We start from the raw sequence: 66,429 nt of genomic DNA on the forward strand, positions 1-66,429 counted from the left end.
ACTGGCCAGAGAGTTCTGGCTTTCTGACCATGGGACTGCAGCCCAAGGCATGGCAGGTGACCAGCCAGCAATCCAGAGAGATGCAGCCCAAGGACCACTTAGAACCCGTTGGACAATTTTAGGGCTGCTCCCTAAATTATTCTTCCCAAACAAGGTAGGCCAAAAAAAAATTGCTGGTTCCTGGAAATGACCAAAACTGTCCTCCAATTGAGTCAGCTAGGACAGCAGAGAAAGCTTTCATTATTAAGGGGGCAGAGGGGTAGACTTGCAAGCTCATCTAAACCAACTCCTTCAAAACAGACTCCAAATATTTCACCCTACAAGGGATGGGGAACTCTGGAAGACTGGCATCAGCCGATATGGTCGAACAGACTGCAGGTTTGGAATCCAAATGTGTCTATAACTGTTCACTGATTGTCATTCTGTTCTCCCCACATTTTAGTTTTGCTCATTCTGTGGCCCACAGCCTGTCTTGTGGAATAAATGATACAAGGAATTGAAGAAGGCACACTGCACCAAGGGGACTCATCAGGCAGTCTGCAGCAGTGGTCCAGGGCTACTCAGCTCAGCCTCAGTCACCTGCAATGAAAACCACCTCTTGCTATCAGAGTCAATTATATAGATGGGACTTAAAAACCAAAACAAACTCATATTCTCTGGTTTGTAGGAAAGAATATCTTCAGAGCAAACAAAAAAAAAAAAGGAGGAGGCATATTTTTAATATCAAACTGTGGCCATCAAAGTGTTCACTAACCTTTAATAACTGATCTTTTCATTTTGAAATATAGGGTTCAATATGGGTGGTCCAGAAATCACTTTTATTTTACTCAAGGGCTGTGAGGCCTCTACCTCAGGAATCTCAGTTCTCATGAGAGCAGTATTTTGGGAGGCATTGCATGAGACACACCAGTTGGAGCAAAGTTCCCAAAGCCCAAGGGGGCCTATCACAGTCACCTTGTGCTACCAAAGCACTGAGCAGCCAAGCCCCTAAGCAGAACAGGAGGGGAGAGACCCAACAAGCCAGTGTCCCTAGAGCTCTAGGCCATTACCCCCTGTGCTGTGTTCTGAGATGAGGCTGCTCTCCCACTGCTTCCCCAGGAAAACAATGCCCTGTGGTCTCACAGCCTTCTAGGAATCAGCGGAGGACTTCCATTGAAAATAATGGAAATTCACATTGGCGTACTTTCGATCCTTAAAAGGTAAGTCTCTTTTGATCCTTGAAGATATTCTCTCAAGCCAGGATGGCAGGTAGGGTGGGGAGGAGAGAAGTTTAAAAAGGAGGATGATCCATTTCATCGAGCCAAGAGGCTGGGCTAGTTGGAAAGTCGGGATAGCCTACACTGCTTCCTGTGGAGATGTCAGAGGTGGGTCCCCCAGCCATGGCTCTCAGCGTCTGGCTTACTCCCTGCCCTGCATGCGCAATGATGCCCAAATTACTGTCCACCGTGTAATCCAGCCCATTGAGCAAAGGAGCGTGGGATGGCAGGGACGATATGGAGGATGGAGACTGGGGGATTCCATAGGGGCTCCCATCCCTCAAGTCCTGATAGGATTGTCCTGTCCCGTCCATGGAGAAGCTCCCATTCATTAACTGTCCGCCTGTAACGTCCCCCACGTTGCCATAAATCCTATTGGTGTGGCCAAGTTCTGAGAGAATTTGATCCTCTGTGGACAAAAGAACGGAGATTTATTGTCAGCCGCCAGGACTCTGATGGTCCCCTGCTCTTCACAACCTAGGAATACATGTGACCAAGAAAGACACCCAAGGACGGCAGCTGCCTTGCAGCCAAGCATGGGTCAGACACACCAATGTGGCAGCCTGACATCCAGAGGCCAACCCAGGCCAAGGAGAAAAACAAGAAACACCTGCAAAGACTAAATTCCCAGGTCCCAGAAGGATGGTCAAATGTTTGGTGAGCTCACTGGTCCCTTGTGGCTCGTGTACTAATACTCTGGCTACACTGAGGAGGATGAATGCCTAAGACTGGGTGGGTCAGATGTCTCCACATCACAAATGGAAACTACATACTGACAAGATTTACCCTGAAAGCTTTCAAGCTGAGAAAGGGCTTGGTTTAGTTGGTTGGGAAGCAAGCAGGCCCGTATGGTCAGGGAAGCTGAGGACCACTCTTAGACATCTGTACAAAATCCTCTGGTCTATCTGGAAGAGAGGTTCAATATCAGAGGACTTGGTTTCTGTCTGTATTCAATAAACTCTTCACTGGACTTGATTAAGGCAAATGAACCTTCTTGTTTCTTGAAGAATTTCATTAAAGGAATCTAATGGAATCTTTGCCACTTGAAAGAATTCATCTCTCCAACAGAGGTGAGCAGTTTTAGTCTTTGGGTAATTATTCCCAGAGAGACCAATGATAGGTCAGCCCAGGGACCCACCTGCATCCAACAGAAATGAGCTTAACCATCCAGTATGTTCTAGGTGTTGACTTCAACAGCCCAGATGAGATTAAGTGACTTTCCTAATCCTGCCAAGAAGCCTAGAAAGTGAGCATTAGTCCCATGAGCGGTCCCCAAGGCCCCACAGCCCCTGTATTCTGAGAGGAGGCTGCCCTCTAGGGCTCAGCTGACCTCTGGGCTGAACTACAGTCCCCCCAGGGCATTGTGGTCCTGGCAGGCAACTTGTTCCATCCTCTGTCCCACAAACTTCTTTTTCTATTTCCTACGCACCAATCCCTAAATAAGGCCTCCCCAGACTAGACTTCAACACCCCATCCCTTCTGAGGCCTGCCCCCCATTCCCCTTAGAAAAAACATGGTGAGGGGAGCTCATGCTCTTTAAAGGGAACAGGAAGATGAAGGCTCCACTCCACTGTCAAATGGCCTTGAGTTAGCCTTTTGCCTTTACCTGTCATCCCACATGACCAGGGCCCTCTGCGGGAGCCGCAGGCTCCTTGTGGAAACAATCATGCCTTCCAGGTATACAGATGTGCCAGGCTTTCCCCAAGCCCATCTATAGTCGGTTGTGTTCATTGATCCCCACAACGCAGTGAGAGGGGCAAAGATGGGGTATTCCCCATGGGAATACTGGGGCTCAAGAGAAGTGAATCGATTTGACAGAGCTGCACTGGAAACCAGGTCTCTGATCGCCGGTGGAGTACTCTTCCCTTCCCCCCTCCGCAGAAGACCTTCCACATTTGGGAACTCAGTAACTGAAAACAGTTGTGATTCTTTGCAAACAACCTGAGGATTCACAACATGCAGTAATTTGCGATTTTGCTGATGCACGAATTTGAATATAGCGCATGCTGCAAAGCTTGTGTGCAGGGGACAGAATGAAGTGAGTGGTGGGGGAAGGGAGTTCGGAAGTGAAGCCAGTTCCCCATCTCACATGCACTCACAACACTGATTTCCCAGGAAAAAGGGCCTGCAGAGCATGTCCTCTCCACCACCATGACTGGAGGAAGGGGTGGCTCTAGGGGATCATCGGAGTAGGCCAGTGTCCCAGCAAAGGGGACAAAGATGGGAGAGGGGCTAGGGGCACAAGGCTGGGACCCGGTCCTCTGTTCATAGCTGTGTGGACTGATGAAGGAGGCCCCAGTCAGCAGGAGGGGAGGGGAGGCCTTGGGGCCACAGGACGAGGCCTGGCCCATCCCAGCTTCCAGACCTCAGCAATCTTGTTTCCTACTCCTGTCCCATGGTAAAGGGCCACTACCATTTCCCCCACCCTTCACTGCAAGTCTTAAGGAAAAGCCTGTGTTTGGGAGGCAGTTGCCAAGGCCTCAAGAAAGATCCCTCCTGAGTGCCAGGGATTATAGATTCCCAGGGGACTTTCCTAAGGCCCTGGCCAGGCCCCTCCAGCCCTGCTCACCTCGGAAGCTCAGCTCACTGTCACTAACCCCACAGTCCTCTGCAGAGCTCTCCTTCTCCTGCTTGCTGCCGCCCCGGCTTCTCTTGACGCTCTTATAGAACTGCCCCCAGCGGTGCCGCCCTGCATCCTTCTTCAGGCGCTTCTCTTTGGCCCTTCTGTTCTGAAACCAAACCTGCCACACAAGCACAAGGGACACACTCAGGGGCGTCCACCACGAACCCAAAGCCCCCGGGACCCCCAAGGCAGGCGGCTGGAAGCAGATTGAAGCCTGAATGGAGCGCAGGTCCGGGAGTGCCGTGAGCCCCACCCCCTCTCCCCAGGTGGGCCTCAGAACTCTTCAGTTCTGGCAAAAGCCCTGGGGTCAGGCCCTGAGCCCAACCACCAGTGAACTGATGTCACTCAGGACACCTTCCACCCCATCCCGGGCCTGGGATCCCCGGAGGGCACAGGAGTGCTGGCATCTCACCTGTACGACCCTCATGTCCAGGCCTGTCTCTGAGGACAGCTGCTCCCTCACGTGCCGGGCAGGCTTGGGGGAGTTCTTGTACGCATTCTTTAATGTCTCCAGCTGCTTGGCTGTGATGGTGGTCCGGGGCCGCTTAGCTCCGGCCTCTGAGTCATCTGCAAGGAAAAACCACTGCTTACTGGCTTCGGCCTATCTGCAGCAGCTGCGCCTCCTCCCCCACCCTCCTTCCATCCTTTCTGCACCTAAGCCGGCCTGCTGTAGGCAGGGCAGTGCGAGGCACAGGGGACATCAGAGTGGAGAGGTCCCCAATCTCATGGCACCGGCTTCTGCACCACAGGCCTTCCCAAGCCACTGGAAAGTAAGGACCGCAGTCCTTTCTCTGCTCAGCTCCCTGCTCCTCCCCTCCCCTGCCAGCCCAGCTGCGTAGAAGTCTCATCAGACTGAATGAATGCACCAATTCCACACATGTCCCTGTCATGACAACCACTCTGCTCGCACATCCTCGTGAGTTCTTGCCAGAGCTGTGAAGGTGAACAGCCAGGCTGAAGTCTGTGTTTCAAGCCGCCCCAAACACCTTCCTCTCTCTCTCATGGGGAGTCTCCCATTTCCCCACAGCCATGTCACCTTGGCCCTGGCGTTGCTGGGCTCACAGCCAGGGGTGAGCTTGCACACCCAATAGTGTCTAAGCAGGTTTCTAAGCTATGGGTCAGAACCCACTCGTGGGCTGTAAAGTCAACTTAGTGGACCAAAACTAAAAGAGGAAATCAGATGAAGAGAATGGAATGGAATGGCAAGATCATTTCATTAACCTTTAGATTTTATTGTATGAATGTATGTAGTGAGATGAAATGTCAAATGAGTTTTACCGTGGATCGTAGTCAAAATTTTTTGAAAAAACTAGTCTAAGGAATGTTCTGGGCAACACATTGATCAACACAAAGGCCTCTACAGATTTTGAGTGAACAAGCTAAAGTTCCTCTTAAAGTCTGGTTTGTTGCATTCAAAGTAAGGTAGAGAGAGAGGCACATGGGTGTGTTCAGAAGCACAGATGAGCGGAAAGGTTTGTTTCTTCTCCCAGCACTAAGGCTTACTGCCCTTTTCTCCACAGTGCCCCTGGAGGACACAAAGAATAAAGTCAGCAGCTGGCCAGGGCAGCTCTGCTCCCTGTGCTTGCTCCCCTGTGTGCTCCTGAAAGTGTCTCTGTGCCATTCCTGACTTCCTCTCTGTCTTTTCTCCTTTCTTTTAAGAAAACCCTCTCTTAGAAACAATAATAGCCAACATGTGTTAGCACCTACCATGTGCTGGTGTTGACTAAGGACTTTATATGCATTCGGTCCTCACAGTGTACAAGGCTCTCCCTGGAGTCAGCAGACCTGGCTTCAATGTTCTTGCTGAGTGAGTGACTTGGACCAGTAACTCACCTCCCCCTTGGAAGCCCAGAGGGCAACACAGCCTGCCCTGGTCTTGGGAGGCACTAGAGGAATGAAGCAGCTGTGCGGCCAGGACATGCGTGCACACAGTGAGGGGGACACGCCCGTGCCTTCCCTTCTCCGTGGGCTGTTTTCTTCTCTTACGTGGCCACTGTCATCCCAGAACTGCTGTGGCCCAACTCCCTCCCTGAAGCCCCTGCCGCAGAGATGACACTACTTAGAGAGTCATTCCAAAAGACAAAGGGGAACCTCCAAAATGCCTTCCTTTTAATTCTGAGGAGTCAGTCCCTTCTGTGCATATTTATAGTCTACACGGGAGTGTCTGATGCAACTTTGAATTATGCAAATGGGAAATAGTGCACTTGTATATAGTCTTTATATTAAAAACTGTGAAATAATGCAATCACCAAAAATGTTTTAATTCCTTGAGAATCACTTAATTTCAAAATAGCTTGGCCTGGGAAATTAAATTCTTTTCGCCACAGCCAGATGGCAGCGCCGCTGGGATAGACCGTCATCCTGGTTGGTGGCCCGCTGGTTCGGCCCTGCTACTCACGCACAGGACTTTCTTCTTGCGATGATGGGGACTAATATGCTGTTATTTTAACATTCACTGTTATTATAATTTAAAATCTTTTTTATATCCTATAACAATGTCATCCAAGTATTCATTAAGTAGCAGTGGCAGTGCTCGTGCTGAAAAATGTACCCAAAAATCAATAACTTTGGTACGGAAGTTAAATGTGATAAAACGCTATGAGGAAGGCCAAGGGAGCCCATGATACCCTGGGCTGTTAATTTAGGAGAGAGCGTTCTGCAAGGTATTCAAGATAATGCTGAGAAAATAAAAAGTAGCATTAAAGTAAAGATACACTTCACTGGTTATGGATTTATGTGCTCTCAGAATATACCACCCCCACCACACACACACTACATTAATTCCTATGGGAAAATTAGTCTTAAAATAGGTTAGTTTTGAATGATGCAGGGTCTCCTAGAACTTGTCCCTGGCATAAAATGCAACCTCATTATATTGAAAATGCAAATATCCAGGGAGACAGCACAAGTGAACAAAATCATTCACACTAAGCTGCAAGTAACTGCTCTGAGATCCTTTGTTTAGCTAATGGGAGGGAACTGTAAGCCTGCAGGAGGGCTGAGAGTAGCAAGGAGGAATTAAAACAACCTGAAAAGACAGCCAGGCATTCTGCAGCGGACAGAAGTCCCCGCTGCTCCAAGGATCACCGATTGCCCAGGACAGAGGAGCCCTGCCTTGCCGACAGCCAAGGTGGGGTCGGGGGAGGGACCTGGGGAACAGGTCAGAAATACTGTGTAACATTCAGCTGCTTTAAAACCTCAAGCACACCTCGCCTCCCTGTTTGCACTTCTCTTCCACGTTGGTCTCACTCATTTCACATCACATTTCACAAGCCTCATCCTATTTAAACCTCAGGAAAACAGCCCTACGTGGCAGATGCTATGATCCCCCATAGACAGCTGAGAAACCGAGGGTCAGCCAGTTCTACAACTTGCCAGGAGATCTCCCTGTGTGGGGGGATGCCCAGCCAGCTTCTGACAGCAAGTTCAGCATCTTCCCACCGTCTTGCAGAGGTCTGCTGTGGTGCAAATATTCATCAATAAAACTGTGAACACCACAATGTCATTCCCACCTCCCCAGCCAGATTCTGACCAATCAACATTTGTTTCTCTCATCTCTTGAACCACCCACAATATCAGGAGATGCTGAGCTGAGAGTGCTCAGAGTCCAAATGAGGCCTCTGATGAGGAGAACCAGCTGCAGGCCGGGGAGGTCATGCCATCTTAGTATCTCTGATGAATGGCACCAGACTTCCAAAGGTGTCTTGGTATCTCTGAGTCCATCTGCTGTGATGGTTCATCCCTGACAAAGTGCCCTAATCTCCCGTGACATCACAATTGACTTCAAGGCAGTAGCATGGAGTGAGTTTTAAGAGCAGATTAGTACCTACAGGCACAGAGCCTTGGGATGGGTTTGCAGAGGCCCCAGGTCTCTGGAGGAAGGAGGTCAAAGGCCTCTGTCCACCCTGAAAGGCCAGAGCTGTGGGGGTGGTGGAAGGGGAGGTCCTCAAAGAGACAGGAAGCCCTGCCCACTCCTGCCGTGGACCAAAGCCAAGCCCAGCTCCAGCTGGCTCACCTAAAGGACCCTCATGAATCCCCTCTGCTTCCTCACCACCACAACCCCCTTATTTTATACTATGTTTATTGAACAAAAAACCAATTTCTCCATTATTGATCAGATCTGTATAACATATGTGTGTGGGCCCAGAAAAGATCTAGAAGGAGATACATAAAATTGTTGCTAAATTTTTTTCTCCTCAAGCCCAGAGCTGTCAACAAGAGTCATTTTTGCACAGTAACACCCTGAGTTGATCAAAATTCTAGTCAAAGGCCAAGGAACTCGATGTCTTGTGTGTTCACACATCTGAGATTATCATGTTGGGTTTGGCCAAATCCCAAATTCAGAGCCTGGACCTGACCCCACGGCCATGTGGGTGCATCTGGGAGTGAGAGGCCAGAGGTGGGGCTGCAGGAATAAAAGTGTCCAGCTCGGCCTTGCGAGGGGAGCATGAGGAATGTGTTGTTCTGGGCTCTATCCTGGAAAGTCCCCGGGCTGCCCAAGACCATGGCATGCAGGGTGAGAGCTGCTGCTGCCAGGCCAAGCCAGGCCTTTCCAGGGGTGGCTGCTAAATGAGGGACCTGACTTCAGCCTCCACCATGCAGAGCTCCTGCTGCCACCATGGGCAGTGGCCCTGGAGTAGTTGTGGTGAAGCGAGAGGGGGGCTATATTGAAGTGGGTGGAGGGAGCTGTATTGCTGAGATGGAGCCTCCCTGAATCTGGCATGCGTCCTGCCTCTTCATTTGGCACTCACCGGGCACTTGCTGCAGAAACACCAGGAGCCCCTGCCCTGGAGGAGCCCACAGTCTGAGAGGGGAACAGAACACAATTAACTGAAATACAAGATGTGTGAAGTGTACAGAGGCCAGTGCTGGGCTCTCACCGACGGCCTTTGAGGCAGGGCCTGCTGAGAGGTCCATGTGCACCCTGATGTGCAAAACTAAGTGGCAGCCCCACATGTCCAATACAGACCAAGCTCCCAGCCGCCCCTCAGCACCCCAGCCCCCACCCAGGGGAGGAGGCCGCCACCATGGTAACATCCAGGTTCTTGGCTGCTTCTGAGCCTACCACGGAGACAGGCAGGCTCTCAGGAACCACGGCTGGATGAGCACTTCCATGCAGCCGGCGAGTGCTAACGGCCGGGGAGGTGTTCAGCATTAACTCTCAGTGTGGAGATCTGGGATGCTTCTCAGAGGTGGCGGTGCATGAGTAGGGCTCTGAGGGATGCGCAGGTGGGATGCCATGAGAAGGGCACCTCAGGCAGAGGGTGTGGCCCGAACAAAGGCCTGGAGAGGGGACCTTGCGGCGCCACGCTGCTTACCGTTCTGCTTGGCCGTCTCATAGTCTTCCTTGCACACCAGCCGCCCGTCCTCCATGAGGTAGAACTCGTCCCCCGTGGCCAGCTGCCGGTTGCAGATGATGCAAGCAAAGCAGTGCAGGTGGTAGACAAAGTCCTGGGCCTTGCGGACCACCTGGGTCGGGGGGATACCCTGCTGGCAGGCTGTGCATTTGGTGCCGAATCGCCTGTCAGGGCAGCAGGAAAGGATTAGGGCACACAGGGAGTGGGGCATCTGGCTTCCCCCAACTTCCTGGAGCCGCCTCCCTCCTACCCCACCATTCTGGGACTCCATGAGCCTCACCCCCCAGCCAGCCAGAGCTTACCGTCTGGTCCTCTCTGCCTCTATCTAGCTTCATTGCTTTGTGCCTGGAACTCTTCAACCACCAAAGAAGGGGCTGATGAGAACTAGAGACTCCCTCAGGTACCTTTTCCAAAGCTGATGCCCCCGGTTCCGGCTGTCCGATTAACACCCATCAATTCACAGGCGCACCAGGTGCACTTTCTAAGTCCCTCAAAGCAGTCTGTCTCCCCCTGCACCTCCCGGCTTCCTCGCCCTTATGGTTGATCCCAGAGGATATCCTCACAGGGAACTGTGTGTGCCACAGGCGGGTGTGTATAAAGCACCCAGCAACACCTTCTCACACGCTCCCAGGGAGGAGGCCCTGCCTGGCCAGGGGACAGCACGCTGCGGAGAAAACGCACTTTGTCAGCAGAGCAAGGCTCTCCTAACAGCTCTTCTCTCTCCTTTGCCTCCATTTCTCCCCTCACCTCCATTCTGCACACACAAAGCCCTCTGAGCCTGCCTCCATCCCCTTCCTATGCACGCACAGCCTGGGGCATGGTGGTTTGGGAAGGGCCCAGAAAGCTGCACCTTTCAGCCCCTGCAGCATTCGGGACAAGGAGTCTGCAGATTGCAGTTTGGAAAACGCCGCTTCAGACTTCTCCTTGGTCAGCACCTTTCCAGAACAACACTGAAGAGGAGGCCACCCACTGCCACCAAGGCAGCTTCTACCAAGGCGGCCGGCCCCTGCCAAGGCCGGGAAGGAAGGAGAAACGGACACACTGAAAGTATAGTCCAGCGGGGTTGTTTCCGCTCCCTTTCCCCATTCTGATCACAGAGATCAACAGAGGCGCAGCAGCAGTCACAGGAGACAAGGGAAATTTGGGGGCCGACGGGGACAGTGAAGGAGGGTGCGTGGCTGCAGGTGAGCCTTCCCTGCTTCAGGAGGGAGGCAGGAGGCATTGGGGAAGCAAGGGCAGAGTTTAAAACAGCAATCAACCTAATTATTCATGACATTTCACACAGCAGAACTTTATCTTCTTCAGGATGAAAGACTTCGCCTAATGGATCTGGGGAAGGTTTGATTTTAATGGTCCTTTTAACTAATGCTTATAGGCAGCCTGATTTCCCCTGAAAGGACAGTACATATTTCATCCACATTAATACCAAATAAATTAATTATGGTCATGGCTATCATGATGAATCCCAGATTAATGCAGAATGATGGGTCTCTTATGCAGTAATGATACCTGCTGAGGGGGCTACAGGGGCCCAGAACAGGCATGGCCAGCTGCAGCCTCAGATGCCCCCCACCAGGGACACGGCATCCTAGAGAAAAGTGGGGGTTCTCTAAGTCTGCGTGGGTAATCCCGAAAGACCCAGAGCGTACTTCAGGGACACTCTTCTGAGATGGGTATAAGAAGGGTGTTGGGGTGTGAGGGACTGATACGTGACTTGGGAGGACCCCAGGCTTCTGAATTCCTTGGTTTTCAGGGAGATGGGGCCCCTTTAGAGCAGGAGTTCTCTACCTGAGGGTCAGGATAGGCCTGTCAACCACCTGCTAAGTTGTTCAAAATTGTGCCTCAGGAGGGGACCTGGGCTTTTATCAGATTCTCAAAGGGATTCAGGACCCAGGAAAGTAGAGTTAATATTTGTTGAATAAATAAATCAGCAGATAAAGCACCATACTTGCAGAGGATGTGCATGGAGATGGCCGAGTGTGAGGATGGAGAACAAAGCACACAGTCGGCTCTGGACGGTTCTGGACCTCCCAGAACACAGGTGAGAACCAGGCCCTCCACAACTGCTGCGTAACCACATCACCTGGATCAAAGAGGAAGGCTGGCAGGCACCTAGATCTAGTGTGTGTGTGTGTGTGTGTGTGTGTGTGTGTGTGTGTGTGTGTGTGAGAGACAAAGAGGAAGCCTACACACGTGTTACTAGAGAGTGTTTTCAAAAGGCCTATATATTTGATATCCAATCCAGGCCAGTTTGCAAAGCAGGTACTAAAATGAAACAAGGCACCAGATGCGGTGCTTCTTAAAGCATGCCTGCAAGCCCAGCACTTTGGGAGGCTGAGGCAGGAGGATCACTTGAGCCCAGCCTGGGCAACATGGTGAATCCCTGCCTCTACAAAAAATACAAAAAATTAGCCAGGTGTGCTGGTGTGCACCTGTAGTCCCAGCTACCTGGAAGGCTTAGACGGGAGGATCACCCGAGCCCAGTGAGGTTGAGGCTACAGTGAGCCGAGATCATGCCACTGCCTTCCAGCCTGGGCAACAGAGTGAGACCCTGTCTCTAAATTAATTAATTAAAATGAAACAAGGCCTTCATCATGCTTGTTGCAAACCCTCCCAATAAACCACCCAAATCTGGAGAATGTGTCCTAACCAGAGACCCAAGGAGAGGAGGGCTGAGAGGAGACCCTGGGACAGAGGGAAGAGCCTTCAGCAGCCTCCTCCACAGGGGCCACACTGTCCCACTAAAAAGCAGGCAGGGCTTTCAGTCACCAGAGGCCCAGTTGACACCAGCGCACTAGAGACATGAAAGATAACGGGGGTATAAATTTAATCTGCATACCGACAGTGATTCATGCATGAGGGTGGCAAGTGCACAAGAAAAATGAAAAATAAATGGACTTCCCCACCAGCGTTTTTTAGCAATTGAAGCAATTTTCCTGATTGTGGGATTTATACCAAAGGGAAGTAGAAGTGGCTCCTCATTACCTTTTCCCCTGGAGCACAGCCAGCGGGACCCTCGCCGAGGGAGCCGCATGCACCCCCTTGGCCCACAAGGCTCCCCCAGCCCAGCCCAGCCCTGCAGGGCACCCTCCACCTCATCTCCAGTCGGAGCCAGTGGATCTAGAATACAGGGCATCCTACAAGAGTGTGCCTGTGATGGAGACACTGTGCCTATTCCCAGATCTTAGAATAGCCAGAGTCACAGGTAAGAAGGCCAAGGCCTGGCAGGTCACATGACTTGTCCTGCAACAGGCAGTCATGGCTAGAATTCCCTGCCCCACACGAGGTAAAACTGTGAACCCAGCTGCTACACAGAGAACCAGCTGTCTAACCAACTGGACCAAACATGAAGGGCGCTGGGGGTGAAGAGAGAAGGGCTGGACTCCAGCCAAGGAAGAGGGCTCCCGAGGGCTTTTCCAGGCAGCACCCCTTAATACCGCCCACTGGGCACCCACGCGGGGGCATCGAGAGCACTGGCCTCACCCTTCGGAAAGATAAGCCTGCTGCCCAGTCCCGCCGGCCAACCGGGAGAGCGGCTGGAGCTGATCCAAAACCACAGAGAAAATGCAAGGAAGGACTTGCTAATGGCTCATATTATTTTCCTCCTGTAACCACCACCACTGGAAATTCTTTTATCCCTGCCCAGCACATAGTAGGCAAGCCACAAAGACCCAGTGAATGAATGAATGAATGAATAAATGAATGAACGAACAAACTGCTTCTTAAAGCATGGGCCTGAGTAGTCAGGGGAGGCTTGGCTCTCCATAACGGCAGCTCTTTTCTTTTCTTTTTTTAAAGTTTGATATTAACTTTATTCTATTTTTGGTAGAACTTTAAGTACAGAAAGGTTTATTTCCACAGGCCTCAGAAAATGGGTAGAAATCACAGGACATCTCTCTTCCCACCAAAAAAGAAAAGTTGCGTATTTTGGTAAGTGTTTATCCTAGAGGGAAAAAAACTGAAATTTACATTAGCAGTGCTGTGCAAGATTCTTACATAAATCAAGACCTCAAACCAGCCTGCAGTGGAAATTTTCGTCCTCTTGGACAGAAGCCATAGCTGATGAGCATGACAGGGAAAAGGAGGCAGTGAAGACAGGTGACAGGCACCTGGCAGGGAAGGAGGATTCAGGAATGCCAGGCTTCTTGGGATGGTGTGTTTTTCCTTTTTTTTTTTTTTTCCTTTTAAAGTCATCTCTGTAGGAAGGTGCTGGGCAGGAATCCCAGAGAAAGAAAGGTCCAAGACTCCTTTAACCGCCCTGGATGAAGGGCACCACTACAGCAGCTAGTACCAGAGGCTCTCCTGTCTCATGGTTGAGGCACACCCAGGACAGAATAGTGAATAAAAGGAATGCTTATGGGAAACCATTCTGCATGGAACACTAGATGGCCAAGCCTCAGCCTTCGGTGCAACCCTTGCTCGCTTGTCAACAGTGAAAAATTAGTTTGGTTAGAAGAACCATCTGGAAACACACCAGCTTCTGCTACCTTCACGCTCATTGTTAGAAAAAGATTCACCAGTGTGAACACTCTGATCTGTTAATTCCTGGGACTGTTTTCTTCCCAATGGACTATCTGTTGGTAGGATAACCCCCAAAAGCTCAAAGCTAAAATACATCATCAGTCCTGGTCGGCGGTTCCTTAAGAATGGACTGGCGGCGTGGTTGAGCCGATATGGACAAGCTGCACCTTCCTGCAGAAGATCAACCGAGCTGCTCTCCCACCCCAAATCTCAGCCTGAGATATATTTCAGTGAAGGCAGGTAGCTGTGCTTCTCAGAGCGGAGCAGCAGTTTTAAGCTCTTTTCTTTAGGGGTGAGGGGATCTCACTCGTTGCCCACACTGGAGTGCAGTCCACAGTCATATCTCACTGCAGTTGAACTCCCTGTCTTCCCACTTCAGCCTCCTGAGCAGCTAGGATCGCAGGCACACGCCACCATGCCCAGTTCATCTTTTAAGACTTTTTTTTGTAGTGATTGGGTCCTACTGTGTTGCCGAGGCTGGCCTCGAGTTCCTGGTCTCAAGTGATCCTCCCACCTTGGCCCCCAAAGCACTGGAATCACAGGTGTGAGCCACTGTGCCCAGCCGTAAGCTTTTCTAAGAAGGGCATTAAGTCCCGGGTTGAAATGAGGCCCGTGGTTTACTAAACCACAGGACTTTGCATCCCACTTGCTGTCGCTGTCACACTGCCTCCATGACTGTCTCCTGAGCTCCCAGCCTGAAAGGTGGGTACCGTGACACCTTTTAACAGATGAGAACTGAGGCTCAGAGAGGCGAGGTGCCGACCCTCAGCTCCCACGGGCAACGAGCAAGAGAACCGGGGTTTGCAGTCGGTGCTTCTGACACAACACAGCGGGCATGCGGTGGGCATCAAGGGCGGCAGACCCGGCCCTGGCGCCCTGACCTAGGCTGGAGCTCAAGGAGACGCCTGTCCCCCTCCTGCAGCTCTGAGCCCCATGCATGAGGCCCCCAGCCCTGCAGTGCTGGGCTGGCCAGGGGAGCCCTCACCCCCTTGTGTGTTAACCCCAATACACGTAACTGGCCCACTGTCCACCTTCCACATACTCTGCTGGCCCAGGTGTGGGCAGAGAAGAGCTGAGACTTCTCGGCTGACTCTCACGGGCTGCTCTTGACCCCAGGAGAGGACCAGGTCTTGTGTGCCGGGTCCCAGCCTCTGCACCTGAGCTCTGCCTGAGCTCCTGCTGCTGTTGACTTGTGCACCCCTGCTGTTTCCGACCGCCTGGCTGGGCCGCTCACCAGTGCAGGACCCGCTTGAGGGTCTGGACCCTGTAGAAAGGGGGCAGCAGGCAGGCCCCGCAGGCACCAAGCCTTCTAGAACCAGGGGCGCATAAATCCGACACCCTGGCTGTCTGGCACATTCCTGATAAGTTCTGACCTCTGAGCAGACCCACATGATGTACCACAAGTGGGTCACTGCAACACTGGTGATAAAGGCAGCTGCCATTCTTCTAGCACCAACCTGTGTCCTGCGCAGAGCAGGCCCTGCACATATGATCTCATCTGACCCTCACCTCCAGCCCGCAGCCCGCAGCCCGCAGCCCGCAGCCCTCAGCCCCAGCACCCGCCCTGTGGCCGCACTGCCACCCTGCTCCACTTGCTCCTGCCTGGGTGACTTTAGCTCAGGCTCACCCTCACTCCCACCACACCCTTGGTGACTGCAGTCCCCACACAGACCATCCTTTTGGGCCCTCCCTCTCGATTCTTTGATCTGAAGGCTGTGGCCTCCACCCTCCCTCCACTGCTCACTCCCCCAGACCTTGTTACCAGCAACTGCCACAGCTCCAGGGGCCACTTCTAACCCTCCCACCGTGGGATCCCCGCCATTCTTCCAGCTCCCCAGGATACTGACTCACATGACCCAGGGACTGCCTTTCCCCCTGGGCTTGTCACCGTCCCTCGCTTCCCTCCTTACCCAGCAGACCCCAGAGTGATCCCACCTGTCCCTCCCCACACACCCTGGAAGCTGCTGTCTCTCAGCCCTGTGCCTGCCCCACCCCAGCACGGGCATCCACAGAGCCAGAAAAGCAGCCCTTGCCCACTGGGCTGATGGTGCCTCGGGGCCGGGAGTCGAATGCACCTCCCCACCTACTTCCCATGGTTCAGGCCAAAACCTTTGGGGGTTCATCCCCATCTGATCTGTCAGCAAATCCTGTTGACTCTACTCAAAATAATAATAATAATATTATTACTATTATTATTACTAGTATTATTATTATTATTTGGAGACAGGGTCTCGCCCTGTTGCCCAGGCTGGAGTGCAGTGGTGCAATCACAGCTCGCTGCAAGCTTGAGTTCCTGGGCTCAAGAGATCCTCCTGTCTCAGCCTTCTGCGTAGGTGAGACAATAAAAGTGAACTACCACGCCTGGCTTCTACTCAAAATTATCTCATGTTGGAGACCACTTCTCACACCCGCACGGCCCTCCCTAGCTCAGGCTGCCGTCAGCCAGCAGCTACAGCTGTCTCCTAACAGTCTCCCAGCTTCCTCTGCCCAGGCCCCCACAGGCGCTTCTGCACGTGGTTGCCACAGTGGGCCTGAGTCACACCCACGCCCTCCCCTGCTCAAATCTTCCAGTGGCTTCCACCTCACTCAGGGTCAAAGCCACAGGCCCCCTAATGGCCTCCAAGCCACTATAGCATCCCGGCCCCATCGCCTTTCCAGCTTCCCTCCTCCACTGCCCACTCTACTCCACCTCCTCCTGGGGCCGGGCACTGCTTCCCTGCTGGGATACTCTCCCCCCAGGTACCTGCATTTCCTGCAGGAATGCTCACTCCTGCATTTCCTGCAGTGGTCCCCTGAAATGTCACCTGCTCAGGGGGACACCCCTGGACCCCTCCCCTCAGCACTTCCTTGCCTGTTCCACAGCACTCACCTCAGTAGATGCGCTGTGCACTTATTGCTTGCTGACCATCTCTCCCCCTCTCTAGAAGGTTCTACAACAGCAGGGTCTTTATCTGTCTTGTTCACTACTGAATCCAGGGCCTGGCCCAGGATATATGTTCAGTGCATGTCTGAGGAATCAATCAGTGAGTGACCCAGTCCTGCGGAATGCTTGAAGGCCTGTTCTTCATTTGGACATGAGGACACTGAAGATCAGAGAGGGTTAGTAACCGCCCTAGACCTCACAGACAAACGGTGGAGCTGGGATTTGAACTCAGTGCCTCTCCTCTGGAATGTCTCCCTTACTCTTGGCTATTGAAGGCAGTCGGCGGGGGGGCCAGCCCAGGCCCCATGTCAGCCTCCCGCATGTGGGGCTGCCACGGAACGGTGCACCGCCCTGAGGAAACAAAATACTGCACGAGTTGATTTTATGCTTTAATTGCTTGGCGGTGATTTACTGCTGGCCATATATTTTTTTCCCAGCTGACACTTCTCTACATGTATTTCTTTTATCTATCACCACACTTGACAGGAAAGTTGCTGATATTTACTGTTACTGTATGTACCAATATTTCCAACATATATCACCGCCCACTCTAAGGCCACAGCCATATCATGGGCACACAAAGTTCTGCCCCAGAATGGGCAGCCTTCTCCAGACACAGATGGGCGTCCTATTTGGAGAGGGCCTGACACCAGAGAATCTTACAGCCTCCGCCCCCATGTTACACGCACACAACCACACATATACCTCCCCAGCCCACGGGAACAGCAATCTGCTTTTTATCAGGATTTTAATCCAATGTTTTTATTTTTAAAGCATATTCGAGGCCGGACACAGTGGCTCATGCCTGTAATCCCAGCACTTTGGGAGGCCAAGGCAGGTGGATCACGAGGTCAGGAGATTGAGACCATCCTGGCTAACACGGTGAAATCCGGTCTCTACTAAAGATACAAAAAATTAGCCGGGCGTGGTGGCGGGCGCCTGTAGTTCCAGCTACTCGGGAGGCTGAGGCAGGAGAATGGCGAACCCAGGAGGCGGAGCTTGCAGTGAGCGGAGATCGCGCCACTGCACTCCGGTTTGGGCAACAGAGCGAGACTCCTTCTCAAAAAAACAAAAAGAATATTCGATATTATCATGTTGAGATGAATGCTGCTGGAAAAGCTTTAAAACCAGTGACCTAGTCCAAGGCCCTAATTTCACAGAGGAGGAAACGGGGCCCCAGAGACAAGCAGTGACTTGCCCAAGATCACACAGCTCCATCCACAGCAGGAAGCGGGTGAGAGCCCAGCTCTCCCTTTCATTTGGCCTCAAGTCCTCTCCTTCCCTGCTGGGGACAGATTTGCTTGAAGAGGCAACGGGACATGCAGGACCTGAATCCCTTCTAGAAGAGTGCAGACCTCCAGCTGTGCTTTTGTAAACAAGCACGGAGCATGTCATATGCACCAGGCAACTTCATGCGAGGCATCTCATTCAAACCACACACCTGCCCTTGTAGGTAGGGATTAGTATTCCCTTCTTTCTGACAGCCACAGGCTTGGAGCAGTCAGCTGCCTGGCCCAAGGTCACTCTCCCTCGTCTCCCTTACTTCCCGCAGCACCTCATCTGCCCTTCTCACTACAGGCCAATCAGCCTCTGCCAAGCTGCTAACTCAGCTGTGACCAAACTCTCCTGTGCGGGAAATGCACTGGAGGTGCTTACTGAGAGAACAGCCACCCTCGACTCCTGCTTCTGGGCCCGGAACCCATGCTTTCCACCCCCACGGAGGGCCCAATGCAGCGGTGGCACAGAGCACTCCTACAGAAATCCTGTCACCTATGCTCTTAGCCCACCTGGGCATCTGCAGGTCACTCATCAATTGTCAGAGTCCCAAAGTCCCTCAAGACTGAGGGCGTCATTCTCCAAACGGGGCATGGCAGACACCCGCAGGAACTGGAATAGCTGTGTGGGAGAGCGGCCCCCAGGCTGACCTGCTGTCTCACCCACAATGCCCAGCAGAGACCAGCCCTGTGAAGAAGCCCATGGCTTCTCAGAGTGGGGCTTCCACAGACGCAAAGGCCTCCGGGGACCAGAGTGACAAACTAGACACTGGCTCTAATGGGCCCTGGTGTGACCTTGGCCAGAGGACCAGCAGGGAATAAGGCTGAGCCAGATCATGGGCCCTTGAATGCCCAGCCAGGAGGCAACGGGGACAACGTGACCAGATGGGTGGAGGGAAGGGACAGACGGGCTGAGGAGGGAAGGAGGGGAGAGGACCTCAATTAGCGAAGTTCCAGTGGTGCAGAGACCCAAAGACAGGGGCCTGAAGGCACAGAGGCTGCAGGAATGGCCAGAGAGGGCCTTTTGGAGTGGGGAACCCTGGCGTGGCACCTGAATGGCCAGGGTAGGGGTGAGGAGAGGAGGGTGAGGAGAGGAGGGTGAGGAGAGGAGGGTGAGGAGAGGAGGCCGAGCTTCAGCAACAGCGGGAAGGCAGCTGCCTCTGGCTGCTGTGCAGTGCCTGGGCCAAAAGAGGGCTGGCCACAACTTCCACTCCCACGTCACCCAGATCCCGCTGGGGACCCCATTTCCACAGCCCAGGTGCATCTGATCCCCAGGTTAATTTGCAGCTAGGTGACTCCAGACAGATTCCTCTAAGCCAGAAAGTCCCTGAGATGTGGCTTCCACAGATGTCAGGAGGCCCTCACCCCAGGCCCCACTCGGGGAGGGTGGCCCAGGCGATTGCAGCTGAACTGCACGCTCTGGGGTGGGCAGACAGTCCTCCTCCGACTCATCACCTCCTGATTTACGGCCTCAGTCCCTGGGGGAGCTTCGGGGCTAAGTAATTGCTTCTGCCTTGATTACAGGCCGGCACAAATGACTGTGGGCCTGGTCCCACCAGTGTGTTTGAATCTTTCAAATGTCCACACGCACAGCCACTATCCGGACCATCTGATCGTTACCTTAAAAGGTTTAATTTGCTTAGCGAGGAAATTAGACTATAAACTATTCAGAAATTATGGAAAGTCACACATCAAAGAGACCCACCCCTGTGCGTTCCTTAAGCACATTCTGCTAGAGCACTGTGTGTGTGCATGTGTGTGTGCATGTGTGGGTATGCATGTGTGTGTATGTGTGTATGTGTATGTGCATGTATGCATGTGTATGTGTGTGTGCATGTGTGTGTGTGCGTGTATGCGTGTATGTGTATGTGTGTGTGCATGTGTGCGTGTATGCGTGTATGTGTATGCGTATGTGTGTGTGCCTGTGTGTGCGTGTATGCGTGTGTGCACGTGTGTGCATGCATGCATATGTGTGTATGCATGTGTGTGCATGTGTGTGCATGTATGCGTGTGTGTGCGTGTATGCATGTGTGTGCATGTGTGTGTGTGTACGCACGATCGTGCCTGCATGACCTGGCAGGTGTGTGGTTATCAGAAACAATAAGTGGCTCAGCAAAAGTCTGACTCCACACTGACTCTACAACCAACCCTAGAACTGAAGCTGCCTCTTTCTGGGGCAACAGGGCATGAGAAAGCTTGAGACAGTGGAAAGCCACCCAGGCACAGGCTGGCTCCTCCCGCCAGCGCTGACCCCGCTCTGTGATGTGAGCGCTGAGGGCTGAGGTTCCTGCCCACAGCTCTGGACCACACAGGGAGGGAGAACATCCCGTGAGGAAAACGCAGGCCGGCTCCTCACTGAAGGGTGGGCCTTTGTTCAATGCCCTGACCACCACTACCACTGACACAGCCTGGCCAGCAACCTCAGCACCCCGTCCTTGCCAGCCTGGTCCCAGGCCCTCCTGCTGTCTTCTTTCCTCCTCCCTACGTGGGGCACCGTCTAGACGCCCCTCCTGACCTTCCTAAGAATGGACTGAGCACTTCCTTGTGGCCTCTGACTCAGTCCTCACAGTCACTCAGAAAAGTCAGTATTTTTCTTCCCCCTTTAGAGATGGAAAACGAGGCTTGGTGATGTCTAACACCCCAAGTTCACACTGGACTCAAACCCCAAACCTGCTCTCCATGAAGCCCACCCCGCAGAGAGGTCGAGCCTGTTTTTCCCTATATTAGCCGATGTCCTGTGGGCAGCTGCCCCCTGCCAGATGAAGAGCAGAGGCCCTGGTCACCAGAGTGACTGGGCTGAGGTCACCAGTGAAGCCCTGTCTGCAGCCAGCACAACCACCCTGCAGCCAGGCCAGGCGGAAATGCGCTGTTCTGGACTGCAGGGATAAATGGGAGCAGCTCCCGGGCTCCCAAGGACGCTGCCTACCTGCCCTTGGCGGACAGCCCACCCACGGCCTGCAGACTGGCAGGCTGGGGGAGGGGCACCACGGGGAGCAGAGGGAGAGCCTGGCCTGGCCCAGCAGCCGCACAGCTCCCCTGTGACACAGCGGCCTCCATCAGCGAGCCCCCGGCGCACCCATCTCTGCCTGCCTGCCTCGTGAGGGCCTCAGGGGCAGGGAGACCCCTGAGAAGCATGACGTTTTAGACAGCAACCTTCTGGAGTGGCAGCACCCTCAGAACACCCGAGAGTCGCTCCACACCCCTCTGACAGGCAGATGGAAATACGGAGCCCCAGTGGCTGGGGGCACAGATTGAAGCCCCCCACAAGCCTGGATTGTCCTTGGCTTGCCCTTGACCTTCCAAACGTGTAGGAACGTTGCCCTCGCTTCGGTTCCACAGCTGTGTTTGTTTCCACTCCATAATGGTTTGTTTCTCAACTCTCCACAGAGATCCACACGGCAGGTTTCTCCCATGGACCACGGCCCACCCCGTTCTGCCAGAGGCTACCCCACCTCTCTCTGAGGAGCTCCAGGCAGTTAAGAGTCATCTCCATGGGCAGCTTTCAAGGCTGGTACAGGGGAGACCAGGAGAGGCCAGTGCAGGCCCCACCCTGAGGGAACTCTGATGACCTCTGACCCTGCAGGGCTGCGGGTCAAGGGGCCACACAGCAGGGCCTGAAACCCGGCAGTGTTTACAAAGCACCTCGCATTCTGCTGGACCCGGGTCACACACGTCTTCTTCCTAGCTCGGTGGGTTAGCGTGAGCTCCTCTCCGCAGACAAAGGAATGAGGCTCAGAAAGACCTAGTTACCTGTGCAGACAAACTGCTAATGAAAGATAGGACAGGAATTCAACTGAGCTCTTTTTGGGTTCACCAAACCCCTCTGCTGACAAAATCACTCCCTTTGAGAAATGCTCCTGGGTGCCAGGGCTCTGAGGCACTGCGAAGAGGACAGAGATGCTCAGAGATGCAAAGAAACTTGCCTAGGGGCACCCAGCTGGCTGCCGACAGGGAGCACTTCAACCCAGCTCCGAGAGCAGAGGACCTGGCGGTCTGTGCTGTGCTCCAGAGGAAGAGAGCTGCCTGGCTCCTTCCGGGACCCACCTGGTGACAGCAAGGTGAGCCAGAAGCCCCACTCCCAGATCCCTACTCTCTCTGGGCCCTGGGTCCTTTTTGAGGAGACATGGGAAGGACCCATGACATGCTGGACACATGGTCTGGAGAGGACCTGCTTAGCAAATGCAACACGAGGAGTCATTGCCCCACAGCTTGGGACTCAAATTATAACAGGCCTTGGGACACCCTCCGCACCAGGGCTGGGCTCTCCTGATGCTTGAAGCCCCCACTGAACTCAGAACAAATCGCAGCCCCACTGTGCTGCCTCAGTCAACTCAATGCCTTTCTTCTTGGGCCTCAGAATTTTATTTCGTTTGGAGAAAGGACAGCCAAGGACACAAGCAGCAAAGCAACAAACGACAGCAAAAATCAGTCAATGTTACCAAGCAAGATAGAGCTTAACAGCCCCCAAAGAAAAATGCAACCACCACAGAGTACAACTTCCCAACAATCCTTCTTGCCTCCTCTGTGTCCACACCAACACCGCCCCCTGCTGCCAGTTACCAGCATCGCCACATGCCCAGGAGGAAGGCTGGGGAAGTCCTGACCTCCCAGCCTCCTTCCACTTTTGAGATATGACAAGGTACTACCCACCTCCCTCGGGTACTCTCCACATCTCTGTATTGATCTGCAGAACTTCACGTAGAATATGACAGGAGGATGCCCCCTGGAGTTGTGCAAAGCAGTGGCCGTCTTCCTTGTTATGGGCAAATAGATTAAAGTATTGATCCAGGAACTTAGGACCACAGTGCTAATCAGGGGACCAGTGAGCCCTGCCCCCGCCTCTGAACAGGGCTAGGAGGAGGTTCCAGAAAGGACATACTTTTCCTTTTTTCTTTTTCTTCAAGGAGTGTGGAAAAGGGACTCTCTCTAACTCTGACCAGGTGTCTTCCAAACCCCACAGCTAAGAGCCTCTGAGGTCTGATGGGCAAATTCAAGTATGTGGCACCTGCTATCCCTCTCACAAGGTGGCCACAGATGTGACTTCTGTAGCCGAGGGTGAGAGCAGGGAGGGACCTGGGGATCCAGGGACTGCTTGCCCCCTCCTGCCCCAGTACGTTCTCTGTCCTTGCTGCACCTCCACTGTGTGTGTGCCCCCACATGACCTCTGAAAGAGACGCCTGCTGACGTCTAATGAGATGGGATGAAGAGCAGGCTGCCCCAGAGCCCCAGGTGGCCAGCAAGTCCCAAGACCCCTGGGGATGGGAGGTGGGACCACTCAGATGCTGGACAGCTTGGTGCCTCCCTGTCTGTACCTAGGACGGGGCCTGCAGCTGTGCCTTCCTGTACCAAACAGCCCTGGTCCCCAAGAGCTTGGTGAGGGTTATGAATCCATCCACTGAGGACTTCAGAGCCGCCTGGTCTTCACCTCGGGTTGGCTCTCCATTGACAGCAAGGAGAATCACTTCAGCTTTGAACTCCCCTCCTCACAGCACCCCGTCACAGAGTCAGTGGCCCAAACTCAGCACTAAATCTGTGGCCAGCTCCCCTGCATTACAGAAGGACCCAGCCCTGGGAGTAGGTCATTTCATGAAGCAGAGCAGTGCCAGGAACAAGGGAAATCACCGTGGCTGAATGATGGGCCTGAGCATTCGCAAGCAGCCTGGGCCTCCCTCACTCAAAGACGCCTTTCAAGATACAGAAGAAACTGGTCACCAAAGCTCGTGTAAATTCACTGGGTAATTTACTTGTTGCAGCATCAAACCCAGCAATGGCCTATGGCAAAGTGCAGAGCCAGCGGCTTACGCAGGGGCCAGAAAAATGAGTCACAGGCCTTTTCCTTAAGCCAACAAGGAAGATAAACCAAGCACACGAGAAATGGGCAAACCGAAGCATCCTGTGCTGGGTCACCCGGCAGAGGGGACAGACAGGAACCGATGGCTGCACTGGGGATCCCGCCTGCTGCAGAGCTGGACTCTGAGGGCCCTGGAAGGATGGGAGTCCTGGAGGGTGGGCACCGTCCCTGGAGTACATGCACTGCCTGGGCTGGCGTGTGGAGGCGGCAGCCCACCAAGCATGCCTGGGAATGGGGCGTCCTGCCTGGTGGGCGTCAGGTACCTGAGGAAAGCAGTGGGCTAGGACTGGAAGGGAGCGCCAGTATGAGGCTCTGATGTGCCAATGCCTCTGGCAGGCTCTGTGGCATATACAGGGCAGGGGCAGGCCTGGGCTTGGGCTGTGGGGTGGAAGGCTCACCTGGCGGAAGGCTCACCGGGTGGGAAGGCTCACCGGGTGGGAAGGCTCACCGGGTGGGAAGGCTTGCACACTACAGGGAGGTGAGTGGAGGGACCAGCCAGAAGGTTTCTGCTGAGTAAGGCCCCAAAAGTATCCAAAAGAGGGCCAGGGCGTGGGGCAGTGGAGGCAGGGGCAACGGCCCAGGTGAGGAACTGTTCTTGTTATTTCTGGTCTTGGGCCTTTGGCTCATGGGCCCGTGGGGATCCCTCCTCAGCACACGCTGTGGGCGCTTCCTGAGTCTATAGGGAGACCCTCTTTCCTGGTCATTACTTCTCCCAAACCCAACCACACACCTGCGCTGCCACCACCTTCCTCTCCACCCTCCCTTTCCAAACCCAGAGCCAGCTGCTCAGGGTCCAAAAATCAGACAGGGACCTGAGGAAACACTGGGGGTGCAAGGCGGCCCTCTGGCGATGAAGCCCTGGGTCAGTGGCCCTGACAGGCTTTGCTCGTACCCCACAGGCTTCCCTCAGCTGCCACGCTGCACCAGTCAGAAACTGGTGGGCCCTGAGGTCTGACTCGGACATTCCAGCACCTACCCTGCCCCGAGATGGGCAAGCGGAGGCATGACCTCTTGGCTTCCCAAAGGTGCAGGCACACACACCTGCACACACCTCATCACAGAAGCAGGGCAGCTCACCCGACCCCAAGGCCAGGCCCTCCCACCTGCCTCCTCCTGCCCTCTTCACACACACATTATGTTCACATATGCACCCGGGTGCACAACGCCCACGTGCGCGCGCGCGCGCACACACACACACACACACACACACACACACACAGTGAAATTCACCCCCCCCAGGGTCCCGGAACAGCTGCTGTGGTGCTTGGCCATTACATCATAGAGGGAGGAAAACAAAGGCAAACTCCTGTTGCCCACTGAGAAAGGATGTGGCTAGAGGGAATGGAATTGCATGAATGCCAGAAAAAAGGAAACTAGAGGAGGGTGAGAGGTGGGAAAGCAACAGGAAGATTGTGAGAAAGAAGAGCAGTACACAAAAAGCTCAGAGGGAGGACCAGAGGCCTGTCCTTCCACCCAAACATGAAGGACTTGCTGGGCGCCCGTGTCACCTGCTGCCCCTGCCTTCCTATAGTAAACACACACTCACACACAACACTCACACACATTCACTCACAGCCCCACACACACTCACTCACACACACACTCACACGTAGGGAGCAGCACATATCTGAGCCAAGTACCATGGTGACAGTGAGTGCATCCTCTGCACACAGCCAGGGAGGCAGCCGCACGCAGTAGTTACCAAGATCTTTAATGTGCTCTTCAACTCATTGCACTAAAGAAATGTGAGTCCCAGCTACTCGGGAGGCCGAGGCAGGAGAATGGCGTAAACCCGGGAGGCGGAGCTTGCAGTGAGCTGAGATCCGGCCACTGCACTCCAGCCTGGGCGACAGAGCGAGACTCCGTCTCAAAAAAAAAAAAAAAAAAAAAAAAAAGAAATGTGAGCATCCTCAGATATTCAAATCACTTATTCTCTGTAGTGAAACCTTTGGGAAGATGTGGGAGAAATTGTGTTCTGTATCCAGCACTCACATTCCTCCCCATTACTCCCCTCAACCCCCATCTCCCGAATACACAGCTTTAGCATGAGGTGCCTCTATGGGGCTTGGTTATCTGGGCTGAGTGTGCTCAGGCCTTCGCGAGCCTGCCTGGCAGCCCCTGGGCCACCCAGGCTAGTGTGACTGAACACAGGGCTCAGCGTCACTGATCCCTGACCCCCACCTCCTGCTCTTGGCTTTGCTTGTTGCCAGCTGCGCCACATCGGCTAAGGCACCCACATCAGTGCCTTGGGTAATAGATTCTGGGGGAGAAGTCGAGGACTAAATGCCATGGAAAACACCTTCCAGGAGGTCTTCTCACCCTGACCCAAAGCTCCAACAGGAGGTTTTTGATGAACCCCACCCCAGAATGAAAAATCTCACAGTCTTAAGAGCTAATAGTGTCAGGCACTGTCCCGAGGACGTGATGCATAAATAGACTTATTTAAAGTTAATAAAAACCTCCTGAAGTAGGGACTATTACTGTGAGCCTCATTTTACAGATAAACAAACTGAGGCACAGAGAAGTTAAGCAACCTTCCCAAGAGCACACCGCCAATAAGTGCGTTCAAATTCAGGCAGAGTCCGGACTCAACCATCACACGAAACTGCCTCTTTCTTGATCATGTTTCCATATAAAGTGACAACACTGACTGAGCCTGGCTGTGCCTCCTGCCAGAAGCAACTCTTGCAAGCCTCAAAGGCCCTTGAAGCAGGCTGTGCAAACACAGCCACGGAGATGCTTCTAGATGTGGACACGAACCTAAAAGCACCTGCTCTGAAAGTTGTGGTAATGTTACGACCACATGCCCTGAAGTGCTAATATATCAGGACAGAAAGAAAGAGCAACTCTTTCTGTTGCTCTTTGGAGCAGCAAAGGAGATCTGCAGGACTCCTTTGTCAACCACCCTGGAGAAATATGGCCCAAAGCCTCTGGCTCCTCACCCCTGCCCCATGCAGAGATCAAATGAGGCCTAGAGGCTGGACCTCTGGCAGTGATGGGCCACTGATCAGAAGGGGGAGCTCAACAAGGGGCATCCTCTCAGCTCCAGGACTTACCTGCCCCTCCCAGAGTGGACTCTCCACCCTCCCTGGCCTACCCCACTGCAAACTTCTCCCTCACTGCATGGGGAGAGGCAGAGACAGGCCAGGGCCACGACAGGGACTATTCTGACTTACTTGAAGAAGTCCTCCTTGCAGTAGACGCTCCCGGCCCTGGAGAAGCACCTGTCCGCCAGCTGCATCTGGCAGTCTGCACACTTGAGGCAGGAGCTGTGCCAGTGTCTGTCCAGGACCTTCAGGATGAACTTGTCCAGGATGTGCTGGTTACAGCCAGCACACTGGGGGATCTCTGTGAGGAAGAGGAGAGAGAGGTACTGTGAGCCTTCCACACAGCCCTGCTAACCAGGCCAGGCCCTGGCAGTTGCCTTCCCATTCTGCTGGTGGTGGAAACAGACATGGCCCAAACCACAGAGCTGTTGCATGTAGTTGCACAGGTTGTACACTGCACACAAAGGTGCATGGTCAAGGGACAAGTGGGGACTGAAAGCCAACCCTTGCTTTGCTGGCCAGGCTGTGTATTCTGGCTTGGGGTGACTTTGGCCCAGAGGAGTCATCTGTTTCTAAGGGCACCACAAGGCTAGCTGCAGCAGCTAAGCCATTTATGTCAGCTGCAGTTCCACAGCCAACAGGCCAGGAAGGCTCAGCAACATCCACCTCTGTTTCCACGACATTTTCACAAGTGATTGGAAGCTCTGCTAAAAACATCAGCCCCCAAAATAAGCCCTGCCCAGGCCTGGACTAAAAGGCCATCTGTCCTGAAAAGCAAATGATAAATATGGTGTGGGGGAGGGGGTGGGCAGTGATTGAGGTCCAGGCCTGAGGGTGCTCTTGTAGAGAAAATCTCAATATTTTAATGAACTGCAACCGATACCATAGATCGGCTGGATCAATACCTCATCCTAATGTGCCTTCCTGTGCTGCAGATAGGAAAGCTAGAAACTGCTTTTCCAGATGCCCTTGTGGCTCACATTTTGAAGATGATTGAGTCTTCCATCAAACGCTCTTGGGAGGGACTTGAATTCAAAACTGAGCTAAATGTCAAGACAGCTGAGGGACAGGCTCCCCTTGTGCTGATGTGCGTCATGGCGGAGGCGATGAGGTGCTGTGTTGGGTGTTGCACTGTCCTGGTCAGTCACGGCAGAGGCAGTGCAATTCGGGGGGCTGAGAGTTATCCTGGAAGCTCCACCCAGCGGGCTCCACTGAGTTGAAAGCCACCTGCCACCTGATGATTAATCACTTTTCACTTAAATAGTGAAAGTGGACTCTGTTGTCTGCAACGGAACCCTAACCACCGCCCCATCTGGTTCCTGTCCTGGGTGACTTCCTATCTGAGGTCTGTTTCTCCGCCATCCCATCTTTCCAAGAGATTGCTTGGGCATTTGATAGTATTTTGAGTCACTGACTGTTTCAAAATCTACAAAATGGTCAGGTTTCCATGGTTGGATGAACAAACAGTGCTAGGATCGCTAGCCATTTTCCCCTGTGCTTTTCAAAAAAAGAAGGTGACAAATCAACAAGTACTAAGAACAAAAACATAAAAGTGCAAGCGTTTGGCCTCCTAGAGTATCCTCCTGATACAGCACTCGCAAGGCTGGAAACCCCAGGGTTCCCATCCCTATTATAAAAGACACCTTTGCTCGTTGTTCGTCTAAACACTCACTGCCTAGCGTGGTGCCTGGCACACAAGGGTAACACCACGGATGTTTATCACTAAATAATAAATTGATCAAATCGTGTCTGAGAAGCTCACCTTGAAACAGTTTTTCACTAGTTTCTCCTGTACACTCCGAAATGTCAACAGCAGTAAAACCAAATCTCTCATGAATCATACATGGTTTTTTGTTTTGTTTTGTTTTGTTTTGTTTTGAGACAGAGTTTCGCTCTGTTGACCAGCCTGGAGTGCAGCAGTACAATCTCGGCTCACTGCAACCTCCACCTCTTGGGTTCAAGCGATTCTCCTGCCTCAGCCTCCTGAGTAGCTGGGATTACAGGTGCGTGCCACCACACCCGGCTACTTTTTGTATTTTTAGTAGTAATGGGTTTCACTATGTTGGCCAGGCTGGTCTCAAACTCCCAACCTCAGGTGATTCGCCTGCCTCGGCCTCCCAAAATGCTAGGATTACAGGCGTGAGCCACCGTGCCCGGCCTCATACATGTTTTTGATTCATATCATGTTTGTTGGTTGTGATATAATTTAAAAAGTGTTAACATAAAGGAATTACCCTCAACGTACTAAGAAAAATTTTAAACACATCTAAACCTATGTAGAGAGAAGGCTTTCTTGACTATTAAGACATTTATACTTAAAACCTATAAATAGGCTATTGGGACAATCACCAAATGCCATCACTAGCCCTGTACACAGAAGTGACAACCTTGGGCACAGTTAAACCCCAGCCCCAGCCTATTCCCTTCATGGCCCCAGTACCACCAGTATTTGTGTGGAAGTCAGGCCTGGTATACATGCCTTGCCTGTTGACCCCTTTCCCTTTCTCAGACCAAAATATCCCATGAAAACTATCAGGTGTCCCACTTGCTAATCGTCCCAGTATATATAGGATTCTTTTTTTTTTTTTTGTCTATCTCCACAGTTTTCCTCCTTGAGAAATACATTGTCCAGCCAATCAGTACTTACCCAGGAGTTCCAGTGTGCCCAGCAAAGTACTGAGCACCTGACAGCCACAGGGATTTCCACCCAGTGAGGGGATGGGCAGGGCATGGGGTGGGAATGTGGATTCTGGAGCTCAGCTGCCCGGGTTTGGATCCTGACTCTGCTTTTTAAACTTGGACAAATAACTTAGCCTCTCTCTGCCTCAGTTTCCTCGCCTGTAAAAGGGGGTGATGATGACAGTAGTGCCTGTAGGATTGTTGTGAAGAGCAAACGGATTGATACAGGGACAATTTTTAGGACAGGCCCCAGTATACAGTAGGTGCTCAAGACAGGCTTGCTACTATTAGGAGATAACTGTCAAGCCCACGGAAAGGCAAGTTAGGCACCCATGTTCCTGGGCATTTTCTCCTGGAGCCCTCACAAGCATCCCTGCAGAAATGTCATGACTGTCCCGTGGAGGCCGAGTGGCCGCCTCACACAGCAACTATGCCAGCGGCCTGGGGCCATGCCTGTCTGCCCCACGCAGGGACTCACTCAGCCACACCCCTGGCCTCCCTCCAGGGCCCATCAGGGGCTGGCTGGCATCTCTGGAGGGCCCTGGAAGGTCTTGATGAGGAGGTGACCCTTGAGCCCGCCAGTCTATAAAGGGTGGTTAGCCAGGAACTCCTTTGGTGTGACGCCCCCAGGATCCAGCAGGAGAAAGTAGGGGACAGCTCAGGTCAGGAGAGTTATGAAGGGCAAAGGGGAGCGGGTTTCTCCAGCATGAGCTGAGTTCAGTGCCCCTGCGGTCTGCTGAGCAGCGGAAAGGCTGAGGGAGGAGGTGTCTGGGAGCACTGCCCAGGCCTCTTCTTGCAGGGGAGAGGAGGGGAGACCCAACCAGGAAGCCCTCCCAACTCAGGGAAGTGAGTTAAGGACAAAGGGCGTGCAGAGCCAGCAGAATGTGTGAACAAGACCTGCTGTGTGCCACAGGGCAGTGCCATGTGCCCACTGAGCCCCAACAGCAGGGCATAGCTGTGGCAGGAGGCTGCCAGGCAGAGCCGTGCAGGGCTTCATGCCCCAGTGGCACAGCCGCACCTCTGCCCTGGGAGTCAGGTCAGGGGCTTCTTTGTGCGATCTCGATTTCCAGGAGCTGGGCCCTAGCCCCGGGGGGCAATTAACCCTTTGAGAACCCAGATGAAGCACCATCCTTGCTGGCCCCTGGCATGCGGGCCAGGAGCTAGCCCAACTCCTTGCACCTCCCTTGGCTCCTGGGCAAGAGGGGCTGAGGGGCCGCAGATTCCCACCTAATTGTTGTTTGACCAGCCCTCTGAGGAGAGATTTGGCTATATTTCTCCTCCTAGCCACCAGTGCATGGGATGAGGGTGAGGACGTATGCCCATAAAATTTATTTCGAGCAAGATATCTAGTGGGAGCCTTAATCTGATGAGTATTCAAGAGAGAATACATTAGGGCTAATGTATGCAGGGAACGGCGGGCAGGGGAGTTTTAGAGGCTTGTAAGCAGAAACAGCATCATGTTGAGGAACAACACTAAAAGCAGACAGACAAGCCATTTCAGCCTCGAGCCTGGAGGAGAGGATCCACGCTGGGTCACTCTGGGTTGCCCAAACTAGAGGTCCTCACAGAGAGGCCTTGGGACCAAACCAGGGCCCTCTGGTTTGGCAAAAATGGAAGGGGCCTACCAAGGGTGCCCTTTAAGTTAAGAATTAAAAAGCGTTTCTATTCCACTGTAGATTTTGATGTGGGGATTAAACAAAGATAATTTGGAAATGCTCTAAAAGATCTCCAATATTCCAATCACAGTAGTACACGCCGGCATCAGAAGCCTGTTATGAGCCACGTCAGGGCTTGAGTGTGTATGGCCTCAGTGAACCACTCTCAGCGAGGGAGGAATTACCATTCCCATTTTACAGCTGAGGAAACTGAGCCTTTGCGAGATCAGGCGATGTGTCCAAGGCCCACAGTGGGGGAGCCGGAATTCCAACCAATAGCCTGTGCTGCTGCTCTCCTGAAGATGGACTAACCCAGCCTGAGAGCTCAAGGGGCCTGAACTAGCCCCTTACTTGGCTGGAGCCTGTCATTGTTTTAGATAGGAAATTGTGGCAGAGAGAGAGTCTCAACACGATTCCATGTATAGCGACAAGGGATTATAAGACCACTGGCCTCTTGAGCTCCCTAACAGCTGGGCAAATGGAAACGTTGGAGGCACAAACTGAGATGACACAGGCATCCAGTGTGCATGTGTCATATGGGATGGACGCCTAATGTCCAGGGGAGGGTGGGAAGCACCAGCCTCTGTCCACCATCTCCTCCTCCGGCTACAAGGTGCCTGCCTGTTGATGGCGCCCATCCCTACTGGTGAGGATGTGGACACCTGTGAACTCAGACCCCACACTCCAGGCAACGTGGGCCCCAGGTAATTATTTAGATTAGTAAAAAATATAAACTATCTGGAAATTTTTCAAAGAGCAACATAAGCCTTTTAATTAAACCTATAATAAAGTATTATGTTTACAGTTTACAAAGGCTAACAGAACAGTTTATCTAGGTTTCCTACCAGAAATAAAGTTCTGGTGCATGAACCGGATCTCCTCCTCCTGAGGGAGGAGGTGTTGAGGAAGACTGCCTTGACCTCCTCTTGCAGGGGAGAGGAGGGGAGAACTATCTCCCCTCCCCTTTTCTTACAGAGGTGCAGTGGCTCACATCTGTAATCCTGGCACTTTAGGAGGTCAAGGCGGGCAGCTCATTTGAGGCCAGGAGTTTGACACCAGCCTGGCTAACATGGTGAAATCCCGTCTCTACTAAAAAAACAAAAATTAGCCAGGCATGGTGGTGCATGCCTATAATCCCAGTTACCCAGGAGGCTGAGGCATGAGAATCGCTTGAACCCAGGAGGTGGAAATTGCAGTGAGCCCAGATATGCAGCCTGGGTGACAGAGCAAGACCCTCTCTCTCAAAAAAGAAGGAAGGAAGGAAGGAAGGAAGGAAGGAAGGAAGGAAGGAAGGAAGGAAGGAANAAGAAGGAAGGAAGGAAGGAAGGAAGGAAGGAAGGAAGGAAGGAAGGAAGGAAGGAAGGAAGGAACGAAAGAAGGAAGGAAGGAAGGAAAGAAAGAAAGAAAAGAAAGTTGTAACCAAAATTTGCAAGGGGCAAGACAATTTCCAAATCCCCAATAAGCTCAACGTATTTCATGCAGTATTTACTATCTCAAAAATTCCACTTTAAAACTGGAATTTATGCAGATGCTTGGAGTCACTAAGGACAAAATTTGATCTAATAACTCAGTTCCCAATATGAGGAGTCACTTCACTTAAAATTAAAGTTTTTCTCTTATCTGCCCATAAGTGTTTCGTGACGACGCTCTCTGCTGGGGCTCTGCAGAGGGTAAACTCAGAAACAAAAAAGTAATGTCCCTGGAACAGCCAAAGAATCCTTGGAAATGCTAAACCACATAGAACAATACACTCCCCATCTGCAAGGCCCGCCCACCGGAGCATTCCCAGTCATGCAGAGGTACATAGGCAAGGCACAGACCTAAGCCCACATGTACCTGCATGAACATATACAGACATCCTCACATGCACTCACATACACACTCAATATTCATGCAGATATATATATATACACATACCCACACCATACTTATATACAGACATGCACATAGCACAGACACATACATACACATACAGAGAAACACAATCACAAATAAAGATACACTTTGAGACACATACATTTCTACATATACAAAGGCACACACGTACCACAGTCACATATACATACAGACAAATGTACATGCATATTCACATATTCTCAAAGACACATACTCACATGTACACAAACACACACACACAAACACATGCGCTCACATCCTCATACATGGGATGAGGCATTGCCACTCTGGAAAAAAAGCCAGTTCTGAAATCAAGCTCTGTTTGTGGAAAGGAAGGCTTAGCTGAAGGAGGGAGCTGTCCAATCCTGAAGCAGTAGGGAGAGTAGGGAGTGAGTGAACTAGAAAAGCAGAGGGAAGTAGAAACATTGTTTCAAATACTTTTTTGGAGAAGGCTTAAAAATACTGGGAGATCAGCCTGGGCAACCTAGTGAGACCCCGTCTGTACAAAAAAAAAAAAATTCTCCAGGCAGGCCGAGGCAGGAGGATAGCTGGAGCCCAGGAGTCCAAGGCTGCAGTGAGCCATGATTGCATCACTGCATTCCAGTCTGGGCAAACAGAGCAAGACTCTGTCTCAAAAACAAAAACAAAACAAAAAGAAAACACACACACACACACACACACAACAAAAATTTAAAAATATTTGGAGAATTTGAAAGTTTTCAGTTCTGCTCAGAGTTTAGATCTCCAAACCTTTAGGTCTTCCAAATGCCAAAAAATTCCAGATCTAGTCAGACCTGAGCTCAGATCCTAAATTCCACCCTGTATGTGATCTTGGGCAAATTGCTTAACGTCTTCAAGCCTTGATTTTCATATCTATAAAAAGGAGATAATCATACCACTCTTGGGGTAGCTGTGTTATGGTCACATCAGGTAATGCATGTAAAACACCGAGCCCCCATAGTCCCACTGTCCAAGGCCAATGGTTAGCTCTCTCCTTCACGGTCTAATAGCCAGTTGCCAACAAGATGCATGTCTATATTTAAAGTGTATCAAAATTACTTCATGATTCATTATTTCCTAATATACCTTTTCCCTCCCTCACCCCCCTCCTAAACACTCAGAACTCTCTTCCACTCCCTTAATTCTAAAGCTTTCCAAAGACACACACTTTTCTAATCAACCTGATCCTGGAGTATAAACAGCAGACAATGCAGTATTACAAGGGCTCAGTCTTTCTGGAATAAAGAAATCTGGCAGACTTTTTCCTCTGCAGAATGAGGACAGATTTGCCAGACCTTGGTCTCCCCCAGCATGTGGCTGGTAAAAATGAGGAGGTTGAGGCCACAACTGCCTGATCTTACTTCACTGTTGCTGTAATGTATCCAGGTTGAGGGTAGATTGGGTTCAAATTAACGTTTGGGGCTTCTAGCATTTTTTTCCTAGAGATATCTAAATGCTCAAAGGAAAAGAGACTATTTCCTGCTTGATAAGAAATCGCTACAGACCCTTCCCCAGTAGCCGTAATCTCCTTCTTCATCGAGGAAGCTTTTAAAACTCACAACGTGATAGGCAGCCCTCAAAGCACCTGAAGCATTGTGATAGGGGCACATCAGGCTTATTTTTCAGAGCGGCCCATCAGAAACTGGATTCCATTTTTAAATCCCCAAATTCCTCCATTAGTGGTTTCTGAAAGCTGGGAAGTGGAAGAGATCAAAAGGTCTGATGTGATCCGTGGCAGACCAAACTGCCCACACCCCTCTGGTGAGAGATAATAAATATCATGCATTTGTATTCCCCACTCACGTTTCTTCATTGCCAAGAAACTGCTCTCAAGGAACCAGGGGCCACCATGAAACATTTCACAGAGGGTTTGTGTTTGTTTGATCGATTTTAATTATTTGAAAAATGGTGTTTTCTATCCCTTTGGTCACAGAAGATCAAAAGGGTAAAGGAAAAAAAATTCCACTAAAGAGACTAATATGAAAGCCAACATATCTGACAATGACTTCTAAAATATATTTAAGAAAAGGCACCTTTCTGGGGAAAGGAGTCAGAATTTCAGATCTTTCCATTGAAATCATAATGCTGATGCGCTACTTAAATATTTTTAAAACTAAGTTACTTTGTACTGATAGGAATAATGTTTAGGCCTGGCACGGTGGCTCACACCTGTCAATCCCAGCACTTTGGGAGGCCAAGGTGAGAGGATTACTTGAACCCAGAAGTTCGAGACCAGTCTGGGCAACATAGCGAGCCCTTATCTTGATTATAATAATTTTAAAAGTGAACGATGTTTATTTAACTGTGCTCTGAGACCAGATTAATATTTTGTAAAATTTGTACTTTGATGTGCCAAACATATGGCTGTGCCAGCTTGATATGCCTCCTATGAGGCTTTTGCTTTTTAACTCCCTTTGCTTTTTCACTGCCTTTTGGATGAAGTGTTCTTTTTGTTTCATGCTTTGACTTGACAGCCTAATGCTCAGGACAAGGTTTTTCCTTGCTGCTTTCCAGAAAAGGAGCTGGGTCCATGGGAGCCACTTGCAGGGCTCCCTGTTTGCAGACCCCACAATATTCCCGCTCGGGTGGCCATCCTCTTGGGACAGCCAGCAGTGCTCCCAAGGGTGGCTGTGTCTGTGAAATGGGAGCTGTGATCCCAGTCTCTGAGTACCTTAAAACCGCCAGCACTCCGAACTTGGTCAAGTACCTTCAAATTGGCAAGCTCATTCCCTCCCCCCAGACACCCTGTGAAGCAGACATTCATTGTCTATGTTTAAAAGGTTCTGAGAATAAGGGGCTTCCCTACGGGTACACAGGTTGAGGCCGAATGAGGACTAAACCTTCTTTTTCTCTGGGTCTGATGGCTTCCACCTGGGCTCAATCAAAGCCACCTCCATCTGGGATTTTTGCCCAAAACCTTTTTGCTGGTGATTTCCCTCCAGAAGTAAGCAGTTTTTTGAGCTTTGTCTCAAATAACATTTGGCCAATATATATTTCCAAAAACGTGTAATTGTATTTATTTGTTAAGTTTCTTTACTGACTACTAACTGAAAGGAGACGCCAAGTGGGGCATACGCAGTTGAAATATTATGCAAATGTTTTTCTTGAAATTTTCCATTCCTTTGCCACACGTAAGGAAGAGAAAACAACAAATTGCAGACATTGCTGTTCTCTTGCCTCAGGTTCCCTGAGTAAGAAAGAAGGAAGATGGTTTTCTAAAGGCAGGCTTGGGAAATACTGTCAGTGGGGGGCTCATTGATTTAGTCTGGGAATGACTAATTCTAAAAATGCATCAACAAGGTGAAACCACAGGATATACCAAGTTATGGCATGCCTGCCTAAACACATACCTGAGTTCTGAAATGTCCAGGTCAAAGATTTATAACGGAGGTATAGTTACATTAAAATTAAATTAAGAGGTCTATTATTGGATAAATATTTCAAAAATAAAACTTTCCATTTCAAAGTAGCCACCATCACCGCTGATGATAAAATCCTGTTTTCTGGTCACAATTTGCCTTTTAAATCACCTGGTAATTGTGACCAAAGGAACCAAGGCCTGATTCATCCATGCAGTCCCCACACAGGGAAAACCTGAGGCCCACGACTCAGTTTTCCATGACAAATCTAGTGTATGCCGCCCCCCAACCCTGGCTCTTTGTCATTAAAGAATATTCATTTTTGTTGAACAGTTTGTAGTTCCTGTTTTTATATTCTTGCTTATTCTAAATCAGCATATCTTGAAGAGGCAATAACAGAATTTTCCAAAATGTTTTTATAAAATTCCTCGTAAGGGATATTCACAACCTAGTAATAATCTCATAACACAGCTAAAGCACAAAATTCCAACATTAATTCTTTCAAACGTAAAGAGAAAAGGCACATTGAACATCAAGGTAGTTCATGATGATGACAGCAGCATTAAACATAGAGAGCTGGGCTAGCCACAAAAATACTGGAAAAATTCTAATTTTAAAAATTGGCATCACACTGAAGGTAAATCATATCCTCTATCATCATATCCACTGACATTTTTAAAAATGCATCAGTGTACTCACGTCTTTTTATCTAATTTCTAATTTTTTCTGGTTTGTCTTGACAAATGACTAGCACCAGAAAAAAAAGTCAGAAAATCCTTCTCACATCAGAAATGATCACACCTGAAGCCGTCCTTGCCCTTCACTTGCCTTCCAGAATCCTTCCCACTTTTACTGTTTGCTTTATTCGGTGGTTTGGGGTGCCTTTGAAAATCTCCTTTGTTCTTTTTCGGCTTTGTCAAAAATAGTAACCTCTTCAATAAAACAGCAAATTCAAAAGTAAACTGGAGATAATTTTGATGTTATCATTTTAAGGCTGTAATTTGGATAATATTTTAACATAAAGAGGTGAGTAACAATGAAATATACAATGTAAATATGTATTTGCAGGGATAGGATTATTTCCTAGGTGATACACCGTCACGTAATTAGTATTCTTCAGTAGGATATCAAATATTCTCAGTAATTGCAAATAAAACAGAAAATTACATTAAACAAATCCAGGTTCGTATATGGAAATGTTGTAGACATATCTATTTCCACTCCATTTTCACATTTAATCATTGCTAAATCTCTACAATGTATTTTTCTGATGTCTCACTCTGTAACAATTTTCCATATGTTTGGCAATGTTTCCCTCATAACAAGAAACTTTCAATTAATTTGGCTGCAAGTTTTGTCTCTATTAAGCTATTCCCAGAACCAATCCCTTAACCCCCTAACATCATAATTAAAGCAAATTATACTTTAAAGACATGTGGGGGTGAGGTACTGCAGTAAAACATCTGTGGCTAGACCCAGACTGACAGAGGGAATAGGGTGGGGAGATCTGAGAAAAGAAATCCACCGAAATTACAGCAGGAGGTAGGACTCACCTCCCAAGACGACTTTCCAGTCAGCCACTCATACAGTTAACCCCAAAGTCCATTTTCCAAGGGACAATCCATTTCATTTTCACCAATTAAACCCAAACTGTCCACCTACCCCCAAGAGCAGTGCCTCAAAATGGTTGATTTGTGCTCCATTTTGATCAGGGATCCTATAAAATTGAGGACTGAATAAGGTAAAACCTCACAGTGGCATCTAATTTTAGTTGATTTCTTCCTACCACAAACAATAAGAGCCCAGCTCCAGGGCGGCTTCTGTCCTATAGGCAGCACCTGTGCTCCCCTCCCAGGGTGCCTAGAAAGAGAGATGGGTCCACCACCGTGCAGCCTTTTACACGACCCCCCGAGTAACAGCCCTGCACGGTGTAAAAGTCCTGTGCCGTGAATTCCTGCACAATCCCATGTTTCTCCCCGCAAAGATTCTGCAAAGGAAGGAAGGGATAGACAGAAGAAGTTGGGGGAAGAGGGGAAGGAGGAGGAGGGAGAAAGAGAAATTCAAGCCACCAGACCCCGGGGGAATTTTACTAAAAGCAGTGGACTCTATTTGCCCACATCTCTGTTATGGGCATTGTTAACGCGCATTCCAGGAAGGGAGAAAGGCAAAACACTGTTGCAAACGTAAAACCCCCTCAACGGCGCCCCAGCCAGCCCTCTCCAAATTCAGCAGTCTATGCAGTCATGTATTTGGTGCTGCCACAGCAAACTGCTGCTTCAGTCTGTCTCTAACCTTGGGTTTCTCAAAGTGGGTAATATTACTCCTTCTGTCCTCTCTTCAGCTAAACTGGTTCCAAGTCCCTATGCGTTCCACTGCTCCTCAGCTCTGTTCCTGAAAAATTTCCTTAACTGAAAGAAAAGGCACAAGGTCCCTTTATCAAGTTTCACCCACCCTCCCCCCATCTACAACTCTTCAATAGGAAGAAGACACAAGTTTCCCGGCCAGAGAAATCTACTAAATACCCACCATTCCTGCCCAAAACAAGAAGCTCAAAGCAGATTTCATAACCAGGTAATAGAAAGAACGGTTAATTCTTGTTAACTAATGTTCCATCCCTGCAGGACTGCAAGCCCCATCCTCCTTCCCCCGGCTCCTCCCTCTCCTCCCAGCACTGGGGTCTCCGGCTTCAGTCTGCTAATGCGGGTGCTAAGTAATCACTAATTGACTGTAACGCAGAGTGAAAGGGCATTAAAATCCGAGGCAACAGGGAAGTTACGACAATGCAAATATTTAGGACTTGAGGCTGTCTACACCTGGCCAGCGGGGTCATCGGGTCACTGTTCAAAATACAGGATGCCCCTGTGGCCCAAGTTTTTGTCTGCTCAATGGAAAGAAATTGCTTTGCTGGTTTCCCGGCTCTCCCACCCCCACCCCACCTCTAGGAGCACTCGATTTTAAAAAATGGACCCTGGTATTTGCAGCCCTGTAGGCGGTCTCCGAGACGTCTTGAGGGCTCGCGTTACCCTAATCCTCACAGCATTTAGTCTACATTCTTGCCTTAACCCCGCTTTGTTTTTGGCGTGTCAAGAGGCAGGTGCAGATACACCTAGCTTCAGTCGTCCTTCCTTCAACTTCCTGCTGCTCTGGGTTTTCTCCCTCCACGGCTTTTCTAGTAATTCATTTCCTTCTTTATTAGTTTCACCCTTCAGATCCCTTTAAAAGACACATTTGTCCCACTGCCTAAATATAATAAAGTCCCATCCTGCACAAAGCCAACCCCCTGAGACACAGGGGTGCACTCGGTCCCAGTACAGCCGCGGCCTCTCGTGCGGTGGGTGCACCCGGCGGCCCGTGCCACCTCGCCTTCCCCGGCGGCGCACAGTACCACCAACTCCCTCCCCTGGTCGATTTTAATTGACATCCTCAGCCGCCTAGGTAGAGACTCTGTTTCTCTGGAGCCTGACACGTTTCCAGCGCTCGTCAAGGTCCACTAAGCTGGGGGAACCAAGCGGGAAGCCGAGACTCGAACACCCGCCGAACGCGCGGGCTGGGCGGACCCGCCGGCGGCCTCCCCGCTCCCAGGAGGAGGAACCCCTCCGAAAATAGGAGCATCGCTTTCCCAAGGTTAAACAGTCACAGAAGACTCGAGTCGCCGGGGTTGGGGTTTAATTTTGTCATTGCAAATGCTTGGAACGAAATGGGCCTGGAGAGGAAGAGAGGTTTCCACCCCGCCTCCTCTTAATGGGAGCGTCGTCGCACTCGCGCCTGCCTCGCCTATCCTTGCGGGAAAAGTCCCTGCCACCACTTTAAAGGGCAGCAAAGGGGTCCCGGGCCTGACTAATTCCAGCTCAGTCGGACCTCCGGGCCACCTAAGAGAATAAGCTCCGAAAACGGGCGCAAACCGCTGGGCGGATGGACCGAAAGGGCCAAGGCGCAGGAACCCCTATTGCGGTGCACGGGGGGACAGAGAGGCGGTCCCTCCCTTGCCCCCTTCTGGGCTACGACCTTTACCCACGGCTGCGGGACGCAGTAAGCGCAAAGCCGGCTACCCGCGAAGGGCCGCCCTGTCCAGATCTACCTCCACCGGCGAGCCCCGCAAAACCCAGAGCACGCCCAGGATTTCCGGGCGAGTGCCCAGGATCGTGCGCCGCCCACGGGTGCGCAGCAAACGCTCATTTAAAGAATTCATGGTCTGTTCCCCGGGCCACCCAGGCCGGCATCTGCCCGCGGGGCGGAGGAGCCCTGACCGGGTCGCAGCGAGGTCCTGTGGGTCGCGCTTCCAGACCCTAGGACGCCACTCCCGATCAGCCCTGCGTAGCCCCGCCTAGCTCTGGTTTTCGGCGAGCCCGGACCTCGGCCAAGCGAGGAAATAAACTTGAGTGAGGTCCTGCTTCTTCTCAGTCCCGACTTTACGACTTGCCGGGACACTGCGGACCGCTCATTGCAGACCTTTGCCCCTCACCTGCTGCACTTGCGTGCTCCGTGTCCGGCTTTAACAGTTAACTCCACATGCCAAGCGCACTGGGACAGCGGCTTTCCAAGCTTCCCTCCGTGCTCATGGGCCTCTCAGATAACAAGGCGCTGGAAAGGAGGAGGCCGGAGCCCTCTCGCCCCTTGGGCGTCCTCGGCCATCCGCTCTCCCAAGCGGGGCGCTGCTGCGCTCACCCGGGGTTTCTCCAAACTCCCTTCTATGTGTGCGCAGCTCTGGCCAGGGGCTGGAACGGGATCCTAGCAGTTAGGACATCGGAACCCACAACCTATCAGGCCTGAATCTGCCGGCGGGGACAGCTGGCCTCATCTGTAAAAATTGTCTCCCGTCTGAGAATATTCTTGCGACGCAGGGAGGGAGGTCTATGGTGCCCACAGCTGCTGTATCGGAATGTTCGAAATATGATAGAATCTCAATCTATTATATACACACACATACACACACACACAAAATGTGTGTGTGTGTGTGTGTGTGTGTTCCTCGTACAAGGAGACAAGGCAGGAAGAACAGCACCAGCGTTTGAGCTGGTCTTGGGCAGTGAACCCGTCTCACCCCCTTAAGAAATGGCCTGGAGGAAGGACGGTCAACAACCCCGGGGACTCGGATCCGCGACACTACCTGCACTGGGACATTTACCCCACGCACCCCGGAGGAGCCCCAGGAGGGGAAGCCCCAGGGAAGTCCTTCACCCCGACCCTACCAAACACAAAATAAAATACCCTTTTCCTACAGCTTCGGGGTTCGCCAGAGCTTGACGGAAGCATTTTAGGAGACAAGGAAGGCGACAGACACCCCCAGGCCTGCATTCCAAATACCACCCCCAGCCGAGACCCAGCGGGGCTCCTCCTTCTCTGCCCTCTCTCCCTCCAGGGATCCGGCCGCAGGCGTCCGTCATCCTTTCCCTCGGTGCCTGGGGAGACTATATGGCAGATGGGTCAAAACCGAGGCGGATAAAACGCCCCACCTTCCTATATGCCCCGCGCTTTTCCTCGTCTCCTCAGAGGACAGGGCCGTCCAGCCAGGGCCCCGACGCGTGGAGGGACTGCCGAGGTCCAGGGAGAGAGTTTTGGAGGCGGCGCGGGAGGCTCTCGCCTCACCTGCACCCGACACGCCCCGGTCGGGCGCTGTGAGGATTCGGATCTCGACGTCCCTACAGCCCGGAGGGAGGTGGCGGGGACGAGCTGTCGGTGCGGGCCGTAGGGACAGCTGTAGGGCTGTCGGAGCGACGAGGCCCGCTCCGGGGGGCGCGCGACCAAGGCGAGGTAAAACAAAAAACAAAAAACAAAAAAAACAGGAGGGCGATGGATGGCGCGAACGGTTAGTCCGAACAGGAGACTGCGGGGGCGGGAGGCGGGGACACAGTGGCAAGGAAGAGGCCAAGTCTGGAGCAAGACCAGCGAAGAGAGGGAAATTATTACATCACTTGGAAACGTTTCCCTAAAGGGTATGCCCCTCACCCATCCCCAAATAAGCAAAAGAATAGTCCAGCTGCCGCTGAAATAAGCTGGATTTAAATCACTTCTTCTAAAATGCCCCTAGAGGAGGGCACTAGAGGCACCGAGCTTGGGGACACCTAGATCTGTGTCCCCAAGTGCTCCATTCATGGTGACTCCATGTGATGAAGAAGCGAACATGTCTGTGTTGAGGCGGAAACCCAAACCTTCTAGTTGGCGACTGGAGGGACCCCTGTGGGGGAGCGTTTCTTTTGTCTCCCCTCCCCTAGGATTTAAGAGCCTGCTGTCCTGGAAGGCCCAAGGGTTGGCCCCACGACCCCTTGAGCTTCCCCCTTCTCAGGCCACGGGCCCAGTCCCAAGAAAGCTAATAGTTGTGTATATGCGGGTGATGGGGACCTATCCCCTGGTCCCAGCACCAACAGCCTAACAGCCAGCAGCCAGATGTGCTCCAAGAGAGGGTACAATCCACTCATATTCCAAGAGGAAATAAAAGCTGGATCCGGAAGTCTTCAGGGAATGGGCCCTCACTTTTGGCCAATGCCTCCTCCAACCAAGGTCACAAAACTCGGACAAAAGGGAGAACTGACCACCCCCTCTAGGTTAGACACTGTCTCGCTGGGCCACCCTGGGGTGGGGGTGAGGGTGGGGGGCAGGGAGGAAGTTCCTTTGTATACTTCAAGTTTTCCACAGTGTGAACCTAGACTCAGCCTTGGCAAACTGTAGCTCTGAAGGTGAGTTCTGGGCATTTTAGCAAAGCGACTCCCTGATGTCGAACATCAAAGTTGTCCCTGAATAAGGGAAGCAAAAAGTGAGACAATCAGAGCGTCTCTCATCACAAGAAAGGCCGTCAGAGCAGAGACCATCGTCCTTCATTGCGGTCCCAACGGACAGGTCACCTACGGACCACAGCCATGACAGCACAGATGTACTGGGTACCAAGGACACTAGTAACACACACACACCCTTTCCCCACTCACACACTCTCCTCACTAGCGCAGAGCTACAAGCAGTTTAAGGACTCGGTGCACCTTTGCCAGCGTTTCTGTTTCCGTTTTTGCAGAGACTGAGAACCCACTCTGTCCCTGCCTGTGTGCGGGGTGTGGGGAGCAGTGAATCTCCAATGCCTTCTATGAAAACATCTTAGCAGTAAACTCAACACAGACGTGGAACTGTTTGCCAGCAGCTGACACAAAAACACGCAAAGAAGAACTATAGAATACAGTCAAGAAACAATCTAAATAGGCTTGGATGAAGCTATACTTTTCTAGTTCCTTCTCAAAAACTTCCTAGGGAAGCCCAAGATACGCCTGCCCTCCAAGGTATCGCCGGACAGAAACCCTGCCATGGAGACCCGAAGCGCAGGAGGGCGCGCTCGTGCGCCCTAGTTTGTAGGTAGTCACCATCCCTGGGTGAGCCGGTCCTTACTTAAAGTAAACCCCGAAGATGTAGCTACCGCACAACTAAAGAAGTCGCAGCCGGAAGTAAACCCCTTGGCAAGCGGAGCGAGGGACTCCTTGGTCTCTTCAGGGTGCCCAGGGCGCCCTGCTGAGCGTGCGAGCCACAGGGGCGGGACACCCCGGCGCTCGCCGCGCGCGCCCGCTCGCGACGATTGGGCACCTGTTCTGGCCTCGGCACAGATTCCCTCTCGCGGACTCTCGCTCAGGAGTGAAGGACAGAGACGGATTCCCTCTGGGAAAAATTTCTGCGCGCGCACACCCATACACACAGAGAGAGACTTGGGGATAAACACGCGCGGAGCTCCCGCCGCCTTGCTAATTTCGGACGCGGGAAGAAAGCTGGAGGGCAGGCTAGCAAAGCGCCCACACACCCCGGTCTCTACCTCTCCAAACTCCAGCCAGCCTGAGCATCTGCCCTCGCGTGCACAAAGGTTTGAACCCGGAATTCACAACTTGTGGGCGCTTCTCCCTCCCCTGCATTCCTAGGCTAGCTGGAATGCAGCGAGCAGATTCCCTCACAAGGAGCAGTCAGTCTCCGGCGGCGCACGCGGCGGGCGCCGCGGGCAGTAGCGGCTGGGGACGCACCCGGCGCGCACGCCCGGGGCGCGGGCTGCAGGGATTAAGAGTGTGGCCGGGGCTTCGCCGCCGCCAGCCCCGGGGGCGAGAGACGCGCTCTCCAACTTCCCGCCAGCTGGGGTGAAGTTGCACTAGCGGTCCCGCGAGCGCTGACCGTCACACCGTCGAAAGATTTGTGGGGACCACCTTCGCCCTCAGGCCTGGCCTACAGCTCGTACCCCTGGGTGTCCCCAAACAGCATTCTCCCCAGCGTTCCAAGAAAAGCCTTGGGCTGGAGATGCGGGGTTCGGTACTCGGCTCGCCTCAAGCATGATCCAGGAGGCGTTTACATTCGGCCTCAAACAGCCAAGAACCTGCCCCCCTGAAACGCACTCTGGCCGGTGCCCCTGCCCTGTGACCGCCTCTGCGCCCCGGCCGCCGGCCCCTCCCGGCCCCCGAGCGGCGTCCGGCCCGCCCCGCAGCGACTGAGGCTGCTAGTTGTCGTGTTAGAATTAAATCAGAGAGAAAGGGGGGTGTCTTACGTTGCATCGGCACACCTAGCATCTCCGGGAGCCCCTTGACAGCCCCTTCCGCGGGGACAGTCGCACTCTGCATCATCTCGGAGAGAGAGCCAGCGAGTCGCAGTCTCCGGAGATCTCTCGCTCTCTCGCTCTAGCTCGATTCAGAAATTTCAAAATAATAATTAAAACCCCAAGCAGGCCGCTGGAGTCACAGTGGAAGCCGGGCCCTCCGCTTCTCCGGGAGGACTCCACAGGCTGGCCGGCCCCCTCCCCCCACCAGTCCCCAGTCTGTTTCCAGTCCCTTTGATCTCGCTCTCCGGGGTTGGTGCACATCCCAGGTTGAGACGCTGTTGCTGCAGCTCTGGCTTTTTTCCTCTCCTCCCTCCCCCGCCCGCTCCTTCCCCCTCCCCCCTCCACCCTTCGCGTGCCGGCCGCCCGGGAGGCCGCGGTCACCCAGGCGTTTTGATTCATTCACACTGCAGGAGCGGCCGTGACGTCGCTTTCCGCAGGGAGGCCCGCCCTTCGGCACATCCCCCAACCCGGCGGCGGGCAGCCGACCCCGGAGGGAGTGGGGGTCCCGGCGCCCCGAGAGAGGCCGGCGGGGCGGAGGGGGGCGGGGCGGCAGGGAGCGGGGCGGCAGGGAGCGGGGCGGGGCCTCGCAGGCAGGCACCCCCCCCCCCCGCCTCCGCCCAGCCGTGCGGGCTCGCGCCCCGGGTATAAATTCTGCGGCTAGCCCGCCGCTGCAGCAGGTGGTCGGAGATAGCGGCGCCCTGGGTTTGTGGGTCTCCGTGGGTTCCAAGCCCGCGTGGCTCGTGTCCTCCTTACTCCTCCGTTCTGAGCCGGGGCCGGGCGGGGCAGGAGGTCGGGAGGCCCGGAGGCCGGGGCCAGGGCCGCGTCGCGGTGTCTTCGCCTTGCGCGCTCTCGGTCCCCGGCTTCGCTCCGCCGGACTGAGCGCGCTCCGTAATCGATGACCCTATCCATCTTCCTTCTCCTCTTCTCCCCTGGCCAATTCCTTTCCCGCCGGCACTTCCCAGCCCCTGCTCTCTCTCCTCCGCGTCTGGCTGAGGCTGGGCCAGGGACAGCCCGTACTCGGCCCGGAACGCGCGAGTCACGCGGCGGGCAGCGGCTGGGGAAGGCGGCCAGGGGCAGCGCGCGGAGGTGACGGGACGCAGGCCCCCCGCGCGCGTCCCCGCAGACCGCGGCCTGCGGCTGCAGTCCGCACTTGCCTCCTCCTCCGCAGAGCAGGGGACCCAAGCCTCCCGGCCGGGGAGCCTCCCCGGCAGCCCTGCCACCGGGCGTCCGGCTCGGCCTTGTCTTAGGTCTCCAGAGCCCGCTCTGCCTCTTCGGCTGCCACCGCGGGTGCTTTGAACCATCCCCGACCTCATGCGTGCAGGGCGGCAGTGAGCACACGGACGCCCGAGCTAACCAGCGAAAGGGCTTGCGATGCTTACTGTATTTACGAGATGCATAGACAGGTAGAGAGATAAACGCTTAAAACAAATTCTCCTCAACGCGAGTCTGGCGGAAATACAACAGAAGGCCCAACGCTGGGCGCTCGACGCCTCCGGGCTGCAGGCGCGGGAAGCCCACCCCGTCTGCCCCAAGACCCAGCCGCTCTCCTGCCCCCAACCCCCACAGCATTTCCTTCCAGAAATGCAGACATACGCGTCCTTCCAGCCTAGTGGGGTTCAGCTTAGGCGGGAATCTCCAAACAAGGGACACCTGCTCACCTTTCAGGGTTGGTAAGGGAGGAGCATGGGGCGGGGGAGAATGGCCTGGTCGTCTGCGCTGCTTAGAATTTGCCTCCAATGAGGTCACAGTGACTTCTGTGTGTCCTGGTACTGGGTTGGCATCGTCTCTTCCCTTGTTTACCTGCGAGGTGACTCCCGTGGGCGAGATAATATACGCAAGAAGAAAAAAGCAAAAGAACCCAGTGACATTTTTAGTGTTTACCAAAATGTGTTCTATAGAAATATAACTAGTAAGCAAACACAGGGAAATGCCAGCCTCATGTGCAGTGAAAAACATGCAAGACAAAACAACACGTGCACACCTTTTTCTGTTTGTCATTATGACCGACGCGGGGGAGGGGCATCCTAGAGTTCAGGACTGGCGAAAGGACTTGGACACTGGTACTCTCACCAATACTACTGGGTGCTTATACTCTTAATATCCGTTTGGAAAGAAATTCGGCAATATGTATCAAACTCATAAATTTTTCATACGCTTTATGTAGTACTTTTGAGTGTCTATTCCACGGAAATAATCTATAATTTTTTTGTAAAAATTTCATGCATGAAGATGTTTATTACAGCATTATGTTTTGGAGAAAAATAACCTAAATAGTCAACAAAAGAACAGTGGCTTAGAGAATAGATTCGGTTGTTTGTTAATACGTTATAGAATCATGGAAACCAATTATGAAACCCAATAACACGAGGATGCTTGTGAAATACTAATTTTTTAAAAAGCACAATGCAATAGCATAGGATTATAAATGTGTAAAAATCTTAGTGAAATGTAAGGGCAATGATAATACCCATTGTTGGTTAGGCTGTAGGGAAATTAGAAAACAATTTTCTGGTGGGGATTGTAAAGAGGGGAAATGTCTTCTCAGAACATTTTGGCTACAAATGTGATAGATTTGACCCAATCCCTATAGAAATTTATCCAAAGAAAATAATCAAGAATGTTTGTAAAGATGTAGTTACAAGGATGTTTATAATGTTTTTAAAAGGGAAAACCTAAAAATCTAACAATAGGGGATAGTAAATAAGTTACACTAAATTATTAAGTTAAATGGAATGTTACAAAGTCTTAGAAATAATACAACAGAAGAATGTTTAATAATATAGAAAAGGGTTTGAGATTTATTAGGAAATGTGAAAAAAGAATATGAAGCAGTATGAACTTCAGGAACATTTTTTTTTAAAAAAGCATGAACACCGTACACTTAAAAATGGTAAAGATGGTAAATTATAAGTATATTTTACCTCAATAAAAAATTGTCTAAAGTGGGAGGAGTAAAAAAATGCCAAAGTGTACAAGTCGTTGTCTGTACAGTGGATATTGTAGTTTATTCTCTTTGCTTTTTTCAGTTTTCTCAATGAGCACATTATTTTATAAAGCCGAAGAAACTAATAAAATGCTTTTAAAAATATTAGGGAAAAGGTAAGGAAAGATATCAAAATACTATTCAAAAGAATATTAGAAAAAAGGTATATTAGGGAGATGCATTATGGAATTTTCCCTCTTTCTCTTTTCCAGATTTTCTATAAAGTGATTATTTTTCAGTAATATTAGTAAAAGATAACATTCATATTTAGTGAATGTAAAGCATATATAGTAGTTAGTTTTATAATTTAAAATTATATTTTAAAAATGCTCTCTGCAGCCCCTGCTTCCCTGATTTGAACCTGCTGGGGTCCTGCCATTTTCCCATTGCATGTCACTAGCCTGTCACTAGGTGAGGAACAGCCTTACTGTGCTGGGGACTTTTCTCTGCCCAAGACTGATTCAGGGAATACCACTTTCACCTGTGTCGCTTGGCAGACAAGCCCAAGAAAGTCAGCTTAGCTCTCAGTTCTTGCACCTGTAAGCAGCAGCGCCAACATACCTTGCACCCCCATGCGCACACACACAGTACAGCTCAGCCAATAAATGCCCTTTCCACATTCTGAGGCTTTTTTTTCTTTTCTTTTGAGATGGAGTCTCGCTCTGTCGCCCAGGCTGGAGTGCAGTGGCATGATCTCAGCTCACTGCAAGCTCTGCCTCCTCCCAGGTTCACACTATTCTCCTGCCTCAGCCTCCCCAGTAGCTGGGACTACAGGTGCGCGCCACCACGCCCAGCTAATTTTTGTATTTTTAATAGAGACAAGGTCTCACCATGTTGGCCAGGATGGTCTCGATCTCATGACCCCGTGATCCGCCCACCTCGACCTCCCAAAGTGCTGGTATTACAGGCGTGAGCCACCGCGCCCGGCCATTCTGAGGCTTTTCTAAAAGCATTTGCCTCTTGTATGAGCTGGGTGCCATTCCCAAGGTCCTCCAATAACATCTATACCAGCCGAGACATTTCACTTCCCCTGGGACCTCAGCTTTCCCATCTGCAAATGAGGAACCCCTAGCAAAAAGCTTTCCTTAAACAGATTTTAGTGCCTACTGATGTTGATGGTAATAATAATAATAATAATAACAACAACAACAACAACATAATAGCATATGGTAGTAATGATAACAATTAATATTTATTGAAAGTTTGCAACTGTACCAGGCACCAAGGCAAATGCTTCTAGCTGCATAATTCTACCTATTCTTCATGAGGAACTGATACATGGTATTATCATAGCTACTTGGTGGATGAAAAATCCGAGGCTAGCAGGGGCTAAGCTGTTTTCTACCCCTAGAGAATGGTAGAATGGCTGAATCCCACAGAAGTCCAATAATCTCTACTATGGAATGGTCCAGAAAGAACCTTGGGGTGGGACTCAGTTTGGATTAAAATCCCTGAGCTGACTCAGCAGGGTTTTTCTCACCACAGTGCACCCAGGGCTGGCAGGTCACCTCCCAGGAATGTTCCTCAGACCCAGCCATATCCCTTTGGGCCAGAACCTGGTTGGAGGGTGAGCACTGGAGGATGGGCCTGTGGTGGGGTGATGTGGCTTTCTTCAGGTCTAAGTTCTGTCAGAGAAGTTGAACAATAGCCAGTACAAAGTACCCGGTACTTGCTAGACATTTATACACTCCATTTCTGGAAACCAACCCAACATGTCGGGGGATCTGATTAAGAGACAAGACACTCAATTTAGGAAAATGATTATAACTTACATTTGTCTAGCATTTTACATTTTACAAAGTTCCTCCACATATTTTATCTCATTTTATCTCCATAATTATGCCCGGGCTTGGGTATGATTATCAGGAACAGAGAGGTTAAGTGGTTTGCCCAAGGTCACACAGCTAATAAATTGCAATGCCAACTGGAAATTAAATCCAGTCTTTTGACTCCCAATCTGGTGCTCTCTCCACTCAGCATAGCAGTCTAGTGTGTCTTCTAACCCCTCTATTTTAAGAGCTTCACAGACTAGGCAAGTTCACTTTCAGATGCCACGAATCCTGAACCCCAGGCTCTTTCTCCACTGAGGGACGAATCTCACTGCCCCTGCTCCCCTCCCTGTCATCCCAGCTCTAATCATCTTCTCCTCATCCTCATTCCTCTCAAAGCCCCTTTCATCATTTGCATTTTGAAACTGTTTCCTTAATTATTCTCCTGCTGTTGGAAACCTGCTCTCCCCGGGCTCCGTGGCATCCTTTGATTTATCTCTGTCTGGATAACAGCTCCCCAATTCTCCTTGGGGAATTCAATTTTCATTCATTTTTCTGCTGGGCTAGATTGATATAGACCCTCTGCCCTGGTCCATATTACTCATCCCAGCAGAGAGAACCAGGGAGACCAACCCTTAGCCCGGCCCCTGGGGAGCCACTGTCTTGTTCAGGGAGCCACAAGGAGTTCTCCAATAAAAGGACAGGGGCCTTTGCTCTTCTCCATCTGTCCACCCAGTCCTTCCAGTCATTTGTCACAGGGCCTTTCATGGGCCCACCACTTTGTCATTTGTCTCCTTCTCTTCCCAGAACCTTGCAGGGATCTCTCCCCACCAGGATGCTGATCAGAAGGCCGTCACTGCTCATCTTAAACCTGCCCTGTGTCCTTGACACAGGAATTTAAGGGATATGGAAAAGAGATGGTCCTGTACTTGGCCATCTAACTCTCAAGATAAGATTCTGTCTCAGTTAGTGGCTAAGAAACAGGACAAGAAAAGGGCACTGGAATCCTTAGAGGAAGACAGAAAGTAACAATGGCTCACACTTACATTGCCAGCCCTGTTCTAATGCTGCAGGGATATTCCTCATGAAACCCCCACAAATCCTTAGAGGCAGGTACTATCATTATCCCCATTCTACAGATGAGGAAAATGAGGCACAGAGAGGTCAAGTAATGTGCCCAAGGTTCACAGGTGGTAAGCAGCAGAGCCAGGATATGGTCACAGGTAGTTTGGCTCTATCCTTGCCAGCATCACCATCATCATCAAATAATCCTTATTTAAGGGTTCCTGGGCATGGCCAGGTGAGCGGTCCATGCAGAGTACATGACCCAGCAAGGCCAAGTCCTCTGAGCCCATCTCTGAAGCCGTCACATCCCATGGCTGTGTGTATGGGGGAGCTGGGGAGTTTAGTCTTCTTCCAATTTCAGAGTTAATCCTCTCTATCTTTCAAAAGTCTATAGTACCGACTGGGCATGGTGGTTCATGCCTGTAATCCCAGCACTTTGGAAGGCCAAGGCAGGCAGATCACCTGAGGTCAGGAATTCGAGATCAGCCTGGCCAACATGGTGAAACCCTGTCTCTACTAAAAATACAAAAATTAGCCAGGTGTGGTGGCAGGTGCCTGTAATCCCAGCTACCAAGGAGGCTGAGGCAGCAGAATCGCTTGAACCCGGGAGGTGGAGGTAGCAGTGAGCCGAGATCGTGGCACTGCACTCCAGCCTGGGTGACAGAGTGAGACCGTGTCTCAAAGGAGAAAAAAAAAAAAGTCTACCTAGATCATTCCTTAATTCGTGCATTCATTGGGCATCTGTTGTATGCCAGCTCCATGACAGGCCCTGAAAGGTAATGACCTGGAGTGCCAAGTGCAGACAGTTCACAGCTTACTTTGCTCCAGGACTGGCAACATTCCCATAAAATTATGTCAGCAAAGTTCTCCCGATGCCTCTGTCTTCCTTGTGTTGGGAAGGGGTTGGAGAACTGGCTTAACAAATGTTTGGGTTCTGGGCTTAGATGACCTGCATTCAAATCCCAACTTGGATACATTCTGGCAAGTTCCTTTTCTGCTTTCCCTAAGGTCACATAGCTAATAAGTTGTAGTGTCAGCTGGAAATTAAATCCAGTCTTTTGACTAAATGGAGTTAACAATAGCACTCTACTCACAGACTGTTACCTAGTCAGCATCATGATTATACCCTCTGCAATATTTTGCTTTTTTTTTTTCTTTTCCTTGTTTTACATGTATAGGGGAAACTAAGGTACAAGAAACTCTCTTGGGTGTTCTTAAGTGAAGACTAGACTTTGGGAGCTCTTCTTTCCTAAGCATGCAGTTGGGATAGAGAGAGCCCCATGGCCATGGACTGTTCTTGGTTTTCTCCTTTTTGCAGATGGAGGAAACCTTCTCTTTCAGGTCTGCCACAAGCTGAGGTCAATGTGCCAGAGTTACTTCTTGGGTGAAATTTTAACTATCTTGTGAAAAGCTCCACTCTGTCATGGCAACAGACACCTTTCTTGTACCAAGCAAAGGGGACAGGAAGGTATAGCTGGGCTGATTCTGTATCTTTCCTTCGGAAGCTGTTCTGCCCACACTGCCTTGCACCTATGTTCTCTTTGTTTTCTGATTTGACTTAATCTCTAAATTTATGTAAAGAAGGAGCTTAGATTCCAGATGCTACACGACTGATACCTTCCCCGCTTCCCCCTTTCCTCATCTTCCCTCCAGGATTCAGCGGCATCTCAAATCCAAGAATGGTCTTAGTGACCAACATTTTTGTAGTGCTTGACAGTTTACTAGGTGCCTTTCCATACCCTTCTCACGGAAGCCTCACAAGGCAGGTAGATCACATCATACTCCAACCACTTTCTAGATGAGGAAAGTGAAGCGCAGAAAGGTCACACTGTCTGGGCTTGACCTAGGGCTCTGTCTCAGAGCTTCTAACCAGATGATCATTTCTCACCTCTTTAAGAGGACGCTAGAAATGGTCAGGAGAAGGGGTGGAAAGTCCAGCCTGGCTCCATTTTAAATAGCTGCAGGTGTCTAAGCTAATCTATAAAACAACCCCATCATTGTCTTGGCGAAAGATTTTTACTGAAGGAGCCTAACTCAGCAGTTTCCCTTCAGGAACTGACTTATAACCAAAACATGTCAATGTGTTCGATGTGGGCAGAGGGAACGGGAAGAAGGCCCGGGAGGTGTGTGTGAGGACAGGCAGTGAGGCAGGGGCCAGACTCCCAATTCCAGAACCAGACAGACTTCAGTGTGGGTTCCAGCCATGCTGCCTGCTGGGTGCGACCCCCTGCGAGCCTCCATTTACTTATTTGTGTAACGGGATAGTGACAGTTCCTACCTAATACCATTGGCAAAGGAGGAATAAAGCCTTTAGCACAAGGCCTGGTGCAAGCAAGCCCCCATAATTGTGATGCTGTTTATTGTCCAAGAACAGGGGTTCCCTGCTTGGCCTCTTCTCACTTCTTACATTCTGGCTCACTATGAAGAGCTTTCTACTGGTCATCAAACCTTTCTGCGTGAAAACACTGACCTGCGGAAAAGGGACCAGGTCACTGGAACTGTGGCCACTTTGGGTGGTCAAGGAGGAAATATTGAGAGCTTTGGGGGCAAAGGATTTCCACCCAGGCCTCACCCGAGGAGGTACTCTGCCGAGAACATAAACCCTGGCTGTAATCTACCTCTGAGTGTTATGTCTGTGAGAAGTTACACCCTGGGAGCCTCCATTTTCCTGTGTTTAAATGGGGGTGATACTCCCATAATTATCCTGAGAAGAGGCTGTTGGGGGATCAGGAGATCCCACAGGCAAAGCTCCTAAGGCAAATGCTCCACGAATATTCCTTGTACTATCGGGCCCTTCACTGAGCTCCTCAGACTTTCCTACGCACATCATCACTGGGGTGCTGTTCAAATGCAGGCTCTGACTCCGTACGTCTGGGGCCTAGGATTCTGCATTTCTGAGGAGTTTCCCAGGGATGCTGATGCTGCTGGCCTCTGGACCTCGGGGTGTGTGGGGACACTCCAGAACTCCACTGCCCAGAAAGCAGCTGCTAGCCGCATGTAGCAGGTGACCACTGAAATGTGGCTGTGAGAATTGAGATGGGCTGTAAATTAAATTATGTACTAGATTTTGAAGGCTTAATACAAAGAAAAGAATGTTAAATATCTCATTAAGATATTTTAAAATTGTATCATATGTAGAAATGATAATCATTTAAACATATTGGGTTAAATCTATTGTTCACATTAATTTCACTTGTTTCTTATTTGAATATGGCTACTAGAATATTTAAAATTACATAAATGGCGGCCGGGCACTGTGGCTCACACCTGTAATCCCAGCACTTTGGGAAGCTGAGGCAGGCGGATCACCAGGTCAGGAGATCGAGACCATCCTGGCTAACATGGTGAAACCCCTTCTCTACTACACACACACAAAAAAAATACAAAAAATTAGCTAGTCGCGGTAGTGGACGTCTGTAGTCCCAGCTACTCGGGAGGCTGAGGCAGGAGAATGGTGTGAACCCGGGAGGCGGAGCTTGCAGTGAGCTGAGATCCCGCCACTGCACTCCAGCCTGGGCGACACAGTGAGACTACGCCTCAAAAAAAATAAAAAATAAATAAAAATAAATAAATATTACGTAAGTGGCTGACATTATATTTCCATTGGGCAATGCTGTTCTAGGGTGCTCTGACTTGTATGGTACTTTTTAAGAAAATGGATTCAGGGGTACCTGTGTAAGTTTGTTATATGGGTGTATTGTGTAATGCCGGGGTTTGGGCTTCTAGTGAACCCATCACCCAAATAGTGAACATCGTATCCAGTAGGTTTTTCCCCCGTTGTGCCCTCCCTCCTACCCTCTTTTGGAGTCCCCACTCAGGCGTATGGTACTGTCCACACACACACACACATACACAGAGAAGTCTCCATTCCTCATAGCCCCTAGCACAGCTCCTGGTACCAAGTAAGGGCCTAATGAAAACTGCCAGGTGGAGGAACGGAAGGCTGCCCACAGATGGAGCCACATGAGCAATGGGCCCACCCCACACTGAGGAGGAGATGTCAGCTGCACAGGTGGGAGCTGAGCAGGTGGCTGTGCCTGACAATCTCCCTCTTGCAGTTGACCCTGACCTGCCACCCACCCATTCTCTGTCATCCTCCGCCCCACACTCTGCTTTTTGCAAGACTCTGGTGGCAAAGAAAAAGGAATTCCAGTGCTCCCTCCCCAGGTTTTGCCAGCTAAGAGGACAGGGCTGGAGAGGGATGGGCCATGGGATTGCTCGAAGCGCTGAAACACTGCATCCCACAGGCTTCCGGCTAACCAGGAAAGCCACCGGGGCTGAACCCATGGGCCTCATTCGTTTCCTCTGCTCCCCTCCCACAGTTCACATCACCTCCTCGGCTTCTCTTTGGGGTCCTCGCCCCACCTCTGCCTGGGAGAAGTTCATGACCACAGGGCATAGGCCAGACATGAACCTGCACAGCCCTCCCTGAGCCCCTGTCACCCAGGAGAAGAAGCTGCAAGCAGCCCAGAGGAGTTTCACAGAAACAGCTGGAGTGCCGCATCTGAAGATGCACCGCCTCCCACCCAGAAAGAACGTACACCCCGACCCTGGACCCCCACGGCGGCCCTGCCTCCCACCCAGAAAGAACGTACACCCCGACCCTGGACCCCCACGGCGGCCCCGCCTCCCACCCGGAAAGAACATGCACCCCGAGCCTGGACCCCCACGGCGGCCCCGCCTCCCACCCGGAAAGAACGTACACCCCGACCCTGGACCCCCACGGCGGCCCGCTCCCAGTGACCAGGTCAGGAGAGGCGCTGGTGAGTCAGGAGGGGGCCCAGGGCACTCGAGATCTGGGCTGCACCCCAAACCGCAGGGCTCTGAGTGGATCTCTGCCCCTCCACAGAGGCCCCTGCTTGTGTGTCCACGTGGCCCACACCCTGCCACCTCAGTGTCGCCCACCCCTCCTTCTGACTAGTCCCCTTCAGTAAGCACAGGGCACTAAGCAGGACAAAGAGAATTCTCAAAGCATGTGCACTTACCAGAGGTCAGGGAAAGACTGCCTTCACCGTGAGGGTTTGGAGGAGGAACAGCCTGGGAGCAGAGATCCTGGCAGGGCCCGGGACTCTAGAGAAATCAGGGCATCTGTGGGTGGGGGTAGCCTCCCTGTGGGGAGGAACCTGGAGAAGGGGTGCCCTGGGTGGGCCGGGGCGTTCCCCAGGAGAAGGCCAAACCTGAGGGAGTGCACAGAGCCCAGAGGATGCCCCGCTCCTCTTTTCTCTAAGAGAAGGTGCTCTGCTCCCCCTCAGAAGCTGGGAAATGAGGGTCTGCCTAGGGGGAGGGTAGCAGAGGGTCTGGAGACCGCCTCAGAGAAAATTAAATTGCACTTGAGGGCAAATTCTATTAGGGAATAGAGCCTGTCTCTCAACAGCCTGCGTCCATTTAGGTGATTAGCTAGGCCCAACACTTCCACCCAGAGCCTGGTGAGCTCTGTCCCTCCGTTGGGGGAGCCAGGCCGGAGGTCCAGCTGCCCCCGCTCCCCTCTCATTCCCCCTCTCACCACTCACAGCCCCCAAGCTCTTTGACAGGGGCCCAGAAGGACAAGCACCTTGAGTCTCTCCTGGAGCACAGAGCGGGTGAGCAGCTTCATGGAACACATGGAGAAAAGGACAAGCAGCACCCCAGGGACAGAGACAGATTTACCCTGCTTCAGTCTGCAGCAGGGACAAGGGAGGTCAGAGGTCAGGTGAGGGAGAGCACTGGGCACTGGGGTAGTCGGGGGGCTGGACTTGAGGGGCTGGGAGGCAGGAAGGAGGGGGACAGGTGGAGGAGACAACGGGGGAGCAAGAGGCCAGGAATAGAAGTGAGGAGATGGACAAGAGGCAAGGACTAAGTCAGCAGGGTTGAGACCCAGGGAGTGGGGATGGAGAAGACAAGTGGCTGGCATCTGATGATGCCGTGGAATGGTAAACTAATGGAACATAATGGTAAATCGTCAAATAAATAAATCCACCCGTGAGCGGACATCATAATAATAACATGCACCTTAGGCTACTGTGTTGCTTGAGTACACGTTCTAAGAGTTCAACAAATGTTGGCCAAGCGTGGTGGCTTACGCCTGTAATCCCAGCACTTTGGGAGGCCAAGGCTGGTGGATCAGTTCAGGCCAGGAGTTTAAGACCAGCCTGGCCAACATGGCGAAACCCCATCTCTACTAAAAATACAAAAATTAGCAGGGCGTGGTGGTGCGTGCCTGGAGGCTGAGGCAGGAGAACCACTTGAACCCGGGAGGTGGAGGTTGCGGTGCGCTGAGATGGTGCCACTGAACCCCAGCCTGGGTAATAGAGAGAGATCCTGTCTCAAAAAAAACAAAACAAAAAAACCAAAACCAAAACCCACAAATGTCAGGGCCATCATGAGCTGTTGGCCGTATGTTCATACACTTTGCACTGTCTCAACACTTTGGCAGAAGGGTCTAGATCTGAGGCCTTTCCAGGGCCCACTTGCCAATCCATTATTTCCTAGCACCAGTGGCACCACAGGCCCCTGATCCACAGGCCCGTCTTAGCCGGCTGGACCCTCTTCTGGCCCCTGCTGGCCATCTGTCCATGAGGAAATGCTCCCCCACCTCCTTCATGTTGATCAGTGAAAGAGTTTGTTTGATTTCCCTCAATTTCTGGCTATAAAATTATTTCATTTGCTTAACAAAACTTTATTATGCACACACAATGTGTTCTGAGGAGAGCCAGTGCTGTTTCTAGAACATGGAGAAACACAAGCACAGGCAATTTAAAATGAGCTCTGAGCAGGAGCATGGATGGAGCTGGAGGCCATCATCCTACACAGACTAACTCAGGAACAGAAAATCAAATACCACGTGCTCTCACTTATAAGTGGGAGCTAAATGATGAGAACATGTGGACACACAGAGGGGAACAACACTGGGGCCTATTGGGAAATGGAGGGGGTGGCAGGAGGGAGAGGATCAGGAAGAATCACTACTGGGTACTTAGGCTTTATACCTGGGTGACAACGTAATCTATACAATGAACCCCTGTGACACAAGTTTACTTATATAACAACCTGCACATGTACCCCCTGAACTGAAAATAAAAGTTAAATAAGAGGTAAATAAAATGAGCTCTGAGAATACGTAGTGGTGTATAAAGCATTGTCTCTGACCGGCGGCATGAGTTATTCTAGTTTAGGGGACTCTCTCTCACAGGCTCTCCTAAGGCCCACCATGCACCCTGAATTCTGGGCCCAGGTGAGCTTCACCCTTAAACCAAAGTACTCATGTTGCTGGGGTGGTTGCACTCCCCCAAAGAGCAAGGGATTTGTGTTCTTTGGGGGAGCGAAGGGGACGGGGTCCTCAGAAAGGGAAGACCCCTGAGGGAGGGAAAGAGAGTATGTGGACCTTCCCTAGCTGTGTTAGCTGCACAGTGGGTTGTGGCCTGTTCTGCCAGCACTCTCCAGCCCAGGGTCTCCCTTGAGGGGCGGCTCCTGCCTGGAGATGGGTTCCAATGAGCCCCTACCCGACCCCTGATGCTTGCCCAATTTCCAGGGCACAGGCATAGCATCTGAAGGCACGTGGAGAGTCTGGGAAGCTGGCTGGGGTTGCAGATGGCCTGGCACCCTCCCAGTGGAGGCTGCTCAAGTTTCCCAGCATCCAGGCTTTCTGGCTTTGGACACACCAAATAGCATTGACAACTGACAAGGCCCCTGTTTCCTGAGAACACTATCTCTCCCCCAGCCCCCGTTAGCATAGGGGTCAGTTCCCTCCTTGGGATTCCAGCCATCTTCATGACAAGAACACCCCTGAAAAAACAAGCTCACGTCCTTCATGGGGCTGGGAAACTTCCACCATGTCCCAGCCACCCACTCCTGGGGACCCTCTCCAGTGGCTCTTAGAAAGCATTCGAGAACCCCTGATTCCCATTAGCTTCACTCTCCAAGGACAATCAGTGCCCCAGCGCCAGGTAGATGCTTCCCACCAGCTTGGAGACCTTGGGCAAGTTACTTAACCACACAGATGACTTCCTCGTGGGAAAACAGAGAGGGAGTCCCTGGCTGTCAGGGGCAGACATGAAATCACTGTGCCGAGATGTTTCTATGAGGTCCTCGGGCCCTTTTACTCCTCTCTAGTGACAGCCAAGACATGGTCTTGTGCACTGTTATATTTCCAGCTTGAAGTACAGCACCTGGCATATTATGACTGCTTAGTAAATATCTGTTACAAGAATGAAGTGAGTGAAAGAATTTCTAAGTGACCTGATCCACTGCTCAGGCCCAAGAATGGAAGAAACCTGAGCGCATCTTCCCTGGGTCAGCAGGGCTGCGGAGGTGGCATCCGCTCTCGGGAGCAGCTCAGCAGCCTGTGGTGGCTCTGTCAGGCCTGGTTAGATGACTGGGCCTGTTATTGGTGTGGGCAGCTGGCTAGATACTCACAGTTATGCTGCTGTCAGAGCCCCACTTACCTCTCATCTGTAATGGTTCCCGGCTTTTTATGTACTTCCTGCTCTTCCGTAGCACTCTACAGACTCTATTACATTTGCCACGTGGTCTCCTGTGATGAACACTTGGGAAGAAAGGAAAAGCCTTTGAAAATGATCCAGAAACCGAGGCACCAGCCTTCAGCTTCAGCCACTGGTGGCTGGAATAAGGCTGGGGTTCTGCCTACGCACTTTCTATGTGATTCTCCAGGCCCAGGAGGCCTGTCCTGCTCTTGCCGCATTTCCAAGTCCTGGCTGTTCCTCCAGCCAGCTCAGGAATCAAGACTCATGTACCTCTTAGCATCACAGCATCTTATCATCAGATTGGAAGGCATCTCAGAGGTCTTCAAGCCCAACTGCCCACTCCCTGCCGAATTATGTCCGTGGCATCCCTGGATCACAGCAGGTCTCGGGGGCGGTTTTCAGAGGCAGCCAGGACCATTGCTAGTCAGTTCTACAGCAGGACTACTACTTCCCACAAAGTTTTGCCTTCGAATAAAGTAACTTGAAAGTTTGATTTTTCTGGGTTGCGAGTGTGTGTGTGTGTTAAGTGGTAATTTAGTTAGCACTTAAATTACTGTAAATAAGTACTTTCAAAATGACTTTAACATCTGGAGTTACTTGTTTTTTCCACTATTTCTTTAACCCACAATAATAAGAGTAAGAGTTGATCTCCAAACTTCCATATTAGATCTTTGCTTTTTCAAAGTGGGCAACTGATTTTTAACTAAATTTAAAATTATTAACTCTTCTCTTTTCTGAGACCGGGTCTTATTCTGTTGCCCAGGCTGGAGTCCAGTAGTATGATCATGGCTCACTGCAGCCTCAACCAATCCTCCCACCCTCAGTCCCCTGAGTTGCTGGGACTACAGGCATGCGCCACCATGTCAGGCTTATTTTTGTATTTTTTGTACAGATGGGGTTTCATCATGTTGCCCAGGCTGGTCTCAAACTCCTGGATTCAAGGGACTCACCTGCCTCAGGCTCCCAAAGTGCTGGCATTACAGGCGTGTCACTGTGCCTGGCCCATTATTTTCTTAAAATACAAAAATGAGGGGGTGTTTCCATAGTGTACTGGTTATCACATTCACCTAAAATGCGAAAGGTCCCTGGTTTGAAACCAGGCAGAAACAAGCATTTATTTTCCTTCTGGCTGGGCGCAGTGCCTCACGCCTGTCATCTCAGCACTTAGAAAAAAAAAAATTGCTCTAAAACATTTGGTTGCCACTTACATGATCACACCCTTAATGATTACGCAACATTGGCCAGGCACGGTGGCTCACTCCTGTAATCCCAGCACTTTGGGAGGTCGAGGCAAGCAGATCACGAGGTCAAGAGATAGAGACCATCCTGGCCAACATGGTGAAACCCCGTCTCAACTAAAAATACAAAAATTAGCTGGGTGTGGTGGTGCATGCCTGTAGTCCCAGCTATTTGGGAGGCTGAGGCAGGAGAATTGCTTGAACCTGGGAGGTGGAGGTTGCAATAAGCTGAGATCACACCACTGCACTCCAGCCTGGTGACAGAGTAAGACTCCGCCTCAAAAAAAAAAAAAAGATTCCACAACATTATGTGTGCAACACAGCATTCTCCCATGTGGAGCAGGCCCTTGGTGTTTATACTGCTCGGAAGAGGCCATGGCACTGTGTTGCACAGGTGGCCCCAGTGAACCACATCTCTGATATTGGAATGTTCTTGTGGAGTCCTTTCCTCTTGAGTCTGGGCTGGGCCTGTGATTTGCTTTAACAGACAGAATGTACCAGAAGTGACACTGTGCCCATTTGGGACTAAGTTTTAAGATGGCATGGCACTTTAGGGATCTTTGAGCCCCCATCTGTGCAAGAAGTCCAACTACCCTGCCAGAGAGACCTTGGGCTTTGTGGAGACACTATATGGAGGGGAGTGGGGAGAGAGACGGGGCGGGGACGGGGGTGTGGGGAGAGAAAGGCTCAGCTGTCCTGTGAGTTCAGTTAAGCCCAGCCTTCAGCCTGCCTGCCAGCTGAATGCAGCCACATTAATGACCCTGGCAAGACCCGCAGAAGAGCTGCCCAGCTGAAACTAGCCCAGACTGCAGAGTCATGAGCAAAGAAAATGGGTGTTGTTTGAAGCTAAGACATTTTGGGGTGGTTTGCCAGATAGCAGTAGAGAATTGAAATAGGCCAGAATATAATGCCGCATGAGATTAACCCCCAAATCTCAGTGGCATAACAAAAGTACAGTGTTTGGCAGGGGGCTCTAACATCTTGTATCTGGAATGTGTGGTTTCCTTTGTGGCCAAGACAGAGGAAGGGAAACTGGAGAGTTGAGCACCTTTGTCCGCTCTAAGTGACAGGCATCATTTCCTTTCCGGGAGTTGGCGCTCGCTTCCATCTCATTGGCTAGAATTAGTCACGTGGCCCTGACTCCCTGCTGGGGCTGAAAATCCGGGGAGCCGATGGACTGGCAGGAGCATGATTGCCTCTGCCAGTTTTCTTGGATTTAACATTCAAATGTTCAAATATGTGTGAGTGACTTGGAAATGCTCTGATAAGTAGTAGATAGTTTTGCCGAAGTAGAAATTTTCCCCATTTTATTTTTCTTACAGAAGTAATACGCATGCTTTGCAAATAATTCAAACACCTAAGTGTCTATAATAGCAAATGAATATCTCCCCACTACTGTAAAATTCTATTCTGCAGAGGTAACTACCAGTAGGAATTTGATGGATAATGTTTCAAGCTTTTCTCCTAAGTTCCTAACAGATAGGAATGCACATATAAACCAATATCTTTTTAATTCAAACACGTTTACTGTTTTCAGTAAATCCATACTATTCATACTGTTTCAGTTATCCATATTGTTCTTTGGTTTGCTTTTATTATTGAATAATCTATTATGGATGTTGTGTCATGTCAGTCCATATAGGTTTATTTGGTTTTCTTTACTTTTTTTTTTTTTTTTGAGACAGAGTCCGGCTCTGTTGCCCAGGCTAAAGTGCAGTGGTGTGATCTCGGCTCACTACAACCTCTGCTTCCCGGGTTCAAGCAATTCTCTGCCTCAGCCTCCTGAGTAGCTGGGATTACAGGCGCCCGCCATCACGCCTGGCTAATTTTTTTGTATTTTTAGTAGAGAGGGGGTTTCACCATCTTGGCCAGGCTGTTCTTGAACTCCTGACCTCGTTATCCACCTGCCTTGGCCTCCCAAAGTGCTAGGATTACAGGCGTGAGCCACTGCACCTGGCTGGTTTTCTTTGCTTTGCTTTTCTGTTTTTGAGCCAGGGTCTTGCTCTGTCTCCCAGGCTGGAGTGCAGTGCAATCATGGCTCACTGCAGCCTTGAACTCCTGGGTTCAAACCATCCTCCCACCTCAGCCTCCTGAGTAGCTAGGAGTATAGGTGTGCACCACCATGCCCAGCTAATTAAAAAAAATTTTGTGTGGAGATAGGGGTCTCGATATTTTGCCCAGGCTGGTCTTGAACTCCTCACCTCAAGCAATCCTACCACCTTAGCCTTCCAAAGTCCTGGGATTACAGGCGTGAGCCACCACACCCTGCCATTTGTTTTTCAGTGGTTGCTGGATATTCCACAATGTTACTATACAATAATTTTGTCACCTGTTGATGGGCAGACTATTTTTTGCTACTATAGATGTTGTCATGAACATTCTTGTACGTGTATTTTTCCATACATATGCATATATTTCTACAGGTTAGATCCTGGAAATGGACTTCCTGGATAAGGGCAAGCACCTTTACCATTCTGAAAGATTACTGCCCAAAAGCAGCATATTCGGTAAACTCCAGAAAGGGCTTACCATGTACAAATCTAATGCTGTTTCTGAGAACCTAAATATCCTTTTAAAAAATACTTGGTATCTCTCCTCTTCCCAGGATGCTGAGTGAAACCAGCTGAGAGGGAGTTTAGTCGGCCTGGGACAGCGAGCAGTTGAGTCGTAGCAAAATCAGGAAGTGTTTTACTTAGTGGTGGGAGTTGGAGGCTGTGCACTCATTTGTCAGCCATTAACTGAGCAGCCAGGGTGACAAGCAGAGAGTTACAGGATGGAGAGGATGAGCTCCTGCCTTCCTGGAGTTCATAGTCTGACGGGGAAGGCCGAGGAGTCGGCACACAACTTCAACAATGCGACAGGAACTGAAAGGGGACAGGGATGGTGCTCACTATGACCTACCCACCGGAAGGACAGCCTGGATGGAGCGAGGGCGTGGTGCCCAGGGAAGGCTTCCAGAGGAGGTGGCATGTGAACCTGGACAGGAGTTTGGGAGGGAAGAATTTGGGGTGGGGAGAAGAGCACACACAAAGACCCAGGAGTGAGAGAGCCTGAGACCCGGGGGACCCACAGATCCTATAGTCCTGCCTGGGGTGAGGGGCGCTGGTGGGGGTGGGCGGAGGGGCAGCTGGAGAGGTAGGCAGCGGCAGAGCACCCACAGCAGGGTCCTGCCACTATGCACGGGTTAGAAAAACTTGGTCCTGAGGCCTGGACCTCTTGACCAGAACATCTTCCTAGAAAATACCTGAGGCGGTGCCCTCTCCTGCTGGAACACCCCAGTGGCCCTGCTGCCCACAGGATCCAGCCCACTTCTAGGCTGTTCTTTCACTCCCACATCCCACCTACTCACTCTTCGTCACTCCCCAACTGTCCCCATCCCCGCCACTCATGCTAACCTCCTAGCAAGCTCCCAGCTCTTCCTGCATGAGTCCCATGTCCCCACCTCTCCCCCACCCCACCACCAAGAGGAGGAGGCAGCTGCACAGCCCCTGGTTGCCTGTGTCTGTCCCCTCTCCCCTGGACTGCACACTCCCTGAGAGCAGAGCACCTCATCAATATTTGCTGTGAATGTTACCACCTCCTGTCTTTCTTCTCCCTCAGGAGAAGCCCACCCAAAGCTCTTCTCTGGAGGGGGACAGAGTTTCAGGAACAGCACTTCTGTAGGAGATTTTCTTCCATGGTTGGAAGCATCTGTGACTATGGCTTCCAGCAACGAGCTTTTAAAACATGTTCCAGACAGGCTCGGTGGCTCACACCTATAATCCCAGCACTTTGGGAGGCCAAAGTGGAGCATCGCTTGAGCCCAGGAGTTTGGACCAGCCTGGTCAAAATAGCAAGACCTCATCTCTACAAAAAAAAAAAATTTTAATTAGCTGGGCGTGGTGATATACATCTATAGTCTCAGCTACTTAGGAGGCTGAGGCTGGAGGATCTCTTGAGCCCAGAAGTTTGAGGCTGCGTGAGCCATGATCACACCCCTGCACTCCAGCCTGGGTGACAGAGTGAGACCCTATCTCAAGAAAAAAAAAATACACATCCAGAAATTCTTTGACACCTCCCTCCCCCAGCCCCCAACACACACACATGGATTTATTCTTTTCAGTCACAGGAATGAGACAATGGTGACAAGGAGTGTTGCTGGAGCCACAGGCTGGACACAGAAAGGAATTCTTTCACAGAGAAACAGAATCAGCCCCGTCTGTCCCTCAGGCCTGGGAGGTGGCAGCTTCCTTTAGGCTGGTAATCCACCATGAAGGCCGCATTTCACACTTGCGCCCTGAATAGGCCAGCAGGGAATTGTTTCTGGAGAGTGAAAATTGGAACTCATCAGGGTAATTTGTCTGTTTTACCATACACATTTCAGGGTTGGTGCTCAGCCTCTGAGCTGTGGCAGCCGTGACGGAAGCTAGTATCAGAGAGATGGAGGGTGGAACCTCTTTAATCTTGTTGGAGAGGCCTGGCCAGCTGACTGCAAACCTGGCTGCAGGCCCTGGCATGTCCTTCACCTGCAGTGTTATCTGGATTACTCATCTTAGCGCCTGGACCCCCCCGATGGGAGGTGGAAGGGAGAGAATCTCCTACCAGGCCTACCGGACAGGCTTGTCCTGGGGTCTACAGGATGATGGTGGCAGCAGCTTTGGACACTGCAAATATCTTCTCCCAGAGGAGGATCACTTGAGACCAGGAGTTCAAGACCAGCCTGGGCAACATAGGGAGACTCCATATCTACAAAGAAATGAAAAAACTTAGCTAGGTGGGGTCATACATGACTGTAGTCCCAGCATCTTGGGAGGCTGAGGCAGCAGGATCGCTGGGGCCCAGGAGTTCCAGGCTGCATGAGCCATGATCAGGCCACTGCACTCTAGCCTGGGCAGCAGAGTGAGACCTTGTCTTTAAAAAAAAAAAAATTCAGATTAAGGTTGTTGAGTTCTATTTATAAAAATCCATGTGGACTTTTGATTGGTGTTACATTGGATTTTAGATTATTTGGAAAACTTTGATCTTTACAATCTTAAGCTGTCCATCCATACCACAAAATCTCTGTTTAGTGAGCTCTTTATGTCCTTCGTAAGAATGTCTTATCACTATGAGAGATCGTTGTTCATTTCTTCACCTGATTATAATCTGTCTCCTTGTATTAGTCCATTCTCACGCTGCTATGAAGAAATATCCAAGACTGGGTAATTAACAAGGGAAAGAGGTTTAATTGACTCACCATTTCACATGGCTGGGGAGGCCTCAGGAAACTTACAATCATGACAGAAGGCACCTCTTCACAGGGTGGCAGGAGACAGCGAGTGCCGAGCAAGGAGGGAAGCCCCTTATAAAACCATCAGATCTCGTGAGAACTCACTCACTGTGATGAGAACAAAATGGGGGAAACCGCCTCCATGATTCAATTATCTCCACCTGGTCCTGCCCTTCATATGTGCAGATTATTACAATTCAAGGTGAGATTTGGGTGGGGACACAGAGCCAAACCATATCACTCGTCCTATCATCTTGCCACAGAAATGTAATCAGAGACCTCTATTTTATTTACCTCTGTTCCCCCGCAGTGTCTGGATGTTACTGGCTCTACTTTACTAATGAAAAAACTGAGATTTAGAAAAGTTGGGCCGGGCGTGGTGGCTCACGCCTATAATCCCAACACTTTGGGAGGCCAAAGTTGGGGGTGGATTACCTGAGATCAAGAGTTCGAGACCAGCCTGGCCAACATGGTGAAACCCTATCTCTACTAAAAATACAAAAATTAGCCAGATGTGGTGGCACACGCCTGTAGTTCAGCTACTCAGGAGGCTGAGGCAGGAGAATCACTTGAACCCGGGAGGCAGAGGCTGCAGTGAGCCGAGATTACGCCACTGCACTCCAGCCTGGGTGACAGAGTGAGACTCCATCTAAAAAAAAAAAAAAGGAAAGTTGAACT

General features: G+C 51.2%; 1 protein-coding gene across 1 annotated transcript; it reads right to left on the bottom strand.

The window, feature by feature from the left end:
- Positions 1 to 801: 801 nt before the first annotated feature.
- LHX4 (LIM homeobox 4) lies at positions 802 to 45,258 on the bottom strand. The gene is made up of 6 exons (XM_025397546.1): positions 44,939 to 45,258; positions 26,982 to 27,153; positions 9,198 to 9,400; positions 4,292 to 4,446; positions 3,826 to 3,997; positions 802 to 1,665 (listed from the first exon to the last, which is right to left on the bottom strand). Exons 1-6 carry the CDS (start codon positions 45,012 to 45,014, stop codon positions 1,271 to 1,273), a joined length of 1,173 nt encoding a protein of 390 aa, XP_025253331.1. The 5' UTR covers positions 45,015 to 45,258; the 3' UTR covers positions 802 to 1,270.
- Positions 45,259 to 66,429: the final 21,171 nt, after the last annotated feature.

This window comes from Theropithecus gelada, chromosome 1 (assembly GCF_003255815.1).
Source record: "Theropithecus gelada isolate Dixy chromosome 1, Tgel_1.0, whole genome shotgun sequence".
Taxonomy (NCBI): domain Eukaryota; kingdom Metazoa; phylum Chordata; class Mammalia; order Primates; family Cercopithecidae; genus Theropithecus; species Theropithecus gelada.

Excerpts from the sequence above, each read along its gene's own strand:
- LHX4 (XM_025397546.1), bottom strand. The coding sequence starts at position 45,014 with ATGATGCAGAGTGCGACTGTCCCCGCGGAAGGGGCTGTCAAGGGGCTC. Across the intron at positions 9,401-26,981 it reads TGCAAGGAGGACTTCTTCAA|GCGATTCGGCACCAAATGCA; the intron begins GTAAGTCAGAAT and ends CTGCCCTGACAG. Across the intron at positions 3,998-4,291 it reads TGGACATGAGGGTCGTACAG|GTTTGGTTTCAGAACAGAAG; the intron begins GTGAGATGCCAG and ends CTTGTGTGGCAG.